Here is a 72089-nt window from a genome sequence, read left to right on the forward strand (position 1 = left end):
GCAAAAAGTACAGAAAGCCTTTTATAAGGGTTTAAGACAAAGGCATTCCTAAGGGTGGGGGGAGCATAGATGCAGGAACAGGTCACTCTGACCTGAGAGGTGGTGCAGGAAGGACTAGAATAACACTTGAACAATTACATTTTGCTCTTTTTGTGAGACTAAGAGCCTCTCACTTCCTGCCTGCTTCCCACAAAGTTACTTTTTAAGGTCAATTTGCTCTTTTTCTCTTTACTGGCTTAGAAAGACAATAGGTTAAACATTTAGCTGCCTAAGTCATGCAGAATGCTGTGCAGCAAAGATCTGCAGGTCTGTTTTGCTCAGGCCATGGGTTGCCACAATCCATCCCTGCACAACAGTTTGCATTGACCATAGGACAGACTTCACATCCATGATTCACAACAATACAATAAACAACATAGTAATAATACACTGATACAGAGAGATAATAAACCTATTAGCAAGTGGCAGTATGGCCAGGTTAATGAGTTTTACCATGTAGCAAAAGTACTGCCTGGGCTAAAATAGCTAAAGGATAACACTACCAGGCATTCTGCTTTATTCTATACCTAGTTTTTACCATTTTTTCAACCTTGATCACAGAAGTAAATTTCCCTTTCTACTAACTTTCTGCAACTTTCTATATTCATTCACCCTAACCCTAACCCTAACCCTAACCTTAACCCTTATTTTTTTTATTCTGATACAACCAGTCATTTAGGAAAAAAGGACTTCCTTTTCCTTCAATAATAATTAAAAAAAGACATCCCTTATACCCTCTACATTCAAGTCATCAAAATAATTTTGGAAATTGTTCTTAAGCATTTCACAACATATTATTACTAATAACATTACACTTGTTAGAAGGCTAAATACTGAAAAACATTTTAGTCAATGCATTATTCAAATAGTAACACTTTTTTTTTAACAAGAATTAACACCACATGTAAGCATTAAATTGGACAGCTGAGTGGTTTATTTATATATATAAATAAATATTGGTTTATTTATATATATAAACTGAGTCTTCATAGTAGATAGAAGGGTTCCAGGTGAGGGGGGTTTAAATACCATGTTTTCTACCCCTGCAGGGAGCTCTTCAGTGTCAGCTCTTCAGTGTCAGAACTACCCTATGTAATTCTAATACCCATGGGCTTAAGATACTTGATCAGTGTAGCTGCATGGGCCAGAACCAGTGTAGCTGCATGGGCCAGAACCAGAGCCAATTGACCTTATTTTCCCCAATTTTTAGTGTTTGTGGCACAGGCAAAAGAGAGTTATTATCATTGCCCCATTGTGGCTTGAAGGCAGCCAGCCCTTTTATCTGGAGTTAATGCTGATCCAGTCCTCTAGTCCATCATTTCTATCATCCTTTAAGTGTTTAGCCATATTCATGGTGGTGAAGGCATATTTTGTCCCTTTGGACAGAGGAAAGGGGCCAATATAGTCTACTTGCCACCAGTTGACATCAATCTGGTGTCCAGTCTTCCAGCACAGCCATTCAGCCACTGCATGCGTCGTTGGTGTTAGGCTGTGGAATTTTGCTAGGGCATCTGCTTCTATGTTACTTGGTAATGAATTGGTGTTGTGGGCAGAGACATGAAAAACAGTTACCTCATATTTGTGCCAGGGAGTCCAGATGTCTTCCTACCAGATAGTGTCAGTACTGAGCTGGATGGTCACGGCTGTCCAGGTAGCAGGTTGCCCATGTGCCAATCCATGCAGAGTCAGGTGTATTTCCTTGTCTGTCAATGGTGGGCATGGGAGGAGCCACCTCAGGAGGATCAACAGGAAGCAAGGCATGCTGCTCTTCCACATAGGAGGCCAGTCCTAAAATTTCATGCACCTCTGTTCTTAAAGAGCCATCGTCAAGATGCCACATCATAGGAAGTAGACTTTCCATTTTGTCAGTGTGCTCACCTGAGCACTCCTCAATTGGGGCTTATTTATAGGTTCCCATATCTGCATAAAGGAATGGTCTTCTGTAAGGTTACTGGGCATCTGAAATAGACCTTCCACACTCGCAACAGAGGATTACAAACTGTGCACAATTGCTCTTTTACAGGGCTATATCTGAGTTCTGTGCCCTTCCATAGTTGGGACCAGAATCTAACAGATACACATTTATCTCATTGCCTTTGCCACAAACCCCACCCAAAGCCAATATTGTCATTGGTCACATCAAAATCACAGGGTATATCAGGGTCCACCCCCCTTAAAGTCTGTGCTTGCATAATAGTTTACTTAGTCTTTTTAAACACAGCTTGCTGTGGAAAATCCCATCCCCACACTTTTCCTTTCATAATTAGGGTGTACAAAGGTTTTAAAATTCATACTAAATAGAGTATAAACACTTTCCAATAACTTAACAAACCAAGAAAAGCCGTCAACTGTTCAGAAGTAAGCAATGTGGGATAACTTCACATTTTAACAACAACAGCTGAAAGAATAGTTTTAGTTTTACCCAACTAGATGATACCCAACAGCTTGAAAGAGTAGTCAGGCTCTTATGAAGGTTTTCACATTTGAAGGTATCCTTGTGGAAGCACAGCAAATGTCCATTGTTGTTTTCCCCACGTAAAGCCTAACACAGGTTGACTGGAAAAAATCCAAAAATATTCTAAATAACATATTAGCAAGATTTAACACAAAGTTAAATTGGAGCAACCAGTTTGCTAATGGCTGTCTAGGTTTTTGTCAATATTGGTTGCTAATATCTCTTAATTCTGCTGGGGAAAACTCCCAGGATGAAATGAGCACCCTCCGATCAGAAGCTGCTGCCACTACCCCACCTTCCTCCCTCCATGGGGGATCAGGGTGCTGAACTTCCTCTGCTTTAACCCTTTGTTGGATTGCGGTCGCAGTTGATTTGTCTGGGGGGGGGGGGGCGGCCGGTTGCTGAACCCTCGGCTCTCGGCGTTGCTCGGAGGGTACCGGCGGCGGGGGCTCTTTCCCGGAGGCGAGGGCGAGGCGGGGGACTGGGCCCGGTCCCCGGCGGAGGCGTGCAAGGTGTGGAGGGCGGCGAGAAGGGAAAGACAAGACACTCTTCCTCCAGTAGGGGTAGAACAAAAGGGGGGTTTATTCAGGGGGGTAAAGCCAAGAGCGTTTATTAGGGGTGAGCACAGGTTATATAGGCTGGCATAGAGGGCGGGGGGTTGTTACAAGTCAATGCTGAGGGGATAAAGGCTAGGATTGGTTCTGAGAGGGTGCGGAGGTTAGGATTGGTTCTAAGAGAGCACGGAGGTTGTTTGAAAAGGGGCGGGAGTTGCTCTGGCAACGGTGTCTGGCAACAATGTATGCGCACTGGTGGTGATGGGAGTTGCACTGGCAACGGGGAGTGTCCGGGCAAGATAAGGGGGTGGGGAAAAGGCGGTTCCCTCCGGCAAGCCTCCCCTAACAGTGGTATTTTGGGTGAGGAAATGGGGCCTGCCTCCGGCCTCACTTTCCCAGGCCCGGGGGGCTGTGAAGGGCGCTGTTCACCCGTACCCACTACCCTCCCCAGGGGTGGCCAATCCCCTAGCCCAGGCCCGCCAAGTCGAAGCACGTAATCAGTGTCCCGCATTTCCCCCTTTTTTTCTAATTAAAGGAAGAAGCTTACCGGAGAGGTCCGCTAAAGGATGAGGGAAGGGGAAGGTTGGGGAGGGGAAAAAGGGTTGACGGTGGCTCAGCAAGGCTGGAGCTCAGCGTTGGTGTGGCGCCCGGGCGCTCGACAAGGGCCTCGCTGCTAGCGGGATGGGCGAAGGTGGAAGGTTTAACTGGAGCTCGAGGTTGGTACGAGGTTCAGGCGATTGAGAAGGGCCTCGCGGTCGGCGGGTTGACCGGTGGCGGTGAGGTTGCGGAGGGTTGGTTGTCGTCTTGGAGTAGGGAGCGTCAGAGGTGGCGAGTCGCTGGTACTGGATTTGCACAAACGAGGAAAAAATAGCATCTGTTTGTTTTCTTACAAGTTGGACGATTCTGCGGATAATGCAGGGTCCTAAAGTGAGAGCTAGAATGATCATTAGTAGGGGGCCGAGAAGAGGGAGGAGGTAAGGGAGGAGGGGGGTAAAGATGTGGGACCAATAGCTGGTGGCTTCACGGTCTCTTCTACGTCGTTCTAGTCCCTCTCGGACCTTTTTTAGGCTGTCCTCGGCGAGACCTGTGGAATTGGCATATACACAGCACTCTTCTCCTAGGGCGGCGCAGAGGCCTCCTTCTTTGAGGAGGAGAAGGTCGAGACCCCGGCGGTTTTGGAGCACTACCTCAGAGAGGGAGTTAACAGAATTTTTAAGATGGGAAATAGCGTTCTGTAGGTGACGAATGTCCTCGTCAACCGCCGCTCGGAGGTGAGTTAGGGCAGAGCCTTGACTGGCTAATGCAGCGATTCCGGTGCCAGCGCCTGCAAGACCTAGGAGGGAGGCAATTGTGAGGGCGGTGATGGGCTCTCGCTTTTGCAGAAGGGCGGGATCTGCAGTCCTTTCTAGGCGGAGGAAGAAGTTTTCCTCGCTGTGGTATAAGACCCTAGGGATAAGGACAATTAGGAGGCAAGTTTCATTAGTGGTATTGAGGGTTTGCACATTAAGGCAGGGGGTAAGTCCTGTAGAGGAGCACAGCCATTGGGAGGAGTTGTGAGGAATAAGAAACTTGGCAGAGCTGCTGGGAGAGGAGTAGTTGGCACAAGCTGTGAGGCTGAGAGAGTTGCTTGAGCGAGGACGGATGCACTTTCCTGTAAAGGAGACTGAGTGAAAAGTTAGAGGGACAGCAGAGGTATTCCAATTGCATTCCGAAGGGCTGTCCTCTGTGTTTTCCGAAAAGGAGAGGTTGGAGGCAACTGGCTCATATAGGGGGAAGGAGGTGGAGAGGCAAAGCCAACAAGAAGAGGTAAGATTAGGGCTGGAGAAATTCACCGAGGTGAAGGCTGCTTGGATAAGGCCGAGGAGGGGAGAGGAGTAACGAGAGGGGGGTAAAGGAGGTCGGGGTGGTGGGGTTGGCGATGCATTGTTTGCAGCTGAGGTGCGGCTGGTTGGAGCTGAGGTGCGGCTGGAGGGCTGTGGAAAAAGGGGGTTCACTCGGACTGGGGTTTAGGCCCAGGTGTACTGTTGTCATCTGGTGCACTAGGTTGCGGAGACGACAGCATTCTCGTCTCGTTAGACGCGTGGTTGCTGGTGGCGGGCCGGATTGCCCTTCCTGGGATCCAGATTGGTTGTGCTGCATCATCTGGGAAAACACAAGCAAACCCGCGCCCCTGGGCGAGGAGTGGGGAGGGACCCTTCCAGGCATTATTCTCTGGGTCCTTCCAGTAAACCATCGGGGCCTGGGTGGGCCTATACGAGGGCCCCCAATGTTTATGTAGGGGCGAAAGCCCATCCTTATTGAATGTGAGTAGATTAAGGTGAATAAGGGCTGCTATGATAAGGTCCCCTGGAGTTGCCTGGGGGAGCATTGCCCTTTCTTTTTCAATTTGTGTTTTTAAGCGGCGATGGACTGCTTCCACAATGGCTTGCCCCTGTGGATTATAGGGGATGCCGAAATGATGGGTGATGTTATATAACTGAAGAAAGGCCGCAAAGGAGGCACTGCGATAAGCAGGCCCATTGTCCGTTTTTAGGTCCCAGGGGACTCCCATGAAGAGAATTCCTTGTCTTAGGGCCTTGATACAGTGTTTGGCCGCTTCCCCGGCAAGGGGGACTGCATAACACATGGCCGAGAAGGTGTCAATTATTACATGCACATATTTGAGGCGCCCAAAGGACGGAACGTGAGTTATGTCCATTTGCCATCTAGAATTGGGTTTTAGGCCTCGTGGGTTGACTCCCTGAGGTTGCAGGGGGCCAAGCGGCGCAAAGGGCGCACAAGTTGCACAATTGCGGACAAGATGTTTACAGGTATCTAGGGGGAGGCCACATAGATGATGTAACGACGTAGCCGAAAAGTGAAACCTGGAATGCAATAACTTGGCCTGGTTAACAGCGTCCCCCGGAGGGGCTGCCATGTGGGTTAGCATAGCTTGGGTAGTCTGAGCTGAGACCGCTTGGTCTACTATACGATTGCCATTAGCCAGAGGCCCCGGAAGGCGTGAATGACTACGAATGTGGCTAATGAACCAAGGATCCTGTCGATGCTCCAGGATGCTTCTGAGGTTAGAAAGTGCTTTATCAATGGCCGAGTCTCCCGGGAAAAAGGTGGAAAACGCGAGGACTCGGCAGACCTGATACGTGTAGAGGCTATCTGTGAAAAGGTTTACTGGGTGGTTGCAGTGGGCTTTTATTGCATATGATACCGCCAGAATTTCCCCCACTTGGACTGAATGAAGGTTAACATAACTGAATAGGCGGGGTTCCGGGTGGTCTTGGGAATAAGAGAGGAAGGCGAAACGGGTTTTGGAGGCGTCAGTGAAGACGGTAGTGGCACCCGGGATGGGTGCAGAGGAGGGGAAAGGATGGAAGGGGCTGCGGAAGGGAAGCTTGGCGAGCCCCTGTAACAGTCGATGGCTAGGATAATGGCAGCTGAATTCCCCCTGAAATCCTTCTAAGAGGATTTGCATGTCCGGGTTATCACGGATAAGTAGGCGGGTTTGGCCTGCGTCCAGGGGCCAGATAATTTTTTCCGGCGGCTCTCCAAATACATGAACAGCTAGAGTGACTAGATCGGAAGCTAGGCTGATCCAGAGCCGCACTGAGGGGCAAATTTTCCTAAGCCGGCTCTTAGCAGGGTGCACCCAAAGCAGAGGGCCTTCCTGCCACAGGCAGCCCATGGGTGTGCCGGGTGTAGGAAGGATGAGTGCTACAAGATTGCCCCCTTTAGTGCTAAACCTGTTGAGACAACAGGCAGCAAGCGCCCTGTTAATGGCAGCAATGGCTTTCTTTGCCTCCTGGGTGAGCTTAATACGCCGGGAGATTGCTAACGGCGGGGCTTCAGGGACACTTAGCAACATAAAAAGTGGTTGAAGCTGCGCAGTGGTAATTGGCAACGCAGAACGGAGCCAATTGATCTGGCCACAGAGCTGTTGGAGCTCAGTGATAGTGACCCGGTCCGGTATGTCCAACTGGGGAGCGGACGGAGCAATAGTTTTATCAATACTAAACCCTAAGAAGGCCAATGGTGGCACAATTTGAACTTTATCGGGCTGAATTGTAAGGCCGAGGTCAGCTAAATTAGTGGTGAGGTCTTTAAGGAGTAGAGGAAGTGCCTCGGCGTCCTCAGAGGCCACCAAGATGTCATCCATGTAATGGATGAGCATGGCCCGCTTTCGCAGGGGGGCCACTGCGTGATTAACATACATTTGGCAGATGGCCGGACTGTTACGCATCCCTTGAGGGAGGACTTTCCATTGATACCTACTAGCCGCGCCCGCGTGATTGGGGACGGGGACTGTAAAGGCAAAGCGCGGGCGGTCTCGCTCATGTAGCGGGATGGAAAAGAAACAGTCTTTGATGTCAATGGTGGCTACATGATAATGGGCCGGGATGGCCACCGGATGGGGGAGGCCAGGCTGCGGGGAACCCATGGGAAGAATATGCTTATTGATTTCCCGCAGATCATTGAGGAGCCTAAATTTCCCTGTGGCCTTTTTATGAATAACAAACACTGGCGAATTATAGGGACTAGTAGAAGGCTCTATGTGGCCAGCGTCCAACTGTTCCTGGACAAGGGCTTGGAGTGCTACTAATTTATGCGTGGGAAGGGGCCACTGCTCCACCCATATAGGTTCCTCGATATCCCACTGCAGAGGAACAGGCGTTGGAGGTGTTAAACGAGCAGTGGCGCACATTATTGGGGGGGCTGCGCGGTAAGCACTGCCCCAAAAGCGGCAAGGATATCACGGCCCCATAAAATTTGGTCTATGGTGTGCAGAAATAACGGGCGGAAGGTGCCTGAGTGGCCCTCTTCATCTTCCCACTTAATGGGTCTCATGGCCTGAAGAGAAGTAGAGGTACCGGTGGCTCCCACTACCGAGGGACCATCGAGAACCATGCACATGGTGGCATACTGAGCGGGCATGCAAGAGACTTCTGCCCCTGAATCGAGCGTGCCCGTGTACCATTGCCCCCCTATTCTTAATTTACGAGTAGGCTTTTCCGGAGTGATAGGGACTGTCCAGAGAAGCGTTTTATTGCCAGTGAGGTGATGAGTTTTATTAGAACCGGCCGGCACGCTGCCTCTTAGGGGCGGGGCTGAGGCTTGCCCCGCTTGGAGTTTAAAGCTTGCTCAGCGCCTTGGCGCTGATTGACACCGGGGCAGTGGCAGAGGGTTTTGGGGTTATTTTTGCAATCGCGTGCCCAGTGATAGCCACGCTGGCAGCGTGGGCAAGGAGTGGGAGGGGGCGCCCATTGCGCGGCATGAAAGGCGGGCGGTTGACCTCCGCATTGGGGCACTCCCGGGCAAAATGACCGCTCTGCCTGCACTTAAAGCAACCGGTGGTGGCGGCTAAGGCGGCAGTGACAGCGCCAGAGACAGCCTGGGCTAGGGACGCGGCAGCTGGATCAAAGGCGCTGCAGGCGAGAACCCAATCATTAAGTGTTTTTTCCCGCAAGGGGAGAATGGCTTGCTTACAGGGGGGATTAGCCCCTTCTAGAATAAGTTCCCGGGTGAGAGCTAGCTGGGCTTGGGGGTTGGTAACTTTTCTAGCACAGGCTTCTTCAACCCTGGAAACGAAAGTGGCGAAAGGTTCGTTTGGCTCCTGGAGGAGCCTGGTAAAGTTGTCAGGTCGACGGGCAGAGCAGTTGGCAAACGTGCGTAAGGCGATGCCTCTGAGGACAGTCCAGAAGGCAGCAGGGGCATTAATATAAGCAGACGCATTTAGAAACGCTCCAGTGCCCAAATAGGCTTCGGGGGGATGATAGACTCCAATGGCTGCGTCTTGCTCACTTTGCTTAGCTGCTTCTGCCTGGAAGTGAGCACGCCAGTCAACAAACTGACCGGGGTTAAAAATTGAACGGGCAAGCGAGGCCCAGTCTTGGGGGATGCAATAGTTCATGGCGAGATCCTGCAGTATTTGGGAAGCATATGGGCTACCTAATCCGTCCTCCTTGACGGCCCTGCGAAGCTGCTTGATAGTATCTAAGTCAATGGGATACCAGTCGTACGGTTTCTGTGGGGTGGGGAGAAGGTTAAGAGGAAAGCAGGGAAAAGCACGAGAGAAAGGAGGACGCGCTTGCAGAGAGCTTGGCGCGGGAGTGGGGGTAGGGGGAGCGTTGCCCCAAGGGTTGCCTTGAGGTGTAGAAGGCAGCCAGGGGTTGTTAGTCGGCAGGGTGGGAGGAGCCGCGGCAGCTGCCGGTAGCGGCTCTGAGGGAGAGCTTGTCGAAGGGGGAGGCGGAAGTGGGAGGCCCCAAGCATCGCAAGAGGGCGGCGCGGTAGGCGTGGCCAAGACACAAGATGGCGGACCAGCCCCACCCTGTGAAAGGGCGGGGTCCAAGGCACAAGATGGCGGACTAGCTCCGCCCTGCGAAAGGGCGGGGTCTAAGGCATAAGATGGCGGACTAACTCCGCCCTGTGAAAGGGCGGGGCTTAAGGCATAAGATGGCGGACTAGCTCCGCCCTGTGAAAGGGCGGGGTAAAGCGCATGCGGTTTCCGCCCGGCTTAGGGCTGACGTCATCACTAGAGCACTTCCTCCCCTCAGTAGAAGAAGAAGGAGGAAGTTCGCCATTTTGGAGCAGTCTGGGGGGGCAGTTGCAAAGAGGTACACGGCGCCAAACAAAGAAAGAAACACACAAAGGACTACAGCAAAGTAATGGAGGGAAAGAGGGAGAGCGTTAGGAGGAATGGGGGTCATAGAGGAAAAGGACGAGAGGCAGACGGAAGAATGGGTAGTGGGGAAGGGAGGAGCAGCTCCGGAGCGGCGAGGGAGAGGCGGCCCCTGACGTGGAGCGGCGAGGGAGAGGCGGCTCCTGACGCAGAGCGGTGAGGGAGAGGCGGCTCCTGACGCGGAGCGGCGAGGGAGAGGCGGCTCCGGGAGCGGCGAGGGAGAGGCGGCCCTTACCTTGCAGGCGAGGAGAAGGAGAGCTGGAGAGGCGTCCGGGCGAGCGAGTGGCTTCACTGGACCGCTGCGTGGAGAGGACTTCCAAGTGCAGGTGCCCCACGTTGGGCGCCAGTTGCGGTCGCAGTTGATTTGTCTGGGGGGGGGGCGGCCGGTTGCTGAACCCTCGGCTCTCGGCGTTGCTCGGAGGGTACCGGCGGCGGGGGCTCTTTCCCGGAGGCGAGGGCGAGGCGGGGGACTGGGCCCGGTCCCCGGCGGAGGCGTGCAAGGTGTGGAGGGCGGCGAGAAGGGAAAGACAAGACACTCTTCCTCCAGTAGGGGTAGAACAAAAGGGGGGTTTATTCAGGGGGGTAAAGCCAAGAGCGTTTATTAGGGGTGAGCACAGGTTATATAGGCTGGCATAGAGGGCGGGGGTTGTTACAAGTCAATGCTGAGGGGATAAAGGCTAGGATTGGTTCTGAGAGGGTGCGGAGGTTAGGATTGGTTCTAAGAGAGCACGGAGGTTGTTTGAAAAGGGGCGGGAGTTGCGCTGGCAACGGTGTCTGGCAACAATGTATGCGCACTGGTGGTGATGGGAGTTGCACTGGCAACGGGGAGTGTCCGGGCAAGATAAGGGGGTGGGGAAAAGGCGGTTCCCTCCGGCAAGCCTCCCCTAACAGTGGTATTTTGGGTGAGGAAATGGGGCCTGCCTCCGGCCTCACTTTCCCAGGCCCGGGGGGCTGTGAAGGGCGCTGTTCACCCGTACCCACTACCCTCCCCAGGGGTGGCCAATCCCCTAGCCCAGGCCCGCCAAGTCGAAGCACGTAATCAGTGTCCCGCATTGGATCAGAGGTTGAGTATGCCTACTCTCCTTAGTATCAATTTCCCAGTCAGACAGGGGCTCATCATCTTTTGATGAGGAATCAGCAGGGTCCCACACTTTAGGGTCCCAGTCAGGGGAAGCCAGGATACGCCTAACTTGCCTTTTGGACAGCTTATGCCCTCTTACTCTAGTGTGCTGGTATGCCAATATCTGTAAACATTTATCCAGAGCATCTTTCGATTTTGCTTGTGCTAGCCTCATATCTCTTTCTAGCTTTAGTTTACCTCCCAGATGGCTTATACCCACCTTTGCTGCTAAAGCCTCCTCAGTAGTGGTGCATACAGCCTCTAATAATGACCAGTCCACCGCAGCCACAATCTGGTGGCCTTTTTTTTCTTTCTGAATCCCCAGTGGTCCTGTGGCCTTATACAGGATGGCTATTTGTCCAGCCAGAGAGTTAAAAACATTTCTATACTCCCTTGGCAGATTCCACTAATCTAGGAGGGTAGCCACCCCTCTCCACATAGACATCCATTCTGCTGGGAGGGTGGGCAGCCCTTCCAACATAGACGTCACAGGCCTCCCCGGTATCCCACCCGGGGTCTTCTCCTTTCCCCTCCCCAAGTTCATGTCATCAGTGCCCAGGATCTCCTTAGTCTCTGGCTGGTGGCTATTTGATTCTCCAGGCTGGCTCTGCCAATTGTCACAGCCCATGAGGGCCATGCCAGTCCAGAGGCCAAAGAAGACAATGAGCATTTTCTGATACATGAACTTTTATTCAGGGCTTACTTACAGGGTGAGAAGTCATGGAGAGATCATGACGGCTCTCTCAGGCCGGGCAGGCATCATGTTCACAGGGAAGATGACCCAGTGATGCAAAAAGGGCAGAAAGCCTTTTATAAGGGTTGAAGACAAAGACATTCCTAAGGGTGGGGGGAGTGTAGATGCAGGAATAGGTCACTCTGACCTGGGGGGTGGTGCAGGAAGGACTAGAATAACACTTGAACAATTGCATTTTGCTCTTTTTGTGAGACTGAGCCTCTCCCTTCCTGCCTGCTTCCCATAAAGTTAAATTTTAAGGTCAATTTACTCTTTTTTATTTTTTCTTTTTACTGGCTTACAAAGATAATAGGTTAAACAATAGGTGCCTAGGTCATGCAGACTGCTGTTCACTAAAGATCTGCAGGCCTGTTTTACTCGGGCCATGGGTTGCCATATATATGTAAATCAAAAGGAGTTTTATTGTCAGGTCATGCCCAGGCAGGCTGAAGCCTAAGAAAATGGCGACAGCCCTGAGCCAAGGGAACAGTAGAACTTATAACAGATGATTCGCAGGAAATTCCTTGTCCAGGGAAGGGGAAGCAGGCAGGTCTAGGTATGCAGTTTCTCAGTGGCTACTTTGGGGAAAGGGGGTAGCTGGCAAGTATCCATTGGCCAGTTTGAAAGTGGGGGGCTTAGGAGCGGGAAAGTTTAAAATTTTAATGTTCAGTATTTCTAAGGGTGGGGGTGGTGGCTTATTGCAGACCTGCAGGGTCCCTAGGGTGGGGTGGGGGGTAGTGGCTCTATTACAAAATTCCCCTAAGGGCAGGGGTGGGGTGGGGGCTCAGAGCCTAAACCTAACATTCCAGGCTTTTTCTTTTATTTTTCCAGGGATGTTGAGGGACACATCTGTTCATCTGTATCTACTTCAGGCTGATGGGGAGCATAGAGTTGTCCTTACAGTCTGTTGTGGAGTAGTGGCTGGTAAGGTGTTTTCATTGGAGGAGTAGCCTGGTTTGTTGTGGCTGGAATAGTTCTGCAAATAAACCTTATTAGAAGTTGTAAGAAACAAGGTCCCAGAATGAACACAGAGGAGATGAGAAGTAGGATAGGAGAGAGCTAAGCTAGAATGAGTTGTTAGCCACATTTTCTTTAGCTCATTTTATGATGTCTATATTCTCTTTTACAGTTTTTAAGCTTTCAGTTATTAAGCAAAGTACAGGTTTTTCCAATTTGGCAAGGGAGAGGTGGGGTAAAGGCTCCAGCTTGAGATTTTTATCTACTCCCACTATGCGACAGGCTTTAGAAGAGAGAGAGCCAGAGAGGTTAAGAAAGAATAGGTGGTGCCCATATTAACTTTAAAAAATTAATGGTCTTACTTGCTATGTCAAGAGACACCTAGGACTCAATGACCTCGATGTTCTTTGGTGAGATCCAGGAAGTCATTTGCCCCAGGCCCCTTTAGTCCTGGTCATGGGTGGCCAACAGGGCTTTTGGAGAGGACTTGCTCCCCCTTGGGGGTTCAATGCACACTCGGGCTCAGTGTTCTGGTTTCCCACACCATGGACAGGGCTGTGGGGGCTCTCCATTCTTGGGGCTTTCTTCCTTGGGGGCACTCTTGTTTCCAGTGCCCTGTCTTTCTGCATTGATGACAGGTACCTGGTGTCTTCACATCTCAGTGACCCAAGATGGCAGATTACCATTTACAGCTAAAGCTATGAACCTTGCCTTATCCAGCCCATCTTGATCTCTCCTCCTCTGCAGTCTGGTCCCAAGATTATTAAAGACAGAAAGGGCAATATTTATAAGGTCATTTGTGGGTGTTTGATGTCCCAAGGCTGACTGTCCTATAAAGTAGGTTTCTAACATTACTTGTTTTTATCTTCTATTAGGCAAGTAATTATATGATCCTTTGCTTTCAGGTTTTATTGTCCCCTCTGACAGTCCTTGTGCCAGTTTTGATGTATTATACCCCACAAATGCCATTTCTTTGATGCAATCTTGTGGAGGCAGATGTATTAGTGTTGATTAGGTTGGAACCTTTGGATTAGGTTCCTTCTATGGAAATGTGACCCACCCAACTGTAGGTGATAACTCTGATTAGATAATTTCCATGGAGGTGTGGCCCCACCCATTCATTGTGGGCCTTAATTAGTTTATTAGAGCCCTATATAAGAGCACAAACAGAAGGAACTCAGTGCTGCAGCTTAAAGAGACATTTTGAAGACTGCTGTTGAGTGCTGAAACTGACACTTTGGAGAATGCCATTTTGAAATGCAACCTGGGAGCAAGCCAACACCAGTCACCTGCCTTCTCAGCTAACAGGTTTTCTGGATGCCAATGGCCTTTCTTCAGTGAAGGTACCCTATTGTTGATGCCTTACCTTGGACACTTTATGGCCTTAAGACTATAACTGTGTAACTAAATAAACCCCCTTTATAAAAGCCAATCCATTTCTGGTATTTCACATTCTGGCAGCATTAGCAAACCAGAACAGTTCTAGACAGGGTCTGTGCTAGGGATAGCTTCAGTCCCAGTCCTATACCTTGTGGGCTGTTTCTCTTGCAGTTTATTTGCATGTTTTTGGGTCTTTACCCTGATCCTCCACTTTTTCTCAGGAGTATAGCAGGAAGAAAGAATAACTTGAATGCCTCTCTAAGTAAATTTGTTAAGTTAAGACTAGATTTTTGAACTCCTTCATAAATTTGGAGGGGTTTTCAGACAATTTTTGAATTGTTTCTTACATTGTGCTAAGTTTGTCATCTATAGGTTTGGTGGGATGAGGCTAGGTTTAGGGGATTTCCTTTTTCCTGAGATAAAAGGATTGATTTCTTATTTCACCCTTAAGACAACATACTTTTACAAGCTTCATTTTACTTTTAAGATAGCATAAAGGTAATAGCCTTAGTTTTAACCAGCAAGACAATACCCAAGAACTTGATAGAGTAGTCAGGCTCTGCTGGAGGTTTCCACACTTGAAGGTATCCTGGTGGAAGCACAGCAAATTTCCATTGTTTCTTTTCCCATGTGAAGGTGAGCACAGGTTGACTGAAGAATTTTGAGGAATGGTAAAGAAGGCATTAGTGAGATTTAACACAGAATGAAACAGGCTTAACTTTTTGCTATTATCTTGGAGCAATGTGCTGATGTTTGGTAGAGAGGCTGAGAAGTCATGTAGAGATAGATTATGATGGCACTTTCTCACTGGGTGGGTGTAGCATTTGCAGGGAAGTTGGCCACATGCTTAAAGAAGTGGCCAAGCAGGTTATAAGAGTTTAAGACAAAGACACTCCTAAGGGTGGGAGAGCATGGACATGGGAACAGGGTCTGTGACATGGGGGTGATGCAGGAAGGAGAGGAGAATTATAGGATGGGGCTTTGTAGATAACCTCAAGAGTGATAACATGTGGGAGCCAGGAAGCAGGTGAACCAGATTAACATTTGATGGCAGGAGGTCTGGGGTACATTTACATCTTGCTCTTTTGTGAGACCAAGAGTTTTTCAGTTCCTGCTTGCTTCCCATTTCATGTTTTAAAGTTACATTTTAAGGTTAATTTTTTATTATCTCTTTACTGGCTTACAAAGGTGATAGGTTAAGCATTAGCTGCCTAGGTCATGCAGACTGCTGTGCACTATGGTTCACAGGCCTGTTTTGCTCAGGCCAGGGGCTGCCATAATTTACCCCTACACAACAGTTTGCATTGACTATAGGACAGACTTTGCATTTATAATTTACAGCAACAATATAATAAACAACTGAGTACAAGCAACTAGTACATATGGAAAGCAATTCTATTAATAAGTGGTGCTATAGCTATGGAGGGCATAAGGCAATGGAGGGGTTTTCAGGGGCCTAGAGATTATACCATCTATTCCCATAATAGAGACTGAGAAACAGGTCAGTAGCCTGGAGAATAAAGGTATGAAACACTTTTTACCCGTAACTGAGAGTGTTACTTATGGTTTTGTCAGCATGATGGTGGTGACTGAAGCTTTTCCAGTGCCCAGGCATTTTCAGTTGTCCATGGTGAGCCCCAGGAGATTGGGATCTGATTGCTTTTGAGAGTTTGATGTTCTCTGGCTGGAAGGGTCCTAAGAGTGGGTTCACTGTTTGCAAAGCAGTCAAGGCTTGAGGTTTTTTTCTTTAAGGTTAGTAATTTACATGCCTGCTTTTTAGAGATAGTCTTGGCTTTTGTTTTCTCCTGCTCCTGCTGAGAGTGCTCCAGCTTTCTATTATTAAACACCCTGGAGGTTAGGTTTCTGGTGTTCAGAGTTTGCTTCATAAATCAGAAGTGGCTTGAGAAATGAAGTGCATAGTTGGGTAGCCACAGGCATGTCAGGAAAGAGATTAGCATAGTGCAGGAGGGCATTTCTGAGACAGGAGAGAAAAACAGCAGAGTTTTTAGAGTATGAGTTTTCTGAGATGGGAGAGAAAAAGGGCAGAGTTTTTAGAGTCTGAGTTTAGGTGCTGTTTAATTTGGGAAACGTCAAAAGAGAGAAGAGAACATGGAAATGTATGGGCCCTTCCAGTCCAGACAGTTCTTGCAAGGAGAGGATAGGTTGCGGTTGAAAGGAGCAGGTACTTTGCAGGGAAGGAAAGGAGGGTTGAGACTCTGAGGTGGAATTTAAATATGGGGGAGGGTTGTTTACCAGCCATGGTTTAACAGCAGTTTCAGCTTGGTCAGGAGGGCTGTGTAAGGAGGAGGAGGAGGAAAATTGAGAAGAAGGTTTTTGGCAGGATTGAAGGAAGAGTTGGGAGGAGGAGGAGGGAAGGATTTGATGAGTGGAACAAGTTGGGCAGAGAGAGGGGCAGAGAGAGGTGGGAAGAGAGGAGGGGCACCTGGACAGATTGAAAACAGCCTGGACATGTGGGACTTCACTCCACTTGCTGAGATGCTGACAGTAGTTGTTAAGGTTAAAAATATTGGGGGATCAAGGGTTCCATTTTCTGGCCAGGTGGATATTGTGGTCAGGTGAAATTGCAATAGAAAATGAGCTTCTGAGGTTTTAGATCTATCCTGAGTTAGAGTTCTTTGAGGTTTATAGGGTAAGGAGAATTCCCAGCTCTCAAGCTTAGGAACAATCCAGAGGGCATCCTCCTTGAGAATTTCTAAGCTCCAGTGCAGTGGTGGAGGAGTGGATAGTGGCATCCCACCATCCTACTCACCCCTGGGGTCCAGGGCCTGGCAGTAGAAACTCCCACCTAGAGCTAGGATTCCAGTGAATGTTGTCCAGGACAATAGAGAGTGCCAGAAGGAAAAGAGAGGGCACTTTCTCCTTACCCAGAGATGATTCACCAGTGTTGGATGCTGAAGTCAAGCAAATGGGTTCTGACCCTCCTTATGGAGGTCCCATCTCTTTTCTTGATCCCAGGTTTTGGCACCAATATGTTAGGTTTCTCAATCGAGAAGAGAAGAGACAAAAACTCTATCAAAAGGAGTTTTATTGTCCAACTGTGCACAGGTGGGCTAAAGCCTAAGAAAATGGTGACAGTCCATTTTTTATATTTGTACAGTTAATCACAGACATTGTCCATCACAAGATTCACTGTGTTATACATTCCCATGTTTTAACCTCCAACTTTCCTTCTGGTGACATCTATGACTCTGAACTTCCCCTTTCCATCACACTCACACACCATTCAGTAGTGTTAATTGTACTCACAATAACATGCTACTGTCACTTCTATCCATTTCTAAATGTTTAAGCTCAACTTAGTTAAACATTCTGCACATATTAAGTAACTACTCCCCATTCTTTTGCCTCATTCTATATCCTGGGAACCTATATTCTGTATTTTATGTCTATGAATTTACATATTATAATTACTTCATATTAATGAGATAATACAATATTTGTCCTTTTGTGTCTGACATTTCACTCAACATAATGTCCCCAAGGTTTATTCATGTCACATGCTTCAGGACTTCATTCCTTCAGATCTTGTCACTTTCAAGTAGCCTTTATTTTATTTTATTTTATTTTTTATTCCATGCTGGCCCTGTTACTGAAGTCCTTTAACTGTTTTCTGGAACTTGCAAAAGATGTTGCTGCCAGTTCCTGCTGGTCGTTCAAAGCTTCTGTGGGGGAACAGAGCCCTGAAATGTCTCACTATGCCATCTTGATCAGGGCCATGTTCAAACTTCCCAAACATATAGACCCAAGGTGATCAATAAACTCCAAAAACTGATAAACCTAAATAAACCCACACTTCAGCATATTATAATCAAACTATCAAATGCTAAATATTAAAAAGAGAATTCTGAAAGTTGCAAGAGAGAAGCAGAGTGCCACACACAAGGGAGCTGCAATAAGATTAACTGCCAATTTCTCATTGGATACCATGGAGGCAAGAAGACAGTAGAATGATATATAAAGTGCTAGAAGCAAGAATTACCAGCTAAGAATTCCATATCCAGCAAAACTGTCTTGCAAAAATGAGGATGAGATTAAGACATTCCCAGATAACTGAAAGCTGAGGGAGTGCATAACCAGTAGATTGGCCTTACAAGAGATGCTAAAGAGAGTTCTGCAGGTTGAAAGGAAAGGACAATAGACAATAGATCAAAACTGCATAAAGAAATAAAGATTAAATGTCTCCCATGAAGGTAACAACATGGGTAAACATAAGTGCTAGTACTATTGTATTTTTTATTTGTAACTCACATTATATTTCCTATAGGATCTAAAAGACAAGTGCCTAAAATGTAATAAATCAGTGATTTTGGCTCATAATGTATAAACATGTAATTGGTGACAAGAACTACATGGAGGTGGGGGCAGAGGGTTATTGGAACATAGTTTGTGTATACTATCTGTATTAGTCAAGGTTCTCCAAGAAACAATCTCCAGGAATTACCTCATGCACCATGGGGATTGGCAAGCCTGATTTCCATAGGGCAGTCCACAAGTTGGGAATACCATGATGGTTTCAATGAATTCCACAGGAGAAGCCAACTGGCTGGAGAAGATAGAAATTCTCACTCACTGCTGAAATAATCAGTTCTCTCATTAAGGCTTTCGCCTGATTGGATGACACTTCTCTCATTGCTGAAGGCAATCTCCTTTTTTGATTGTAGAGGTAATCTCCTTTTTTGATAATAGATGCAATCAACTGACTAATGATCTAAATCCATGAAATACCCTCACAATAACAATAAGGCCAGTGCTTTTTTAACTGCATAACTGGACACTATCACCTAGCCAATCATTAAGTTAAATAAACTTAACCATCACAGTCTACCCCTTGTCAATTTGGAATCCATCTACATCTCCTTAAGCCATACCTAATCTCTAAATAAAAACAATAATAGCCATACTTTCACCTACCATAATTCAACTCTCCTGCATACGACCAGAAATGCACTAATCCTTTCCCCAGAGGAGGATGCAAGTCCTTGAGCAATATTCTCTCTTAAAATTAATATTCTCTAACTTAAATACTATACCATAAAGTTAACACAACTTATATTATATGATAAGGTGATAAGATAAGGATGAAAATAAAGATGTTTTCTTTATGTATAATACAAACATATTACAAAATAAGGAAGAAACACTCATAATCTTTATAGTCCTTGTTTCTGCAACTAGTCACAAGGATATAACTCATATTTATAATGATTTTCTTCCATTACCTTTTCCATATTCCCCTTACCCCCAACAATCACCTCATACGATCTTAGTTCTATGCCTGGTGGAGACCCAAACCTTCATTCCTGAAGGTCCTGGGCCATTAGTAGTCTTGCCTAGATTGGGTTGTTGCAGTTTACCATTGACTTCAGTCACAGGGCCTGGTAGTACTAACAGATGCCCTCAAGAATCTCCTGTATTTTAGGCAAACTCTTCTTTACCTCCATTATGTATTTGCAGTCCTATTTCACCTTAATAATCAGGATGAATCACCCCAGCTAGTACAGCAATTCCCTTCTTTGCCTGTCAGTTCAGAGGCATGAGGAGCCCAAAGTGGCTGGGTGGCAGTCTTAACTCCCAGTTCAATGGAATCGTTGTGTCTTCTGGCGGACACACTCCTTTTGTGACTAAGACTGTAGACCAGCAGAAATTCAGATTGTAAGGACAGTATTCAAAAATTTTTCTAGTGGATCACTGGAGGTAGTAGTGAGTAGTGCCACTCCCTTTCCACACCTTGATTCCTGGATCTGTGAATCCTGGCTATAGGGAAAACAGCACCATGGAGTGGATGCTGATCTAGTACATAAACAGTCTCCTGGAGAACATTCCCTCAGCCCTGCAAGTTATTGCCACCCAGTTGGTGCCATAATTCACTTTTCAAAAGGCCATTCCACAGTTAGAAGGTATATCTCAACATACCCCAAACTAATGGATGCCTAGAAATTTCACTGAGGTGGAAGGCCCCTGAATTTCTGTTGTATTTATCTCCTACCTTCTGACATGCAAATACCTTATGAAGAAATCTAGTGTGGTTGCTACTTCTTGCTCACTAGATTGAATCAGCATAATGTCTTCAATATAATGGATCAGTATGATGTCTTTTGGAAGGAAAAGTTCATCAAGTTCTCTGTGGACCAGACAATGACATAAGGCTGACATATACTCCTGAGGTAAGACACTGAAGGTACATTTCTGACCTTGAAAGCTGAAAGCAAACTGTTTCTGCTGGTCTTTACAAACAAGTATAAAGGAAAAAGCATTTGCCAGATCAACAGCTGTCTACAGGTACCAGGAGATTTGCTGATTTGTTCAAGCAATGAAGCCATATCTGGAACAACAGCTACAATTGGAGTCACCACCTAGTTAAGTTTACAATAATTCACTGTCATTTTCCAACATCAATTTGTTGTCTGCACAGGCCAAATGGGAGAATTGAATGGGTATGTGGTGGGAATCACCACCCTGCATTCTTCAAGTCCTTGATAATGGCACTAATCTCTGCAATCTTTTCAGGAATTCAGTATTGCTTTTGATTTACTATTTTGCTATGTAGAGGGAGTTCTAGTGTATTCCGTGTGGGCTTTCCTACCATAATAGCCTTCACTCCACAAGTCAGGGAACCAATATAGGGATTCTGCCAGTTGTTGAGTATGTGTACTCCAATTATACATTCTAGAACTAGGGAAATGACCGCAAAATGGTTTTGGGGACCCACTGGACTCACTGTGAGATGGACCTGAGCTAAAACTCCATTGATCACCTGACCTCCATAAGCCTCTACTCTGACTTGTGGACTATATTGATGTTTTGTATCTCCTGGAATTAATGTCAATTCCAGAGCAAGTGTCTAGTAATCCCAAAAATGTCTGACCATTTCCTTTCCCCCAATGCCCATTCACCCTGGTAAAAGTCTGTAGTCTCTTTGGAGAAGGCTAGGAGGAAGAGTAACTATAAGTTTTTGGCCATGTGTCAGGATCCTTCCACATGGGGACCTGGCTCTCCATCCATTCAAGTGGTTCTGGGTCTAGTTGCTTTTGTATTCATGTTAGACCTTTTTTTGCTTGACATAGAACTCTTCTGCTTAAACAGATCAAGTAAGAATTTAAATGATTGCCTATTAACTAGCCAATGCCATAGGTCTCTGTGAGTCAGCTTCTTCAGATTACTGTTTGATTCTCGTGTCCATTATGGTAACCAAGCCCTCCTTATCTTTGTCAATTAAGTGCTGCCACTTGGCTCCTGCCAACCTGGGATCTGATCATCCCCATTATGTTTAAGGATCCAAGTTCAGTGTCAGCATTTCCACAGTAATATCTGATCTACAGAGAAGAGTGATTACAGGGCTCTTCAGGAATGATGGAGCTGCTCTCATAAATTTATTCCTTGTAGTCCTGGTGCAAGGTGTCTTCTCTGGACATTCCTGGGGTGAGTGAGCAGGTCTTACAAGATAAATCCAATTTCTCTAAATCTTTCTGTCCCCTCCTCTAGATCAAGCCAGGGCAATTCTGTCATTTCAACTTCAGGTAATGTAGGCCATCTTTTAGTCTATGCTTCAGCCAACCACCCAAATAATCTGAATCCAGAATCTCTGCTTAATAGGCCCATATCAATAAATTCAGCCTGATCCAACTTTATGATCCTTCCACCATTATCCTATACCCTTAATATCCCACACATATTCCCCTGATTTCTATGTAAGTTGGAAGAGTCATGTCATTCTTTTAGAGTGTAGCACACCTCCTCATGGATCATATTTTGCACTTTACCTCTCAGGGCTTGTTGGGACTTCATCCAGTTTTGGATCTGAAAGAAAAGAGAGTAGTGAAATGGATCATGAGAAGAATTAGCTGGGTTTAGCAAGAAACTACCTTAGGGCATTCCATTACAGCTTCACCTAGTGAAACAAGGTTAATCTAGTCAGGGGAAGCAGTCTCAGGTTTATCAGACATAGCAGCATTAATCTCTTCAGATGGGGGGGGGGAATAGTTGATTGCTCAGGGCAGACCATTACAGATTTATCAGCAAAGAAGACTCAGCAGAATCTAGCATTTCAGTTTTCCCACTGGTGTCATTATCAGCCCGTATGTCCCCTTTACAATTTTCAAGATTCCACGCCTTCTGATCCACACCATCACTCTAACAGCAGATGTCCTGAAGGCTGGGAATCAATTTAAGTTGTAATTCACCCACTTTCACAAGGAGACTCTCAGTCAAGTTTCAGAAATCTCAAGTCTGCAGCTACAAGAAATAAGAGTTTCTTTTAGGGCACATATGTACTTCATGTGGCACTTGCTGGGAATTTGAAAGTTTTAGCTCATTCCTTTCTTTGACAACTGTACCCAGTGTATTTAGGAACAGCTAGTCAACATCATTATTCTTTTTAACTCTACAAAACTCTGTTAAGATATTAACAAGTTAAGGTTGTCACTGCCTAGATACCCCTGATGTTTGAGAAAGAGATTAAATGAGAGGAAGGGGTAGCAACAGACAAGATAGGACTTAACAAGAGATTATGACTACTGAATCTTTATATAAATATATTTTTAGATGCTAAGGTATTAGAATAGCTAGAGGGAAATAACTGAAATGATGGAACTGTAATCCATAACATTCTTTTTTAAGATTTGCTCTCTAGCTACTCATTGGATTGCACCTTGAAGGTTAACTTTCTTTATGTATCTTAAATTTCACATAAGGAAAGAGTTGACACTGTGGAACTATAACCCATAACATTCTTTGAGATTACTTATACAACTACTTGTTAAATTGTACTTTGAAAGTTATCACCTTTCTGTATATATGTCATATTTCACAATAAGGAAATAACTGAAATGGTGGAACTGTAACCCATAACATTCTTTGAAATTTGCTCTATAGCTACTTGATGAATTGTACTTTGAAAGTTATCTCTGTTATGTATATATGTTAAATTTCACAATAAAAATCTATTTTTAAAAACTCTGTTATCAAATACACTGTCACCAGTAGCCTTGCCTCTTACAAGCATTTGAGTAGCAATATCCAATGGTGAGATTTTGCATATCTCTAACAGCAATTCTTATCATGGACTATCAGTGTCATCTTGATCATTAGAAATGAGTCATTAGTGACTTTTAATATAATCAGATTAGAGACCCAATTCCAAAAATTCCAGAACCAATCTATAAATCTCATCTTTAAGTATCTGTTTCATAAGAACCACTCTTATGAAACCAAAATCTGCATTGTCAGTGTTATTTAGAGAAACATAACGGACTGGACATATATAAATATATGTAAATATTATCAAATTTGTTATAGGTATTGGCTCATGTGACCATGGAAATTGACAAGTCTGAATTCCATAGGGCAGGCCACAAGTTAGGAACTCCAAGGAAGGTTTTGGTGAATTCCCCAGGAGAGGAATTAGAGGAATTAATTCTTCTAATTAATTACAGGCTGAAGTAGAGATAGAAATTCTTTCTCACAGCTGAAATCAATTATATCTTTAAGCTTTCAATTGAATAGATGAGATTTCTCTCATTGCTGAAGGCAGTCTCCTTTGTTGACTGTAGGTGTAATCAGCCATAGAGGCAATTGGCTTACTGATTATTTAAGTTCATGAAATACCCTCACAGTAATAATCAGGCCATTGCTTGCTTGACTAAGAAACTGGACATAATAACTTAGCCAAGTTGACACATGAACTCAACCATCATATTATTGAAGTTGTTAGTATCAATGTAAATGAAATTGTTATAGATTTAGAGTATTAAAATTAAGCTTTATGGTAACTACAAAAAAAAATATCAGGGAATATGCAAGCTCATGGAGACAGAAATTAAAGTACAGGTTGCCAGGGAAGGGTGTAATGGAGAATGGAGAGTTAATACATAATGGCTGAACTGTTTCTGTTTGGGAGGATGGGGAATTTTTACTAATGGAAGATGATGAGGGCAGTGCAATATTTTGAATATAACTAATCCCATTGAATGGTTTGCCTGGAAATGGTTGAGATGGGAAAATTTGTGTTGTATTTATGCTCCTACAATTAAAAAATAAAAGGAGAAACTAAAGAGTCAATGACAGTTAAGTGCAGTACACGATCCTGGATGGGATCTAGCAATGGAGGAGAAAAGGCTCAAAGGGACATTATTGGGACACAAATGAAAAAATTGGAACATAGAATTTAAGTTTTCTTGGACTAAAAGGGGGAAGAGAAATGAAACAAAATAAAATTTCAGTGGCTGAGAGATTTCAAATAGAGTTGAGAGGTTATTCTGGAGGTTATTCTTATGCATCACATAGATATCCTCTTTTAGTTTTTAGTGTACTAGAATAGCTAGAAGGAAACATCTGAAACTGTTGAATGGCAACCCAGTAGCCTTGATTTTTGAAGGTGATTGTATAACTATGTAGCTTACACTGTGTGACCATGTGATTGTGAAAACTTTGTGCTCCCACTCCCTTTATCCAGTGTATGAACAGATGAGTAGAAAATGAGGACAAAAGGTAAATGAACAATAGGGAGGGATGGGGGGTATGGAATGTTGTGGGTGTTCCTTTTTACTTTAATTTTTCTTCTTATTCTTTTTTGGGTGTGGTAATGAACATGTTCAAAAATTGATTGTGGTGGTGAATGCACAAGTATATAATGGCACTGTGAACAATTGATTGTACCCTGTGGATGATTGTATGGTTTGTGAATATATCTCAATAAAATTGAATTAAAAATATATGGAAAACATTCCATGTTGATACACAGAGTGCTCTAGGTCTTTCTTTTTAATGATTGTATAGAATTTATCTTTTATTTTCTTTCTTTTTAATGGTTACATAGAATCCTTCTGTGAAGTTGCACCATAAATTCTTTAATTAGCTTCCATAGAGTTGAAGAGTTATGTTGTTCCTAATATTTCACTATTTAAATGTTTTAGTTTCAGACAATATTGACTGACTCGTTATTATAAAAAATGAGAGCATTAGCATTTTCAGTTTCTGCCATCTCCTTCCTCTCCTTACCTCTGAATTATTTCTTATGTTATTATTTTTACATTGTTCATGTTTATAAGGTCTACACTCTGTCCTAAAATCCTAATTTGTATGATTATTTAAAACTATTTTTTTATTTAAATAGATTAAAAGTTCTCTCCCATTTTTTTAAACTATGACTTCTCCAGTTTTAACATCCATGTTTCTTGACTAGATAGATTTCCTTTCATATTTCAGAATTCTGGCTGCTTATTTTTGAACATGAATGATATTTTGACTAGTTATAATTTATTGGGTTTACACTCTTTCCATCAGAACATTATACATACAGTCCCTTTGTCTACTGGCATTAAGTTATTGAATAATGTCAGAAGTCTTATAAGTCTGATTTTTCTAACTCTTTAGTGATTTTTTTCTTTTTTTAGGTGGAGGGCAGGGGGAGCCTGGATGCTTGACAATTATTTCTTTATCCTCAAAGTGAAGATATTGAACCAGCATATGCCTTGGTGTTAAGCATTCTAGATCATCTCTTCCTTGGTCTTTTCTTTCTCAAAAGCAGGCATAGAGATAAAGGCTATGATCCTTGGAAAAATCAACATTTCATTTTTGTCACAAGTGGAAGATGCATAGAAGAGAACAAATATAATCAAACCCAGGGGATGTTCATTTCAAATGATACTGTACAGCCCACAGTAGGGGAGGGGATGGTGTAGGAGAGAAACAGAGGTGGGATAACAGGGTGGGAACACTAGGAAGGGCACCAAGTGGAAAGAACATCCTTGTTCACAGGTGTACGTAGCTTGCAGCTCTGATGTCCAGTAAACAGCCTGCCCCCTTCCTCTGGAATGTGTCTCTCCTTATCATGGCTCTCAATCCATCCTCTGCATTACTTCCTGAGTGATATTTTCAAGCCACAGACCTGCCCCTGTTTTCCTTTTTAAGTTCAGTGGCTTTTCTTCCCCAGGAACAGACTATGTATCTGGTGCCAGTGGACCCTCCAATCCAGTGGAGGAAATGAGATCTGAGCTCTTCATAAAGAAAACTAAACTGTCCTCTCTTCTGGGGGCATGTTGAAGCAGAAGCACTAACACCCAGTTCTATGGGAGTTCTCGGGGCACTGGAAGATCCAATCCCAGATATTCAATAGCCCTCTTAATGCAGCCCCTCAGGGCTGGTGCTGCTGGTGATTGATGAGGTTTCTTGGGGGGGGAGGGGGTCTCAGCTCAGATTATATAAGACCTGCAATTCATCCTAATATACTCCTACCATACTGTTCTAGTTTGCTAATGCTTCCGGAATGCAAAACACCAGAAATGGATTGGCATTTATAAAGGAGGTTTATTTGGTTACAAAGTTACAGCTTTAAGGCCGTAAAGTGTCCAAGGTAAGTCATCAACAATCGGGTACCTTCACTGGAGGATGGCCAGTGGCATCTGGAAAATCTCTGTTAGCTGGGAAGGCACATGACTGGTGTCTGCTCCAGAGTTCTGGCTTTCTTCCAGGACATTCCTCCCTAGGCTGCAGTTCCTCAAAAATGTCACTCTTAGTTGCTCTTCCGGCATTTTTCCTCTCAACTTCTCCAGAGCAAAAGTCTGCTTTCAACGGCCATTTTCAAACTGTCTCTCATCTCCGGTTCCTTTCTTAGCTCCTGTGTGTTCTTCAAAGTGTCCATCTTGGCTGTAGCAAGCTCGTTCCTTCTGTCTGAGTTTATATAGTGCTCCAGTAAACTAATCAAGGCCCATGCTGAATGGGGGGGACCACACCTCCATGGAAATTATCCAATGAAAGATCTCGCCCACAGTTGAGTGATCACATCTCCATGGAAACATCCAATCAAATGTTTCCAACCCAATCAACACCAATACGTTTCCTGCCCACACAAGACTGAATCAAACATAATGGTGTTTTGGGGGACATAATACATCCAAACCAGCACACATACCAAAAGAAAATTAATGAACCACAGTCACATATCATTCCCATATCATTAAGATCACCCTCAATATCTTGTCTGTTCTTATTACATTATCATTCCCTCTTCCCTAGCTGCTGTCTATCTCTGGGTCCCTTATATTCTACAATATAAGACACTTATTTTACATTTTTCACAGATTTCACATTAGTAGTAACATACAATATCTCTCCTTTTGGTCTGGCTTATTTCACTCAGCATTATGTCTTCAAGATTCATCCATGTTGTCATATAGTTCACAACCTCATTTCTTCTTACTGCTTTGCAGTATTCCATCATGTGTATATACCACATTTTGTTTATCCACTCATCTGATGAAGGACATTTATGTTGTTTCCATCTCTTGGCAATTGTGAACAATGCCTCTATGAACATCGGTGTACAAAATCAGTTCCTGTCACTGCTTTCAGATCCTCCGGGTAAAGACCAAGAAGTAAAATTGCTGGATTGTAGGGTAACTCAATATCTAGTTTTCTGAGGAACCACCAAACTGTTTTCCAGAGTGGCTGAACCATTATACAGTCCCACTAGCAATGAGTAAGACTTCCAAGAGTATACTGGAAGTAATGACCTTATTTCAGGATATTGTTTTTTCCATTGCTTTGCTTTATTTTGTTTGGAAATGTTTTTGTTTTTTGTTTTTTGTTTGTTTTGATAAATAAAGTATTTTTTTTAAATACCTGCAATTCAGAAAAAATAAAATAAAAAAACCTCCACTGTACCAGGAAGAGTTCTCTGGACAAGAGATACCACTTCTGGCTGACATAAGCAGAAAAGGGACTTGTTTACATGCTATTGGATCATTCATAGAAGATCCTGGAGGACTAGGAAGTGCCACAAAAGCCAGAGAACCAGAATTAGATAAAAGGAGGCCATGAATAGTACCTAGAAACTGCTCAGCAGTGCAGGGCCCCTGCAGTCACCATAGCCACAGCTGGGGGCACATACCCTCTAGCCAACAAACACTGGACACAATGTAACCACTAGAACTGCTACCCAAGTGCTTCTGGAAAATGGATGTCACCAGTCTGGATTCTACCTGGTTCCAGTTTCCTCATACAGTTTTTTCTTAAAGAATCATCTGATTGGCCTTTGAAAGCAGACTTTTGCTCCAGAGAAGCTAAGAGAGAACAAATACCCAAGAGCAACTAACAGTGACATTTTTGAGGAGCTGCAGTCTAGAGAGGAGCATCCTGGGAGAAAGCCATTTTGAAACCAGAACTTGGAGCAGACACTGGCCATGTGCCTTCCCAGCTAACAGAGGTTTTCCGGATGCCATTGGCCATCTTCCAGTGAAGGTACCTGATTGTTGATGCGTTACCTTGGACACTTCATGGCCTTAAGACTGTAACTGTGTAACCAAATAAACCCCCTTGTATAAAAGCCAACCCATTTCTGATATTTTGCATTCTGGCAGCATTAGCAAACTAGAACAGATTTTGGTACCAGAGAAGTGGGGTGCTTTTGTTGCTGAGTTTGCAAATACCAAACATGTTGGAACACCTTTTTAAATGGATAAGGGGAAGATTCTGGAAGAATGGTGAGGTGCTTGATAGAAAAGGCCTAAATTGCTTTGAAGAGACTGTTTGTGAAAATATGGACTCTAAATATACTTCTGATGAGGCCTTGAGCAGAAATGATGAATGTGTTGTTGCAAACTGGAAGGAAGGTGATCCTTGTTATAAAGTGGCAGAGAATTTGGCAAAATTGAGTCCTGTTGTTGGATGGAAGGCAGAATTTGAAAGCAATGACCTGGAATATTTAGCTGATGAGATCTCCAAGCAAAATGTAGAATAAGTAGCCTGGCTTTTACTTGCAGCTTATAGTAAAATGTGAGAGGACAGAGATAAGCTGAGAAATGAACTCTTTAGTTTCAAAGAAACCAGAAATTGATGGCCTGAAAAACTCTGGGCTTCCAGGGGGTGAAACCCCAGAAGCTACAGCCCAACATGAGCATGTAACCAAACATGGAACCCAGCTGCCGTTTCAGTACCAGCCAAGACTGAGAAGGAGTTAAGCAGAAGGATTCGTGGAAAGTCCTATTGTCTGACAGCTTTGACCCCTGTGTGCTTCATGTGAAGCCAACAGAATTTTTGCGAGATCTTTATAGACAGAGATGCTGCTGGTCTGGACCAGAGGAGACAGGCAAGGAACAAATTAAAGGAAAAATTTCTTCAAAGACAGAGCCATGGAAGTTGAGGTCTGGAGTCAAGAGGTCTTGGGCTGGGACAGTGGAGTGGTCCACACACAAGGAAAGGGTGAGTTTGCCCTGGAGGTTGAGGGTGGGCCTTCTGCCTCGATACTCAGGAAATGTTCTGCCACCACAAGCCCCAAAGAGTGTGGAGCACATTCCCAGGGAATTGGGGAGAGCCTGGCTGCCACCCCACTATCCTGAAAGGGTTGAGCGTGTGCCCCGGAGATGGAAGGGAATCCGGGTGCTGCCCCAATGTTTGAGAGGGTGGGGCTGAGAAGGTGGTCTCCCCAATGTCTGGATATGATGGAGAACCCACCCCAGCATTTGGAGAGGAAAGGGCTGCCAAAAAGGCCCTTAGGAAGGGTTATACTCCCTCTCTCTCAAGACCCAAGGATGCAAGGTCATTCTGTAAATGACTCTCAGACTTTGAAATCTAACGGAGTTTGTCCTGCAGGTTTTAGGAACTGTTTTGGTCCTGTGAACCCTGTTTTCCTTTCAGTTTCTCCTTATGACAATGGGAGTGTCATAAGGAGAATGTCTGAATGTCCCTCCTTTGTATATTGGAAGCACATAACTTGTTCTAAGTTTACAGGTCCACAGTCAGAGGGGAATTTTGCTTTTGGACAGACCATGCCTGTAACTGATTTTGATGGGATCTTGTACTTAACTATTGTTACTGAAATGATTTAAATTTTTTTAATATTGTGATGGGATGAATGTATTTTGTATATGGAAAGATCATGTCATTTTGGGGTCCAGGGGGTGGAATGTGCTGGTTTGAATGTATTATGTCCCCCAAAACGCCATTATATTGATGTAATCTTGTGTGGGCAGATGTATCAGTGTTTATTACATTGTAATTCTTTGAGTGTTTCCATGGAGATGCACCCCACCCAACTGTGGATGATGACTCTGATTGGATAATTTCCATGGAGGTGTTACCCCACCCATTCAGGATGGGCCTAAATTAAATCACTGGGGCCATATAAATGAGCTGACAAGCAGAAGGAACTCAGTGAAGCTGAGAATGACATTTTGAAGAGGAGCTACAGCCAAAAGGGGCACTTTGAAGAACGCAATGGAACTGAGAGAGGAGCTTCAGCTTACAGAGACATTTTGGAGATGGCCTTTGAAAGCAGACTTTTGCTCCAGAGAAGCTAAGAGAAGACAAATGCTCCAAGAGCAACTAAGAGCGACATTTTTGAGGAGCTGAAGCCTAGAGAGGAACATCCTGGAAAAAGCCATTTTGAAACCAGAACTTGGAGCAGATGCCAGCCATGTGCCTTCCCAGCTAACAGAGGTTTTCCAGACACCATTGGCCATCCTCCAGTGAAGGTACCCGATTGTTGATGCGTTACCTGGGACACTTTATGACCTTAAGACTGTAACTGTGTAACCAAATAAACCCCCTTGTATAAAAGCCAATCCATTTCTGGTATTTTGCATTCTGGCAGCATTAGCAAACTAGAACAGATTCCTTTATAATAGCTGTTTTAATATCTTGTCTACTAATTTATCATCTCTGTCATTTCTGTACCTGTTCTATTAAATGATTTTTCTCCTGGTTTTGAGTCACATTTTCCTGCTGCTTCTTTGGACTCAGTAATTTTTTATTGCATGCCAGATATTATGAATTTTATGTTGATGGGTGATGGAATTATTTGTATTATATATATATACACACACACACATAACATATATGTACATAAATACATATATATATATATTTATACATACCTTTAAATATTTTTGGACTTTGATTTGGGATGCAGTTAAGTTACTTGGAAACAATCTGATTCTTTCCAGGCTGGCTTTTAAGCTTTGTATTATGGATTCAGAATATCCTTTAGTCTGAGGTAAATTTGGACACAGTACTGAGGATCTGAAGAGCCTTCTCTTATTTTTTTAGCAGTTTTATTCATGCACATATAATCCATGGCTCTCGGTATAATCAGAGTTGTGCATTTATCACCACAATCAATTTAAGAACCTTCTCATTGCTCCAAAATAATAAATCCCATACCCCTTATACCCCTCTATTATTGACAATTAGCATTGGTATAGTACCTTTCTTAAGTTGATGCAAGAATATTATAATTTTACTGTTAACTATAGACCATAGTTTGCATTAGTTGTATTTACTCCATATACTACCCTATTTATTTACATCTTGTAATAGTGTCATACATTTGTTCTAGTTCATGTAAGAATATTCTTACATTTGTACAATTAACCACAGTCATTGTCCACAATAGCGTTCACTGTTATACAGTCCCATGTTTTATCTTCTAACTTTCCTCTAGTGACATACATGACTCTAAATTCCCCCTTCGAACCATCGTCACATCAATAATTCAGCGCTATTAGTTACCCTTACCAGTAATGTGCTACCATCACCTCTATCCATTTCCAAATACTTATAATCAATCTTATTAAAAATGCTGTACAAACTAAGCATCAGCTCCCAATTCTCTACCCTCTTTATAATGCCTGGTAACTTATATTCTAGATTATAGCTCCAAGAGTTTGCTCATTATAATTAGTTCATTTTAATGAAAACATACAATATTTGTCCTTTTGTGCCTGGCTTATTTCACACAACATGATGTCCTCAAGTTTCATCTACGTTGTCGCATGCATCAGGATTCACTTCTTACAGCTGGATAAATACTCCATTTTATGTATATACCACATTTTGTTTATCCATTTATCAGTTGATGAACACTTGGGTTGTTTCCCTCTTTTGGCAATTGTAAATAATGCCACTATGAACATCGGTGTGCAAATGACTATTCGTATTCTTGCTTTCAGTTCCTCTGAGTATATACCCAGTAGCAGGACTGCCAGATGCTATGGCAATTCTATTCCTGAGGAACTGCCAAACTGTCTTCCACAGCAGCTGCACCATGAATACTCCTTGATAATGGGTGTGCTATATGGTCTTTCCATGCAGGCTGGTGGGAGCATGTGCTGTTGACAGGCTCAGTGTGAGCTCTGAGTGCTACTGCACTTCCTGTGGCCCAATGTCCGAAAAAGGTTGCTTCTTATATTTTGTCTTGTCTTCCACCTGTTTAAGGTGAGAGAGTAAATCTCATTTCCATTACTCTATCATGACCCAATGTAGAGGTCTATATACTTTTCTTTAGGTTATATTTCCCAATCAAGGGAAAAATCTAATCTTGGATATTGTTTCCTATCAACACATAGTTAATATGTGCTATACAATATGCTAAGTGTATTATTAGGTCATGTCATTTAATCTGCACTACAAACAACTCTATGAGGTACTTAATATTATTTTCATATGACACGTAAAAAAATTCAAGCTCAGCAAAGGGAAAGAGGTGGCCCAAAGTCAAACAGAAGGCAAATAGTGGCTGAGAATGGGAAGGGAGATCCTCCCAGAACTAGTATTCTTAACCACAGACTTGACCAGATGTCTTTGTAATAACCTCAGGATATCTAATATCCCTGGAATCCAACATCCAAGCAGTTCCTAGCCGCTAATTTGGTCAGCTCCTTTGGGTCAGAAACTCCTGGATCAGGGATCCGGAGCATAACTCAGTGCTCACAGCTCTACGCCAAGGAAATCCCTTCTAAATTCTCTACAAACCCTAGTTTTCTAATCAGTAAGGTATAGTAAATTTCATTCTTGGTTCAGATATTTTATACTTGGGCAAGGAAGCCTCTTTCTGCTGCAGAAAGAATTCATCCAAGAGAATTTGATCAGCGATGCTACATTGATTTAGTCAGTCCGTAGGACGTATGACTTATATTATCAGTGTTCTGAATATTCTCTCGGCCTTCTGGTGCCTTTTAGTTAGCTTCCTTTGGATCTGCCCTTGTTTACCTCCCCTCCTTCCCCCAGAACTCTGGGGCCATGCGGGTCTTTTGACTGCCATTCCCACGGTAGCCACATGGGGGCGCGCAATGGTCCTTCCTGTAAGGGAATCACTGGCTTTTCTCAGTTTGGCTAGTAAAAGGGATTCCAAGTAATTTCAATTTAACAGGACGTTATGGATCAGACGTGAGAGTGAGCTGAGAACACACCTTGAGGGAGGTTGACAAAATGTCCACAACTGCCAATCCAGGACCTGGTATTTATTTCTAAATATGATTCAATGTTCAGGTATTTGATAAAGAAAAAACTGAAAAAAAAAAAAATCCTCACAATGAAAAGTAGGGTGTTACTTATAATTCCTACTGTCATTTAAGAAGGGATCTTAACGAAACTTTCTAATTTGCCAAGCTGCGGATGCACATCAGATCAAATTGGATACTGAGAAACAGCTAATTTTTCCAGCCTATGAAAGAGGTAAGAGGTGGCCTGAGGCCAGGGGCAGGGGAAGAGGAAACGACAAGAAAAATAAAGTGGCTGCTTTGGGGTTACGGGGTGCTGCAAGTGCAGGGCAGGGGCAGTGATTGGAGTGATATCTAGAGAGAGCTGGTTGTCAAAGGTTGTAGGGTCTGGAAGTAAAAAGACATCAAGCAGGGCAGCTGTCACACAAAGAAAGAAATCTGAGGAAAGGTTAGATATCTAAAAGACATTTGATGAAATGTTGCCATGTAGTTCGTGATGTCAACACTCTTTCCCATCTCTACAAAGAAGGCATCAAAATGGGCTTGCTGTGCTTTTTATGCCTTTTGGGGATGTATATAAAATTAAATAATATGATTATTAATATTAAAATATTCATCCTTGTACCACCTAAAATTATCCTTGTACTTCCTACTACTTGCAGGAAAATTGGGTATTAAAAAGTAAAATGAGCCCAAACTGGGGGTTCAAAGTTATTTGCTGTGACTGAGTCTTCTAATGGAATTTCTCAGGTCAACAGCACAAAAACAAAAACAAAAACAAAACCCACCACATGCCAAGGGAGAGAGACAAGGAAACTCATCAAATCATAATTCTTCAGAGCCTGAGGGATCTCTAGAAACTATGGCAGGCACCCTTTCATTTAGATAAAGAGACAGGTTCTGAGAGGGATTACATTACTTGCCCAAGACAAGTAGCATGACTAATGCAGGTAGCAGGAACTTGGTCTTCCAGAGACTGGAAAGATGTAGATAAAAGGCAGGTGGATTCACTCAGGAAAAGGCCACAGCCCAGTAAGTAATTGGTGGGACATGTGAGACTAAGACCAAGACATTGAGACTAAGACCAAGACCTGAGGGCTACATGTTTCCAGAGGGCCTATTAGAGGGCTTATTAGAGGGCCTGACAACCCTGTCAAGCCCTTTCTTATAAGGTCAGTGAGGAATTCCAAGTCCTTGTCCTTTTACTGAGATTGGTGTCACAGCCTCCAAATCCTGGGCTTTTTTTTTTTCCTACCTTAATTTTTTTTTTTTTTTTTTTTTTTTTTTTTTGCCCTCTCTCTGTTGTTTTTTTTGTTTTGTTTTAGGCTGATTAGGATACATGAAATTCTCAACCCTAATGAGGTTGCAGCAAATTTCTCTTAATGGGGGTTGGACTCAACTCACATGTTCACAGACTGACTGGAATCTTCTTTTCTTATTCTTCCTAACTGTGGGCTGCAAGTCCACAGCATAGCAATGGCAATCATAAGACTTTTCTGCAGAAAAGAGAATCTAGCCAAGCAATCAAGAAATGGACATAAATTGCAGGAGTTTACTGTAATGGAACAGAAATCTGACAAAAAAAAAAGTGCTTTGTTCAGAAACTGACTAATGGATATCTTCATGTGATTTGAGAGTATGAATTTAAAGAAACACAAGTTAGAGTTCCTTTAGACTGGAAATCTTATTGAAAGTAATCTATTTTTTTTTTTTTTTTTTTTTTTTTTTTTGCTGCTGAGTACTGTGAGTAAATTTAAACAGTAGAAGCCCCAAATTTGTTGACTAAGTTTGGATTGAAATAATGAATGAAGCCAGAGAGTACAAAAGTATCAATTAGTAATTAATGAGGAAACTTGAAAGGAAGAGAAAACTGTACACAAAAGTGCTCTCCTCCAATCATCTTCCATAGGTTCTGGTTCTTCTGATGAGTGGTAAATGCCCTCAGCTCTCCCAGGGTATTGGAACTATTGGTGATACCTGGCTTTGGACACCCATGCAGGCCCAGCTTCATAAGCATGTGACTTGTGCAGTCACAAAGGGCCCCACACTCAGAAGAATTCCCATCTTGGTTTAATGTTCTCCTGTCATAGTCTTGAAATTATTATTAATTTTATGTTTGAACTTGTTTTGTAAGTGGAGTCCAATCGGACAATAGAACATGCACATGAGTAAAGGAGATGTGTGCACTATGCATGCCTGCTGCTGTTCTTTACTATCCTATTTACATACAGCATTCTGGTTATCCCAATGAGCACAGAATTCTGATGGATCCACGATGCCTGGGAGCTTAGAAAAAATCAAAGTGAATAGAAGGTGTCAAGCACAGGACAAGGCAAAATCAGGGCATGACAAATTCTGCTTGTAAAGAAACGATCCCTTTTTAGATTCAGATAATTACTTCCATAGACAGCCAACTGAAGAGTAACCAAAGGTGCCAACTCTTCCTGACCCTTGCACAGGGCACCACCGAAACAACAGGAACTAGATGACAACAAAAATGATAGAACACCCTGTTGATGAGAAGCTGCATCTAGCACTTTTATATTTTAAAGGAGGCGAGGTAAAAATTCCCATGCCTCGCTAGAACCAGGCAGACGGATCAGAAAACTACCCAGTGGCAACCTCCCACAAGATAGACGTGCATAGAAAAACTATCACGGCTCCACCCTTGCCTATCCTATGTTGACAGAGAGATCAAAAGGCATTCCGCCAAGACTGCAGTTCTGACTTCTGTGACCAACGTGGGTAAGTTTAAAGCGGCCAGGGCACGGCACCGTGGCCGTTCCTTTGAACAAAATAACTCTTCTAAATCTGTAAGTGATTGCCAAGAGTATTAATAGCTCCATAAACAATGCTTTGTTTTCCAAACACAGAGTGCTCGAAGCTTTTCGGGACTCAAAAAACAAATTAGGGTTTCCCCAGTTTACTAAAAAGTCCGCAAAAAAGCAACCCAATCTTCAAATTAAAACGACTGAAAAAACATCACGCACCTGCCACGAAATCCTAATAAAACTAAAACCATTAGAAAATCTCCAACACTTCTTTAACTTACCGAAATCAGAAAACAAAACGAAAAAATTCCCGTAACGTCTCCGCTTATGATTGAGACAAACACTAACACAAAACCATAACCGCGTCTGACTTTATCACGACTAAAATCAGGGGAGAGCGCGAACGCAGTCCCCCACTACCACAAATTATGCAGTCGAGTTTCCCACATTTGGGGAAATCGCAGGGGTCAGCACATCCGGAGTGCAATGGATAAGCCTCGCCCTGGGAAAACCACCTTCGTGATCATGGTATCTCCCCTGCCAGGTAAGTATGAGTTGCGTGCCACCCGCCACAACACAACCTCATACTACTGGCACTGTACACACACGGTCGCTACACTCCACTCAGCCCTGATGAGCCTTCCTGAGCCCGCCTAACCCCTCCAAACACCTCTTGAACTCAACTGCAGCCAACAGCCCTGAGCTCTTCCACGGCACGGGAAACCTTGTGTTTAAGCAGCAGGTGACGAAGCAGCAGCCACTGCGCTGACTTATCTACATAACACACGCCCTATCCGGGACGCCACGGGAAGCGCCCTTTCCTCCAACCCGTGGCCCGCCCCCCTGTCCCCCCTACTCCCACCTCCCCCCGCCCAGCCGGCCAATGAGCGGCCGGCCGCCTGCCGGCAGCGGGAGGGGGAAGTGACGTCCGCGTCCCCTTCCCGTGCCGCCGGCCTGGTTCCGTGGTGACGCGCCGGAGTGCACGGCCCAGTTGGGAGGGTGTTTAAACTCCCTCCCGCCCAGGATCCCCTTGGCGGTCGGCTAAAGCCTGCGCACCCTTTTCGGAATAATGGCTTTTAATGCATAGACAGAACATGTAGGGTATCAGAGGAGACCGGTTACTTTCAAATCCAGTTGTCCCTTGATTGTCTTTGAGTTACTTGGCAACTCTGTGAGTTGTGGGTAACTGATAGATACGTAAGATCTTTTCCTTCTGGTAGTGATTTTAATTGACTGCTCCCCACCCCCTTTGGAAAAATGAGTTTTGTCTCCATATGCGATTCGTCCCCATGTTCCTTTACTTCGTATGAATGTGTGCATTCACTTTTCCTTTGAACTGATTTTAGTATCTCTGACTCCATCATATGAATATAAAAAAGTATTTGACATGTGCTCATAACATGTGAGTTATGATTTTACCTTCTTCTGAAAATTATCTTTTAACAGTTCTCCCTGCATATTTTCCAAATTGTTTAAGAAGTTCTCTCTTTCACGTTGTATTTGTGCTGGATAAACTCTGCCCTTCTCGCGAGATCTGTGTGCCCAAGGCTGACTTCCCCTGCCACAATCTCCTGGGCTTCCTTGCCTCTGGATTCCAGGTGGGTACAGTAAATGGGAGGTACAGGAAGGGTATCGGGAGGTAGGAGGTGAGAGGAGTCAGGGTATATTTAATGCCCCTGATTCCCTTCCTGCCAGGCCTCCATTTGGCAGTCACCGATTCCTCTCCCAGAGACCTCAGGTCCCATCCAGTGACCCACCCCTAAACTACAGGTTTCTCTGGGTCTGGTAATCACTCCCTTCTCTTCTCCATCCAAGCCTGGAAGCAGCAGTGGTTTCCCTGTTGCTTTCAGATCCCAGGTGCTTCAGTCATCTTTTGTTGGATTCTTTTACTTCCGTGTACACATTTGCAAATATTCCCTTCACAAATTCACTTTAAAACAAGCCGTCTGTTTGTACCTCGTGTTTCCTGTCAGAACCTTCACTAATATGATTTCCTCAGGTGTCTGGTAATCCTTGGTCGAGAGGAGAGAGCTACACAACCGACTGAAAGCTCTGGCTCTAAGAAAGTGAAGTTTGTCAACTTTGAGCTTCACTGTAAAGTCATGCCAGGTCTTTACGCTTTACACTTAGGCTGGTCAAATTCCCCAGAAGGTATTCCTCCACAGCATTACCTTTCCTACACTATTCATGAACAATTGCCAACTAGGGAACCTCACCTGGGACTTTGGTCTTCAGAGTTTTTATCGGCATTATGGGGCCTGTGCCAGTTTGAATATATTGTGTCCCCCAAATGCCATTATCTTTAATGTAATCTTGTGTGGGCAGACATGATCAGTGTTGATTAGACTGTAATTCTTTGAGTGTTTCTGTGGAGATGCACCCCACCCAACTGTCGGTGATGACTCTAATTGAATAATTTCCATGGAATGTTGGCCTGCCCATTGGGTGGGCCTTGATCAGTAGAGCCATATAAATGAGCTGACGGGCAGGCAGAACTCAGTGCATCCGGGAGTGACATTTTGAAGAGGAGCTACAGCCAAGAGGGACACTTTGAAGAAAGCACGGGAACTACAGATGAGAGACAGTTTGAAGAGAGCCGTTGAAAGCAGACTCTTGCTCCGGAGAAGCTGAGAGAGGACAAATAACCCAAGTGCAACTAAAAGTGACATTTTTGATGAACTGCAGCCTGGAGAGGAATGTCCTGGGAGAAAGCCATTTTGAAACCAGAACTTTGGAGCAGACGTCAGCCACGTGCCTTCCCAGCTGAACAGGTTTTCTGGACACCATTGGCCATCCTCCAGTGAAGGTACCCGATTGCTGACGTGTTACCTTGGACACTTTATGGCCTTAAGACTGTAACTGTGTAAACAAATAAACCCCCTTTTATAAAAGCCAATCCATTTCTGGTGTTTTGCATTCCAGCAGCATTAGCAAACTAGAACAGAGCCATATCCAGAGAAGCCATAAATTCTTAAGATTAAAAAAAAAGTCAGGGCTTGCAAGATTGTAAATATGTTTCTTTGAAATTACTGATGTATAGAAGTAGTTTTAGTACAGATAGTTTTCCTATTTAGGAATGTGCACAAGGGCTTTCTGACTCATATACACAGGGGTTTTTGGTTTGTTTTTTTTTTAATCTTAAGAATTTATGGCTTCTCTGGATATGGCTCTGTTCTAGTTTGCTAATGCTGCTGGAATGCAAAACACCAGAAATGGATTGGCTTTTATAAAAGGGGGTTTATTTGTTTACACAGTTACAGTCTTAAGGCCATAAAGTGTCCAAGGTAACACGTCAGCAATCGGGTACCTTCACTGGAGGATGGCCAATGGTGTCCAGAAAACCTGTTCAGCTGGGAAGGCACGTGGCTGACGTCTGCTCCAAAGTTCTGGTTTCAAAATGGCTTTCTCCCAGGACATTCCTCTCCAGGCTGCAGTTCATCAAAAATGTCACTTTTAGTTGCACTTGGGTTATTTGTCCTCTCTCAGCTTCTCCGGAGCAAGAGTCTGCTTTCAACGGCTCTCTTCAAACTGTCTCTCATCTGTAGTTCCCGTGCTTTCTTCAAAGTGTCCCTCTTGGCTGTAGCTCCTCTTCAAAATGTCACTCCCGGATGCACTGAGTTCTGCCTGCCCGTCAGCTCATTTATATGGCTCTACTGATCAAGGCCCACCCAATGGGCAGGCCAACATTCCATGGAAATTATTCAATTAGAGTCATCACCGACAGTTGGGTGGGGTGCATCTCCACAGAAACACTCAAAGAATTACAGTCTAATCAACACTGATCATGTCTGCCCACACAAGATTACATTAAAGATAATGGCATTTGGGGGACACAATATATTCAAACTGGCACAGGCCCCATAATGCCGATAAAAACTCTGAAGACCAAAGTCCCAGGTGAGGTTCCCTAGTTGGCAATTGTTCATGAATAGTGTAGGAAAGGTAATGCTGTGGAGGAATACCTTCTGGGGAATTTGACCAGCCTAAGTGTAAAGCGTAAAGACCTGGCATGACTTTACAGTGAAGCTCAAAGTTGACAAACTTCACTTTCTTAGAGCCAGAGCTTTCAGTCGGTTGTGTAGCTCTCTCCTCTCGACCAAGGATTACCAGACACCTGAGGAAATCATATTAGTGAAGGTTCTGACAGGAAACACGAGGTACAAACAGACGGCTTGTTTTAAAGTGAATTTGTGAAGGGAATATTTGCAAATGTGTACACGGAAGTAAAAGAATCCAACAAAAGATGACTGAAGCACCTGGGATCTGAAAGCAACAGGGAAACCACTGCTGCTTCCAGGCTTGGATGGAGAAGAGAAGGGAGTGATTACCAGACCCAGAGAAACCTGTAGTTTAGGGGTGGGTCACTGGATGGGACCTGAGGTCTCTGGGAGAGGAATCGGTGACTGCCAAATGGAGGCCTGGCAGGAAGGGAATCAGGGGCATTAAATATACCCTGACTCCTCTCACCTCCTACCTCCCGATACCCTTCCTGTACCTCCCATTTACTGTACCCACCTGGAATCCAGAGGCAAGGAAGCCCAGGAGATTGTGGCAGGGGAAGTCAGCCTTGGGCACACAGATCTCGCGAGAAGGGCAGAGTTTATCCAGCACAAATACAACGTGAAAGAGAGAACTTCTTAAACAATTTGGAAAATATGCAGGGAGAACTGTTAAAAGATAATTTTCAGAAGAAGGTAAAATCATAACTCACATGTTATGAGCACATGTCAAATACTTTTTTATATTCATATGATGGAGTCAGAGATACTAAAATCAGTTCAAAGGAAAAGTGAATGCACACATTCATACGAAGTAAAGGAACATGGGGACGAATCGCATATGGAGACAAAACTCATTTTTCCAAAGGGGGTGGGGAGCAGTCAATTAAAATCACTACCAGAAGGAAAAGATCTTACGTATCTATCAGTTACCCACAACTCACAGAGTTGCCAAGTAACTCAAAGACAATCAAGGGACAACTGGATTTGAAAGTAACCGGTCTCCTCTGATACCCTACATGTTCTGTCTATGCATTAAAAGCCATTATTCCGAAAAGGGTGCGCAGGCTTTAGCCGACCGCCAAGGGGATCCTGGGCGGGAGGGAGTTTAAACACCCTCCCAACTGGGCCGTGCACTCCGGCGCGTCACCACGGAACCAGGCCGGCGGCACGGGAAGGGGACGCGGACGTCACTTCCCCCTCCCGCTGCCGGCAGGCGGCCGGCCGCTCATTGGCCGGCTGGGCGGGGGGAGGTGGGAGTAGGGGGGACAGGGGGGCGGGCCACGGGTTGGAGGAAAGGGCGCTTCCCGTGGCGTCCCGGATAGGGCGTGTGTTATGTAGATAAGTCAGCGCAGTGGCTGCTGCTTCGTCACCTGCTGCTTAAACACAAGGTTTCCCGTGCCGTGGAAGAGCTCAGGGCTGTTGGCTGCAGTTGAGTTCAAGAGGTGTTTGGAGGGGTTAGGCGGGCTCAGGAAGGCTCATCAGGGCTGAGTGGAGTGTAGCGACCGTGTGTGTACAGTGCCAGTAGTATGAGGTTGTGTTGTGGCGGGTGGCACGCAACTCATACTTACCTGGCAGGGGAGATACCATGATCACGAAGGTGGTTTTCCCAGGGCGAGGCTTATCCATTGCACTCCGGATGTGCTGACCCCTGCGATTTCCCCAAATGTGGGAAACTCGACTGCATAATTTGTGGTAGTGGGGGACTGCGTTCGCGCTCTCCCCTGATTTTAGTCGTGGTAAAGTCAGACGCGGTTATGGTTTTGTGTTAGTGTTTGTCTCAATCATAAGCGGAGACGTTACGGGAATTTTTTCGTTTTGTTTTCTGATTTCGGTAAGTTAAACAAATGTTGGGAGTTTTGTTATGGTGTTTATCTTCCTACAATTTTTGATGTGTACAGAGTGTTCCAGTTTGTGTTCTGTGAAAGATCTTAGTTACGGTTTAGTAGTTGCTTGTTTTTTAATTACAGTCGGAAAAATGCATGGCTTTTGAGTTTTATCGAATGCAGTAAATTCGACCGAGTTAAGCTGTTTGTTTCTCCGTGAGTGCTGTTTTGTAGCAGTCACGTAGTCGTAACTGGTACTTGTAACTAATCTTTTTCATTACTCACTAGTGGTTTCCTGCCCAGTGTATTGTGTTGTAGTTTTCTTTATTTTAATCGTGGTGAGTACAGTACTGCAGCGCACCCTGGAGAAATCGCCTACATTTTATGTTCCTCCCTGCCCCCATGGTGTAGTTGCCAACTCAGCTTCTCTTTAATCATCAGGACCAATCATCCCATTTAGTAAAGTAACGTCCTTTTTCATTCCCTGTCATGAGCCCAGAAAGATCAAGTGGTCCTCTTTTAGTTACTGTCTGCCGATGGAAGGATTCCTGTCTTGAGAAATAAGACTTGCACATCAGCAGATCCCAAAGATGCGGGAGTGGAAGGCAAAAATTTCATTAGTTTATCACTAGGAGTCAGAGGAGCCACTCCTGTTTTCATTCCTTGATTCCCATACCCGGGAAAAGCACCATATATTGGTCACTGATGTAGCGCATATCCCACATCTTGTATATTACCCAGATCTTCAAGGTGTTGTCATCCAGTTGTCATTGAAAGTTTTCCACTGTTCCTTCAGGTCAGCTACTTCATGGTAAAACCAGTGAATTCCATGTGAGCATGAGCCTAGTGCAACTGTCAAGTGAGTTCTTGTCAGAAGCAATGCTGTGTAGAATACCATGATGGGGAATAAGGTATTTCATTAGTCCACACAGATGGTGGTTTTAGCAGAAGCACTGTGGGTAGGGAAGACAAATCCATATCAAGAGGGAGTGTGTATTCCAGTGAGAACAAGGCACTACCCTTTCCGTGATGCAGTGGTCCTTTGTGATCAACATGTCAGTGGCTGACTGATAGTCACCCCTTTCCCCCAGGACTAGTGTAACATCAGAGGCTTAGAGTTACTCCTCTGTTGTCTATTTGGGCACTCAGTATGCTGTAGTCTGATTAGCCTTGATGAGTGGAACCACATTTTGCGGAATCCGTACATAACCTGAGTCTTTGCTGCCAGGCCATTAGCCATTGAGAATCCTGGAATTTCCATTTGGTTCTTTTTTAATTTTTTTTTTTCCCGAGGACCCCTTTGACGGTCTGCTGAAGACTTTGCACTCTTCTAGTAATAATGGCTTTTAATACGTAGAATAGAACATTTAAAATTACAAAGGAAACCTATTACTGGAAGCCCAGATTTTTCTGAGGCTTCCAGTCTGACAGAAATAACACCTGAACTAAGCAGATAAGCTAGCTGAGAGTCCACAACCAACTCCCCAGGAATTAGAAGCGCAATCGACCCAAGATGACTCCAGAATTGGGGTAGTCGAAAATAAGAACTCTTGGGCCAAGGGAAATTAAAACCACGGGCAACATTCTTACCGGCCGAAAAGGCAGTGAGTTCCTGGAGCAAGTTCCAAGCGGAAAGACCATGCGCCCCCTCGTGGTCACCGTAGAGATACGCACAAGCCCCGGAGCTGCGGGCACAGGATCCAAAGAAAACCAAGTAAATTGCCCTGGACGCTGAGCGATGTTCAAGACCTTGAAATTAGAAGTCGTGCACATAGATAGATGGATGATGAATAGATAGATAAAACAATACAAAATAATAAAATTGATGGATCTCGGAATCTGGGTATATGTTGAAGTTCTCTTTATGGGGTTTGTATTATTTTTGTAACTGTCCTGTAAGTTTGAAAGTACTTCGAAATAGAAAGTTTTTAAAATAAAAGAAAAAGTGTACATTAGGAACTTAGCTAGCAGGATGACAAAAGGCCGTGAGTTTCTCTGTTCTCTAGCAACATGAGATCATGTTGCCTACATGTAAAATACCTGAGCCGAGACCGAGGCAACCTCTCCGCGTTGCTGATGAGAAAACAGGTTCACAGTGTTTAATGGATTTCCTCAGCGATCTAGGCCCCCGATCGTCCCGCTTCTAAGCACAAGGAGAGACCCGGACAGTGGGTAGAAACTGACATGCGGAGGTGGAAGATGGGATCCGTCTCGGGGAGAGACTCCAGTCTCCGCTAGGCCTCCGAGAATGACCTCCATTTGAGCTCGGGTCCTCTGGACGCTGAGACGGAACTCTAGACTTAAATAGAAAGGATGACTAGGATAAAGGGAGCTTTCAACCCACCCCACCGTGCCTGACTACGGATCCACAACAATCGTGGATGCATTTCTCAAGGTCTTTAGGCACAAGTGAACGTCACGCGGCCCCAAGAGCACGGTCTGGGCCGCCACCTTCCCTTCCCCACGGTGTGGTCGAAAGCCTCAATCCCGCGTGAGGTCTTCGCCTCCTCTCTGGGGGCTGTTGAGGAATTACGAAAACGAGACCCAAAGAAACACATCTATTAATAAGAATAAAGTTAGCTAAGTTTATTACTGAGCGGGAAAAAAAGCAGAAGACATGCTTGCAGGTAGCTTTCAAGTGACTACAAACTACAGTAGATTTTTCAGCTCTATTTATGTTACATAAATGATGTATATAGAAGTTATACATCATCCTACGCTTAGTAAACTTTCGGCATTACTCAGTTTGCGCCAGGAGAGATACTAAGGTTACTATTATGTTCTGTTCTTCATAGTTCTTTATCAGTACATTCTACAGTTACCCCTGACGAGCATCAACTTGACATTCCATATGGTTAGTCACCTTCTTCAACGTTCCTCAGTAGGTTAGATTAAGCTCCGTTTCCGACAGGGCTCAAGGGAGGCGAGTGAGGTGCTGCAGACTCCCAGGCCGGGGTTTGTGGCGTTTCACCCGCGCCGCGCGGTGAGCAGCTACTGTGTAGCCCCCACCGCGCCCCGCCGCCGGCGCCTCACGCACCTGCTCCGAGGTCTGGACTCCGGAAGTCGGCAGTCCAACGCATTGCAGGTTTTAAACAAGCATTTTAAAAAGGAACTTCTGCCATTCGGATTAGCAGCGAGGTTGTGAAGACACAGAAGAGAACCAACAGTATACAATCACGCGGCATTCCAAAGAGGAGTCAGAAGGAAGGGTGGGTCGAAGTTATTTAGCGGAAACAGACTCAAGGCATTTTCTGTTGACCGTTTTCTTCCCGAGGACCAACCTGCCCACGCTGAGGCCGTAGTACTATACAGGGTGAGGAGCTGAGTACGGTCCCAGTCTTTGCGATGTGCACGTACACCGGCTCCCAGAGTAAAAAGAACAGCAGCCTTTGAGAAATCTTTCACGTGTTTTCATTCCGGAATCCTTACAGGATTAAAAGCTTATAGTCCACCCTGGAATTCTTGATCCCTCCCAGGACCTTGCTGAGCAATACCTTCTTCATTCACCGAACATTTATTGGGCTCTACTAAATACAGGCCTTGCTTCAGACAAGGGGCTGCAATCGCGAGCAAAAGGTCAAGTCGCTGCCCCATGGAGCCCACACCTGAAGGCCCGAGAACAGCGTGGTGGGGACACAGGCGCTTTGTGTCCCTCCCATGCGCGCCACCCACCCCAATCGGGCCTCAGGAGTCGCGGTGGGCGCGCGATGGGTGAAGCTGGGAGAAGAATGGGAAATTAATGACTTCAGCCAGAGAGACTTCAAAGAGGTGGCCAGGAGCAAGCGCGGATGGCTTGGACCCGGAGTTCGGGGGTCGGAGTGCCCCCAGCCTTCTCGCGCTTGGTCTGAACGCCCAAACGTGCCCAACGATAGTGTCTCCCGCGTCCCCAGTGTCTGGAGCGCGCAGGGTTAGGGGCCATAAAGTTGAAGGTGTCCGCAGAGAAAGAGTAATTCATAGCATCAGGAAATAAATTTAGACCGTAAGGCCTTCGAGTCTCTGTGGCGCAATCGGTTAGCGCGTTCGGCTGTTAACCGAAAGGTTGGTGGTTCGAGCCCACCCAGGGACGGCATTCCTTTTGCAAGTCCTCTGCTAATGCTTAAAAGCAGCTTCAGGGTGTCGTTTGGGGACGGTATGCTCGGAACCCTCTGGACTTCCTTGGGCTTTACATAAGACTCAGGAAGACGCTAGGCATATGCTGAAGTTCCTTGTCTTAAGCTCGTTGGAAGGGGAGTAATTGGAGGTTTCTTCCTTGAAAACTAAACCTGACAAAAATTTAGTCTTTTGGGGAACAGCTTTTCTAAGAATGACGGAAAACTCAGAAGTCTTAAGGGAAAAGATTAATACATTTAACTACATAAAAGGTTTAAGAATTTTGATGGCTAACAAAAAATTTGTCAAGCACTCAGCAGTAGGCAAGGCCAAGGCCAAGGCCTTAGTGATTCAGCTGGTAAAGGTACAAGTATCCTTTAGATTCAGACAGTTGTTACTTAAACAACAAAAGTTTGGCCAAAGTTACCAACTTCTTGGGTCCTCATCCCACACACCAAAAAGGACAATGCCAAAACAAAAGGGCCAAACGACCACAATGCAAGTTGAGTGGTACCCTGTTAATAAGAAGTCAACTATAGACTGCAATTAAGGGGTTTTATGGTCTGCAGTTTAACTCTTGGGAATGGGCAGAAAGACACTTATTTCATCAGAACCTGGGAAGCAATGAGAAACTGTCCCATGACCACTTCTTCCCATTGGGAGGCAAGTGGGAGATGGTCTCACAGCACCACTCTCCAGCCTCTTATCCTCTCTTGTTCTGGGAGGCTCACAAGGTGTTGGGCTTTGTGATTAGATGCAGAATAGCTTCAATTCAAGACTGCTTATGTAGGTATGTGCAAGGTCACCAGGATACCACCGCAGAGCCATTCCCTTACAAAAATCAAAAGAAAACTGGTAAAATGCTTGGAAAACATGCAATATATTAAAAAAAAAAATTATTTTGTTTAGTATTTATTTTTTCAAGTTTATACATGCATATCATGTAAAGAAATATTCCTACAAAGCTTGTAATGAAAAAGAACAGTCCACTGACCCCTCCTCCATTTCCTGCTCCTCAAAGGTAACTACTTTAAATTATTTCAACTAATTATTGATTATTTATCTCCATCTTGAAACAAATACTATTAATTCTTGGTTTTTTATTTTTAGACACTTCATCTCTCTAATACTTTTTATTGGAGAAGTTATGGGTTTACAGAACAATTATACATAAAATAAAAGATTCCCATACACCACCACACCACCAACACCTTGCATTGGTGTTGAACATTTGTTACAATTGACAACAGCACTTTTTTGTCATTGTACTTTTTTTTTTAAAAACAGTAGTTACCTTTATTACAATTGATGAAAGATTATTAAAATAGTTCTATTACCAATTGTCTGTAGTTTACATTAGGTGTATTTTTTTCTCATATCTCACCCTATTATTAACACCTTGAATTTTGTTATACATTTATTATAATTCATGAAAGAACATTCATATACTTATACTATTAACTATAGTCTATTGTTTACATTGGGCTCACTGTGTTATAGAGTATCTCTTTTACACACTTTCCCTTCAATCACCCACCACACACATGCAAACACACACACATCCCATTCTCCCATCTTCCCCAAAATACTCGTATCATAATTTTGATGAGAACAATGATTATTTTAAATATAAAAACTCTATTAATGGAGGAGACACATAATTTATGTGATTAATTTTTGTATAATATTTTTCTTCTGGCAGTAAAAATTATCTTATTTTTCCACTTGCTTTGTTTTCCATATATTTAGTACTGAATTATAATCAATTCCCCCCGGTTCTGTACATCCACCCTCACACACCGAAATGCACCTTCAGTTTGTTCAACAAATCTCTCCTGGCCCATTCCTACCTAACTCCAGCCTGGACTACTGATCTTCAGACTTCCCCACAGCAATATCTCCCTTTACTTCCCCTCCATCTTGGGATTCCCATTGCCCCTCTCTTTTCTTAGATCCCCTGCTTCATAGATCTTGAGACATCTTCTTTCTTCTTTCACTTATATCTTTTGAAGATGCATACCTTCCAATATCTTCTCTAGAAAGGTTGTCCAAGAATAATTTTTTGAGACATTGCATGTCTGAAAATGTCTACTGTGCCTCTACGCTTAATTGAGAGTTTAAATGAAGAATTTTAGGTTGAAACTAACTTTCCCTCAGATTTTTGAAGATATTGCTCCATTGTTTTCCATCTTCCAGAGTTGCTGTTGAGAGAGAAAAAAAAATAGCCCTTGATGGCTGTCAGCTTAGAACTGGTCTGGCTCAAACAGTAGTTAGGCCATGAATTTCTCATTAAAAGTAAAAATTTCCACAGAACACTATAGTAGTTTGAAGCTGTTTGCACCCCAGAAAAGATCATGTTCTTTCCATCTATTCCTATGGATGTACAACTATTCTAAGTGGGACCTTTGGTTAGATTATTTCAGTTGAGAGGTGACCAACCTCATTCAAGGTGGGTCTTAATCCTCTTACTGGAGTCTTTTTTAAGAGGATAGAAAGCCCAGAGAAGCTAAGAGAGACAGAAGTTAAGAAAGAGAAACACACAGAGAAGCAAATGGAAAAAAGCCCCAGAGAAGCTGAGAGGCAAGGACTGAGAGAGAGGAAGCCACTCAAGCCAGGAGCCGGAAGCAAGGAAACCCCAGCAGAGGCCGCCACGTGCCTGGCCATGTGACAGAGGAGTTGAGAATCAACATAGCTGATTTCTTCAGGGAGAGAGCATTGCCTGTTAATACCTTAATTTGGACATTTTTCACAGCCTCAGAACTAAACTTGTAAGGTAATAAATCCTCACTGTCAAAGCCAGTCTATTCTGGTATATTGCATTTCATCAGCTTTAGCAAATCAAAACAAACACCAATACCGAAGAGTCATTCTCTGACCATGAAGAAAGAAGACAAAAACAAGACTACTTCATAATCATGTCTGAGCACAAACACAAAAACACTGTCCAAAGCACAAAAAGGATCAAACATCACCATTTCCAACTACTATGAGTGACTGCTGCTTCTTTATGATTATTTATTTAGCCCTGCTCCATTCCTTCCAACTTCTAGATAAAAATTATTAAGACTCCCAATCACAGCATTGCTCCACAGAAACCCATGGTGTGTGCTGTCTTCTTTGTTGCAATGAACCAATAAATCCAAAAATTTTTTGACTACAGGTTTCCTCCTGCTAGATGTTGAACAGAGGGCATCAATACTGTACTGAAGACTGATGCCATTCTGATTCTTGGTTATTTGTATCAAAACAGTTCTCCCATCTCCCCTTCCCAAATCTTGTAGGATCTTCTATTTGTCCCTTCTGTTTTGAAATTTCATGATGTGTCTTGGTGTGGATCTGTTTTCATCCACTATAAATATGGAAATTTATATTTCTTGAATTTATTTTACTTATATTTCCAGAGATGTTTTTGCAGAACAATTAAAGATGCATATTTATTTCCCACATGGATGATTGCATATTATAAGATTGTTCCTCACCCTGGTAGAGGCTAAGCCTACTTATAATTGTGTCTAAGAGTCACCCCCAGAGAATCTCTTTTGTTGCTCAGATGTGACCTCTCTTCCTAAGCCAACTCAGCAGGTAAACTCATTGCCCTCCCGGCTACATGGGACATGACTCCCAGGCATGAGCCTGGACCCAGCATCATGGGATTGAGAAAGCTTTCCTGACCAAAAGGGGGAAGAGAAATGAAACAAAATAAAGTTTCAGTGGCTGAGAGATCTTAAATGGAATCAAGAGGTCATTCTGGAGGTTATTTTTATGCACTATATAGATTTCCTTTTTTAGTTTTTAGTGTATTAGAATAGCTAGAATGAAATACCTGAAACTGTTGAACTGCAATCCAGTATTCTTGATTCTTGAAGATGATTGTATAACTATATAGCTTATACGGTATGACTGTGTGATTGTGAAAATCTTGTGGCTCACACTCCCTTTATCCCATGTATGGACAGATGAGTAGAAAAAAGGGGGACAAAAAAGTAAATGAATAATAGGGAGAAAAGGAGATGAGATGTTTTGGGTGTTCTTTTTTACTTTTATTTTTATTCTTATTTTTAATTTTATGTTTTGGAATAATGAAAATGTTCAAAAAATTGATTGTGGTGATGAGTGTACAACTATATGATGATACTGGATGGTTGTATAGTGTGTGAATATGTCTCAATAAAATTGCATTAAAAATAAATTGTTCCTCACCTTGGAATCTTCAATTAGTGCATAAGTCAGCTTTTGCCACATAACATACCATCCCAAACTTAGTGACTTATAATAACAATAATTTATTATTCTTTAATGATTCTGCAGGTTGACCATTCATTCATTGCAAAGATGTGTGTTCAAATTTGGTGTTGAAGAATGTGTAGAGGAAATAGGCACTCTTGTATACTGTTAGTGGAAGTGGAAATTGTTGCCTTTTTGGAGAGAAATTTAAGCACAATGAAATTAAAATTCCATAGGCCCTAGAGAGCCAGTAATTTATTTGTAGCAATTTATCTCATGAATAGGTAATCACAAATAGTCACCTTGAATACATACAGGGGTGTTCACTGCATCGTTGTATTTATAAAGAATCTGAATTTTCATCCATAGGGAGATGAGTAAATAAATAATAATATATTCTTACAATGGAATCCTAGGCAGTCATTAAAAAGAATGAAGTCCATTGATATTTGAGGATTTGTAAAAAGATCCAAGATTTATCTTTAAAGATAACAAGTAAGAGGCAGAAGAGTAAAAGTTCATTAAAAATAAAGCAAGAATAATTTATAGCAGTATATGAAAGAGATTTAAATTAGTTCTGGGGAGAAAAATTAGGTAGAGAAAGACTTTTACATTTCACATTATACCTTTTGAACTGCTTCAATTTTTTTTAACCATGTGCACTTCTGTTTTAGTTTCAAAAAGTTTAAAAGAAGTGAGGTTGTGAAACTAATAGTGTATGTTTTTCAGGTCATATTGGCTCTCAATGTCTTTATTTCTCAGGAGGTCCAAGGATCTGAGGCCTTGGTTGTACCAATATGTATGATTATCATCAAACAAGAAAACCAGGCCATCCAGGTTCTTAAGGCAGAGAAGTGTGTGTCAGCTGGGTTTTTTGCAAACAAAAGAAACTAAATCTGGCCAAGTTTAGCAAAGAGGATTTTAAGAGAAAGCTTCCCTCCTACTCCCTCTCACCTTGGCTGTTATGCCAACCAGGCGCCTGATGCACCTCTAACTAGTATCCTGATCCCTCTCTTGCTGCCCTTACAAGCTCCAAGTGGTCTGATCATAGCAAAAGAAAATATTCCGAACCCAATGACCCTAATTGCAAATTCAGTAAATCACTTACCTATCCCAGCAGTCAACCCACTTTAACATCCTCCAGGTATTTTTCCCCTAGCTCACCCCAGCCCTTATAAACCCTGTTGTCCTTTGTCTGGACCAAGTTAAGTTCTAGTCTCTCTTCTCTGCTACCATAGTCCTTGAATAAAATCATCCTTACTAACGTTTAACATCATCTGGTGCAATTTTTTCATTAACACAATTTAGGAATGTAGTTTTAAAAAGTAACTCAGGGCAACTCAGTAGAGAATGGTTTCAGAGTAAGGGGGGAAACTGAGTCAAGAGCAGAGGAAGAGGAAGTGGGACCTATGCTGGGGGCGGCAAACACCTGTTGAGAACGGGGTAGGTGCCCCACCTGGGAACCTTTGCTCTCTGCCCTTTCAATCTGAGGGAAATTCAGGGTCATCCAGGGAATTGACAGTAACTGAGCTAGAAAGGCCCGGTGGGAGAGGAATGAAAAGCGCTATCTTCTTAGTGAGGCAGAGGAAAGTCCCAAGCACTACATGGGGACTTGATACTGAAGGAGGCCGCACTAATGCTGTTGTTTCCAAACTTTAGCATTCAGCCGAATTACCTGGAGAGCTTGTTAAGTCACAGATTGCTGGGCCCACGCCCGAAGTTTCTGATTCAGTAGGTTTGAGGTGGGGACCGAGAATTTGCATTTCTCACAAGTTTACAAGTGATATTGGTGATGCTTGTCCTGCGACCACTTTGAGAATAACTGACCTACCTTGCTGGTCATTTGGGAGATGGTTGGCAGGCTATATAGGGAAGACTAAAGATATTTACAACCTTGCAAGTTTATTTATTTATTTATTTATTTATTTATTTATTTATTTATTTTTAAAAGGACTGGTAAGTGATCCTTAGGGAGAGGATGTGGACGACCTGATTGAGGACTTAAAAAGGGAGTCCGCGTTGCTGTGAAGACTATTGGTCACCCTTCACTGGTGTTTAACTCGGCTTCCATTCACCTTGCAACCAACTTAATCCACGTCACCCCTTCAAACAGTGAAAGGAAATTTAGCAGAAAAAAAGCCAGACCAATAACTTCAGCCTTCCGGGACAAAACAAAGTTCTCCGGTGGATCAATAACTGACTCAAAACACATGAATAAAACTGCCGCTGTAAACTCCCTACTCGCCTCCCTCTCCGCCTTTCCGCCTTTTCTTGTTCCTCCCTCTCCTTCCCACCGTCTCCTCCGCCTTCTCCTTGCTCTTCCCCTTTCTTCCTCCCGCCTCCCCAGCACCTTTTCCAGGGCCTTCTCCTCGTTTTCATTTCGAGGCCTTCCTAAACGAGATGTATTTTAAAGCCCTTTGCAGCTGGTGAACGTTTCAAAATCTAAAAAAAAAGACATGCTCCCCAGTATACCTGGAGAACATTTTAACCAGCTTTTTTAAAAACGCTCTTACAAAACCTCATCCAAAATTTCTCAACGATAAGAGAATGAAGGAGATTTCACCCGGTCTCTTCCCGAGGCGTGAGTTTTTGGAGGAGCGTCCGGGAAGGATAAGGGAGGTGTAAAGGGTCGGAGAGGACGAGAGAGGGGTAAAACGTCGAGTTGCCGGAGTGAAAAACCTCACCGCCCAACGTGGGGCTCGAACCCACGACCCTGAGATTAAGAGTCTCATGCTCTACCGACTGAGCTAGCCGGGCGTTGAGTAACCGTCTCTACCTAAACTGTTTTCATACTTTTCCACGCGCTAGCATCGTTCTAATTATACGCGCTTCAGTGTGGAAGAAATTTCAACTGGAATTTAGTCAACACAGTTTCTGCTTTTTACCACTGAGAAAACCACTGAGATGATAGTGGCTGCGCAGGGCCAAGAACACGAAAATCACGAGTCCTGAAACCTCGATGTTTCCGCAAATTTCCTCTAGACCAGGTCACTCTGAGAACCCGATTCTGGGAACTTGAAGAGCGCGAGGGGACGGGGATGATGGCTGCAAACAATCAAATGAGCGGGAGGGGCGCGGGGATTCGTGCTCCCAGGACTTGCTTTCTTCTTTCGGGTCTGAAACCCTTTTCTCCCCTAAACCATAAAGACAGGAAGGGGTGAGGGTAGGGACGCATTACTGGAAAAAATCGGTCCATTTGCTATTTATTTGGGCCACGAATTTGTTTCGAAATACTAAATTTTGCGTGACCTGAGTGATCTTTTATATCAATTAATTAATTTCATATTAATCACGTGTAACTGTCCCACGAGTTTTAAAGTCGGATCGGATTCAGAACCTCAGAAGTACGCGCTCCAGGAAGCTTTCACTTCATTCTCCAAAGCGTTCAGGCCTCCAGCTTATAAGAGGCGCTGAGCTCTGAGGTTAGCCAGCGAAAGGTGCTCTCCTCTGGCTCTTGTGAAGGCCAAAAGTGACTCAACTTGCAGCCCTGGTGTCCGTTCTTCATACAGCCCTTAAGCCTTTCTCTGTGTCCTGATCCTGTTCTCCTTAGTAGGTGAGTTGCAGAGTGAGCAGAGGGGAAACTATCAGTATTCACCCAACTCGAGAACACTGCTGGGAGGCGGCCTAGAGCTAAAGGTACGGTAATGAAAGAAAAAAAATGTCTGCTTATTTCCTGCCGTGACTCGGATTCGAACCGAGGTTGCTGCGGCCACAACGCAGAGTACTAACCACTATACGATCACGGCGCGCCACTTGCAGGCCAGATGTTTAAGTCTCGATTTAATTTTCTTTGGAATAGAACTGCCCAACCGACGTCATCCGTTACACTGCTGCTTCATTTCTCTAATCAGACCTGTGATCCACACCGGTCAAAATCCCAAACAAACCTTTCCTCTCCGTAACTTCGAGGCCCTGACACCCGAATCTGGTTCTGAGACCCTAAATCCCATGATCCAGGGCCAGCATTATGCCCTTCTCTGGATGGCGAATGGCGGCGAGTCCAGGTCTTGACTCAAAGAGAGAGTGGCGGTTGTAGTACCCGACAGCGTCCTCCGCGTCTCATCCGCATAAACTTCTGTCTTCCCCCTTCCCCTCCCTCCAAAAAATCAAGTCCTGAAAAACTTTCCTGTTTGAATTTTCAGCCTGCGGCCTGGAATTGGGGTCTCTGTCCCTGGAATGGTGGATCCAGAAGAGAAGTTGGGGAGCTGCGGAAGAAACCTCTTCTTCATTAAGTTTTCTTGCTCCCCTGACGGGTCCTAGTAGCTCCGCGCGCTCTCCCAAGCGGTAGGCGCTTGGGCTGACCTCCTTATCATGACTTCTCAGTAAATCATAGCCTCTTCCACTGATTCAGAAAAACGAATCAGACCGATCCCTGGGTCAGACACTTCCTTTAAGACTCCCCCCCCGGCAAAGGATACTTGTTAACTCGTGTAACTTCAGCGGCAGAACCCAGCAGAAGCCATAGGCACCAAAGCTCCGAGGGGTTGCTCTCAGGAGACCATACCGAGCGCTCATGGGCTCAAAGACCAGGAGTTGCCTAAGGCCCTTTTGGGCCTCCTTGGACTCCTTGCTCTGCCTGCGTTACCGAAAATTTGAAAGCGAAGGTGGACAAAAGCAACTTTGCGTTGGCCGGGAATCGAACCCGGGTCAACTGCTTGGAAGGCAGCTATGCTCACCACTATACCACCAACGCTTGTGTGCAAATTTCGGACCTGATTCTATGTGAACACTAGATCCTCAAGTTTTTGCTTTCTCAAGTAATTTACTGCTTTGAGATTCACGTCCAGGGAAATTTACCACAAACTCGGAGAACGAAAAGGAGGAACTGTCTAGGATTTCTCCTATAGTGGAATCGAAAATTCTTTGGTAGTCTCCTGTTCTTTCACGGGTTTAAGGAAAGTCAATTCCAGATCGGAAAGTCAGTTCTAGCTTTATCTATCGTCGTTTAAAGGAGGGGTCTCTGAAATCCAGTGCACGAGTTAATGCTCTGTTGTGGAGGTTGTCTTTGTACATACATCGTTACGCAGTTGAGAGAAATGCATAAAAGTAAAATTGCAATTGAAAAGATATGCATATTTTAAAATTTTGGACACATATTGCCGTATTGCTATGAAGAGAGGTATTATCAATTTTCACTAGTCAGTAAGGATTACCAAATTACACTGGTCAACTGGATATCGTCATTCTTTTCATCATCTTTGCTAATGTACACAATAAAAATATGGAATCTCATTTTAAACTTGCATGTATTTTGTTACTGCTACTATTGAGATCATTTATCATAAACTTGTCAATTTTCGTATTAGATTTTAGCCTTACTAGGGCATGTGCTTTGCCTATCATTATATTAAGCATTTATGTTTTCTCTACTGATTTATACCAGTTTGTCATTTGCCTTTTAATATTATTTATGGGATTTTTAGATGGCCATAAGTTTTTAATTTTTATATAGTCTAATCTATCGGTTTTATCCTCCATGATTTTTGTTCTTGCCTTTATCTTTAAAAGTCCTTCTCCAGCCCCAAATTAGTTTATTATACACTAATGTTTTCTTCTAGAGTTTTTATAGTTTCACTTCTTGCATTTAATTCTGTAATTCATTTGATGTATGTTACAAGGTAGTAATTCCACTTCTGGGAATTTATCCTCAGGAAATATCCAGGGATATAGACAAAGATGTTCATCAAAGTGTCATTTGTAAAACTATAATTTTGGAGGGAAAAAACCTAAATGTCAAGGAATAGAATTGATTAAATCCATGTTGATGAAAAACTACATGAGCTTTAAAGAAAATCATATTTACTTTGTATATTGCTGGCAGAAGTGTAAATTAGTATGACCTCTATGGAGGGCAAATTGGCAATATTCACAAATGCACATCTTTTAACCAGCAGTTTAATTCTTGGGAATTTATTCTGCACACATGCAAAATGACATATGTACAAGATTATTTATGGCAGCATTATTTGTAAAAACAGAAAGTTAGAAATAAAACTTAAGCATCTGTCAGTAGGAAGCTGGTCAAATTAATTATGGAAAGTCCATATAATGGAATGCTATGTGTCATAAGAAAGAAAGAAGTTCTCAATATACCAGTCTGGAACTATTAGTAAAATCCATTAAGTGAAAAGAGAAAATGCAGAAAAGTGTGTATAGATTGCTACCATTTGTGCAAGTGGGGAACATATTTAAATATATACATATATATTTTTGTATGCATGTATTTACTTGCATTTTCATAAAATATCTCTGACATTATACTTTAAAAACTTAATAACATTGGTTGCTTCACTAAAGGAAAACGAGATTGCAGAGGAGAAAGTCAGGTTTATTAGTTTTACTCCTTCGTATATTTGAATACTGACCGTGTAAATATATTACCTTTTCAAAACTTAAGTAATTAAATGGAAATAAAATGTCATGTTGCCAAAGAATATTTATTTGCACTGGGGAGTGTTGGAAATAATAATATACTAAAATGAGATATATAACATGATTTCATTTTCTGTTTCAAAAAATTGTATGTATACAGTTCGGTGGTAAAATTTTCACCAACCTTTTCCACTTCCCCTGTGTTTTTCTACATTTCCTGTATTTGAACTTTTGGTGGATGGAGAAACAGATTAGAAGAAACAAAGTTAGTCATTAAAATGAATACCCTACGGGTTTAAGTAAGGAAAAATTACCTTTCCCTGACCGGGAATCGAACCCGGGCCGCGGCGGTGAGAGCGCCGAATCCTAACCACTAGACCACCAGGGACTTTGCTTACTGTTTCTAATATATCCTATATCATTCTAAATAGGTGCGTAGCTTCTCGGTATTGGGGTCATATACAGAGCTGCTCAGATAATGAGATTCTCGAATTATTTTTTGCAATAGAAAATCCTGCGAAAGAATTCTCAAGCCTGGTTCTCAGAACCGAGGAAGGATCGTATTCATACAATCACAATTCCCAACACATCAGAGACGAACGACCGGAGAGCAAAGCGAATGATATCCTGAATTAGGATCAGCAGAAACGTAAAGGGCTCCAGCTAGGCCTTTACCAAAAATGACAGGGAACATTTCTTCAAGAAATAAAAAAGAACGTTGTATGGGTAACAGTAGGAAATCCTGGGCCTATTGCAGTTTTTTTCATCTTGTGTGAATTTAGACCAAATTCTGTGGATTAAAACAAATATTACAGAAAAGTAAAAGTCGGCCTACGAGTTTTCCGGGCTCACCGGGATCTGAGTTTAATTCGCTAGTAAGAGACTAAGAGAAGGATAGGGTTTTGGAGCTTTAAATTTTTTTTAAATGAGAAGGGAAAGAAAGAGGGTAGAAAAAGAAAAGAAAATTAGGGTGTATGCCTGGACTGAAGGAACTTTTTAAAGTGATCCACATCTATCTATCCATCCATCCATATATCCATCTCTATCTATCTATCTTTCTATCTGTAGTAGAGAGAGAAAGAGAAGAAAGCAAATGTGGCAAAATATTAACAGTGAATTTAGGTGAAGGGTAATCAAGTGTTCGTTAATTATTTTATTTTTTCAACTTTTCTGTAGGTTTGAAATTTTCAAAAATAAGTGAAGAAAAACAAAAATTGAACAAAGAAACAACAACAACAAAAAAGTCTCCCCTCTGGCCTTTTTTGGTATGATGACCACAAAGTGATTAACTCTCTGCAAAACTGTATAGACATTTTTTTTAAAGCAACCCCATCAATATACTTATATCAGAAAATACTTTTAATAATAAATGAAAAATAGAATTCAAAGATTGAATTATCAATGATATACTCATATTAGCAGGGTCTGACAGAAAAAATGAGTGGTAGGATTTGGAGTGTTTATCGGGCTTTTTATTTTCTGTTTTGCTTTCGAGGTATTGTTTCAATCTGCTAAAGCTGCCAGAACACAATATACCAGAAATGGATTGGCTTTTACAGTGGGGATTTATTAACTTACAATTTACAGTTCTTAGGCCCAAAAAATATCCCAATTAAGGCATCAACAGGACGATACCTGAACTCTGAAGACAGGCTACTGGCTTCCAGGACACCTCTGTCACATGGGAAGTCATATGGCTGGTGTCTGCTCGTCCTTCGCTCCTGGTTCATTGTTTTCCACTTCTGGTTCCAGTGGCCTCCTCTGTGAGGTTCTGTGAGTCCTTGCTTGCTTCTCCGGGGCTTTTTCTGTCCTTTATCCTCTCATAAGGAACTCCAGAAAAAGGATTAAGACCCACCTTGAGTGAGTCAAATCTCAAATTGAAATAACCTACCAAAAGTTCCCACCCACAACAAATCTGCACCCACAGGAATGGCTTGAAAGAACATAGCCTTTTCTGGGGTACATAACAGCTTCAAACCAGCACAGGCATCAATGTGTAAAAGAAAAATTGAGACAATAAAAATTATTTGTTAAAGTTTATTTGGGCAACAAATGATTCCTGAAATGGGCAGTGTCAAACCAAAAGTGATAAGGAACTCCACCTCCAGAGAGTGTAGAAAAGGGAAGGTTTTATAGTATAAAGAGAAGAAGTGAGGAAATTTTTCTGATTGGATTTCTAGGCTGCATTGCCTTATTTAGGCTGTTTCCAGTGGAAAGCCCCTTCCTAAGGTATCTATTTCTGATTAGCTGGAGTTAAAATTCCACCACCAAGTACAGCAGGTGTTTACTGAAAGGCAGCCTCTCCCAAGTTTTGATCTTGTTACTTGGGTCAGTAGGTCAGGTATTGGCCAAGGCTAATCACCCCAGTTTTGGCTTCCTCTATTTTTTTTTTATTTTAACAATTTACCCCCTTTTGGTCATCCTCTCAGCTCTGAGAGATTGACTAAAATTTGAGCTTAGTGCCACTCTCTGTCATCACTGTCCTATTCATATTTGGTCTCTTTGAATAAGTTGCAGGTCACGATGTTGTGCTTATTAGCAGTATCCATTCTTTGTCTTTCTTCTTATTTCTGTTGCTCAATTTGCAATGTGATCATCTGATGGGTTAGTGGCTGTGAGAAAACATTTAAGATTCTTGAGAGAATACAGCACACCGGGAACTACTATGATGACTATGAGGAAGATACCAGGAGACTGAAGGAGACTCCTCTACCAAGGTCCCCAATTTCCAAACCACTTGCTGCTGAACAGATCCAAGAAGTTGGAGGCAGGAAACTTTTGTAGCCTGGTGGTCTATTCAGTAATTTTGTGCAATTGAGATTCTACAATACCAAAATTGTTTATCCAGATACAACAAATAGTATTAGTGCTACAGCACAGATGCCCCCCTGTTCCGCCAATAAGTAGCCTCAAGCTATCCTCTTATTCAACACTGCTTGAACAAGGAAGTAAAGAGACTTTTGTTGGGTAGCTATGGCTTTAGCGGTTTCATCAGTATGGTGCCTAGGGATGCAAATAAATTTCTAATCATAGCTTCATTAACATTAATTCCCAGCAAAGGGAAAAGAGACCTGCCAAAGGAAGAAAATCCTTAATCATAGATGCCCCCAGGCAAATTTCATCCTACTCGATTATGAAAATTTAAAGGAGTCATCCAGTACTTCATTATTTATTTATTATATATGGATAAAGGGGCAGTGAGAAGACCAGGTGCACATTGTCCAGTAATCTGCCAACTATTAAGGCAATTCAGTGCCTAGACAAATAGGGTATTTGTCTCTCAGAACATCCACAAATAAAAACATAGCTTGGGACGGTGGCAGGCAGTTATGACGTCTCAGCGCATGAGGCTGGTGCTGTGCAGCATCCCGGCTTTGGCGTTGTCCCTCAGGCCCTCTCCTTGATTGTTGTGCCAATTTAAGTTTAGGCTTGTTCATGGTTGTCCTCTCAAGGTAGGGGTACTGGGGTAGAATTTTTGTGTTCATAAAGAGGAGAGGCCATTAGGGAAAAATTTGGAATCCAAAATTGATACTATCCAAGTCTAAGGAAACATCTAAGTTGTCTTTTGGTGGTTGATCTAGGGAAGATTTAAACAGTTTTTATTCTCTCTGAGGAGAGAAAAATGCCTTCCCCAGTTAGGTCATATCCTAGGTAATGTTCCTTTTCTTTTGAGAACTGAAGTCTTTCTTTAGAGGCCTTATGTCCATTGTAGGAGAATTGTTCTAAGAGATAGTCAGCTTCTGAATACTCTTTAGTAAGGAGCAAAATAGCAAATCATCTACATACTGAATTAGAGTTGAGTTTTTAGGAAACTGCAGGGTTGTCAACTTTTGGTGGAAGACTTGGGAAAAATAGGAAGGAGCCTCACTACAGAGTTTTCCATTAATCTTAACCCTGGTGTCCCCTTACTGGTTTAGCAGTATTAAGTGAAGCAGTTTACCAGAGAATCCCTCAGAGCCCCCTGGGTATTGGCTTTGGTCTCGAGCATCAAGTTTTTGAGGGCTACCTCTATGAGGACAATGGGGCAATTCAGATGGCCCACAATGGTTTTGTTGGGGGTTTAAAAGTGGTCATTCTCTCGTCCAATGTTGAGGCTGTTCACAATGCAAACAGATATTTTTAGGTACTGATGTTTCTGATTTGGGGGTGGTCTTGGTTCCCACAGTTACTGAACTACAGAGACATCAATTTATTAGCCTTTTGAGTTTTTCTTGTTCTGAGGCTCTTTCAGGATGTTCTGCTAAATTTACCAATTCAGTCAACAGGAAGAGTCCCAATCTAATTTGTGTTTCTTTCTGTTTGTTTGTTAGATTTATCATACTACCTAGTTCAGGGTGAAACCATTGACAATAAGGAGGATAAAGTGCCTTCTAATCTGGGACTCACACTCAATAATGATAGTTCGGAGTATTTTACAAATATTATTTCTAATCTAACTTTATAATTCATAGCTGATCCACCTTTCTGTTGTTTACAAGCCTGATTCTTTTGTTTAGAATCTGTCTTGTGAGGGAAAACTTTAGGTAAAGACTCTAAGAGATCATTGGTGTTCGGGCCCAGACCGAGCTTGCACAGAGCCCAGGAGGGGATGGCTGCTAGACCAAAAACCACAGCAGGCACAGAAGTGGACATGAGTTTATTGGGGCTTAGGAACAGGAGAAGTTTTCCAGTGACAGCTGGCCAGACATTAGTGCTCTGTGAAGGGAATAGAAATGCACAAGGCAATATATGATATCAGAACAAAGACTATGTCCATATAGTATGACAACATCGGGTCTCTAGTATAATCATTAAAGGGGCCTAAGACCTGAAGTTTTACTAAAGTTAGTGTTTAAGACTCAGATACAATCAGTACTGTTTTTTACATCTGTAACTACATTCTTCCCCCTTCCAGGGAGATTGTTGACTTTCTTGACCTTTGTCCCTGGCTAAAGCATGTTTGTATCGGGCCGTCACAATTGGCTACTCTATGACCTCTTTCTAATCCATCATTTGAGGCCTGCCTAATTGGACCTTTAAGATCCCTTTCAGGCAGGAGCTTCCCATCTCTCTCCAGTCATCCATTTCTGGGTTTCCCCTAACCCTGAGGGCATGTATATGATCTGATATAAATGAGAGAGCCCAGGGTCATATGTCCCAATTAGAATTCTAAATTCCTTGTTAAATTTTTGTGGCTCTTCCCTGGGTGTAGGAAATTCTTTAATTGTGCTTCTGAATTCCATCTTTGACCACAGGTTACAGGTGGTGGTGGCAGAACACCAGAGACTGTGGAGGGTCTAATCTTAAAGGGCATCTGTCTAATCTGTCTAGCTTCCTTTTCTTCCTCATCTTCTAAGTAAAAGAGTAAATGATAAAGAGGGTTAGTAGATTCACAATAATTAGGCAAAGGAGAATAAAGAGAAGGGGCTGGGAGCACAACTAGAGTCAAGTCATTTGTCTACAGTACTCAGTTGTCTTGGCTTCTCCTTTCTTAGGTTTTTCATTGGCTTTTTATGAGGAGTCTTTTAATGAGGCTCTTTCGGGATCATAAATTCGTTTTGATGCTTCCCTATACCAATTTAAAAATGCATTCCATTGCTTTTGGGGTGTTTGGGATCCTCTTTTTCTAGGGTCCCTCTCAGTGAATAATCTAGTCTAAACTAAAACATCCCCATCATGGCCACTGAAGCTCCAAGCTCTCTTTCATCTAAACACCCATTTTTCTAAAAAACCACATGGTTCCATAATTCTTAAATATATAATTAGCAGGAGTTCTAGGTGGTGGGGAGTTATCAGACTCCTTAGACCAGGAAAAAAACATTTAAAATTGGGTCTTTTATGCATCCAGGGCTCACACTCTTTCCCTTCAATGATCCCTTCCAAAGTGTGGGTGTCTTACCTGGGGCCTCCTCTGGATGCAACCCAGTTCTAATATGCCCAAATAAACTTTAGAGAACTCAACACAAAGCCATGAAGCTCAGAACTTACCTGTGACCTCCATATGCAGCAAGAAAGCAATGAGTGCAATATGGCTCAATGGTTACCTTCACCTGGTTACTCATTGCTCTCAGGGACCACCGAGGGTCTCCTTTGTAACTCACTTCTGATGCCAAATTCTGTAAAAGATAAAGCGAGGCAATTTAAAAAATTGTGTTAAAGTTTATTTCGGCAATAAATGATTTGCAAATCAGGCAGTGCCAAACTAAAAGCGGTAAGGAGCTCCATCTCCAGAGGGAGTGGAAAGGGGAAACTTACGTAGCACAAACAGCAAAGTAAATGAGGAAATTTTTCTGATTGGATGGCTAAGCTGCATTGCCTTATTTGGGCTGTTTCAGATGGAAAATCCCTTCCTAAGGTATCTATTTCTGATTGGTTGGCCTTAACACTCCACCTCCTGGTACAGCAGTTGTTTACAGAAAGGTTGCCTCTCTCAAGTTTCCATCATTGGAAATTGTTGGTCAGGGATTGGCTAAGGCTAATTACCCCAGTCTAATGGCCTCCTGTATTTTTTTTTAACACATGTTAAAATGTTGTTTAAGAAAAGTGTTAATCCTTCATTCACCCAATCTCCACCTTCCTACGGATTTAAATGCCAGAAATTAGGGGGAAGAGTAACTATATGATAGACATTTATCTTCACAAAAACCCAAGTAATCCTGGTGTTAATGTCACCAAGAAGCCTGACAGCACAATTTCTTTACTCCAGCTCAGTACCCACTGGACAGTTACTTACTTGCACCCCAAGGCTGAAAAAAAAGAATTTAACCTTCAGAGCAACAGGTTGGGAATGGTACCTGGGGTGGGTACAAGGTAATAGAATTTATTTCTCCAGGTCACAGTTTTGGTCAACAGTCTACCTTCTTTTATTTCTCTTCCTCCTGCTGGTAATTTTTGGTAACACAAGAAAACCAAGGAAAAAGAGTAAGAACTCAACATGAGGTCACCAGGAGGAGTCTCACCCTCAGGAAAGGGTTGCACCTCCTCCTCTTCCTGCCACCACACACCTAAGAGTGGATGGAAGAGGAAAAGGGTTCATTCACTTCACTTTGCAATCCAGTTTCTTTTTCCCTTTTTTTCAAACATTTACAGATCATGTGCCAGACTAAATACTGAAGATACAAAAATGCACTTAAAAAGCTAACAAAATAGAAAACCAACTAAACAAGCAATTAAAAAAGAATGGATCAGGGAAGATGGAGTTGACATATTTTCCCCTCTCATTCCCATTAAGAACAAATAAAAGCCCTAGTCATTACATATAAAACAAACACAAGAAGACCCTGAAAGCTAAGAGAAGAAGGCAGGTGAGCTAGAAACCTTGAGACCTAAGGAATGGAACACTGGTGAGTTCCTTGGGTTTTCTTTTGCATTATCTCAGAGTTGGAGCTGAAAAACCCAGCAACCTGGAAATGCCAGAAGATATAGGCAAAAAACAAAACGAAACCCCCAAAACCCACAAGAAAAGCTGACTCTCTCTAGCCAAAGACCAGAAAAGAGGCAGCATAGAAAAACAGAAAACTTTTAGACAATAACTGCTCTATTCCAGCCAAACACCACAGAAAAAAATGATGGGCCACCCTCACCCACACTACCAGAGGCTGAGTGGGGAGCCTAGACTTCCATTGTCACTGGCTGTAGTGAGGCACCTTTCTTTTTTCCTGCTGGGGTGATGTTAGAGGAGATTTAATAGAGTCAGGACTTTTACCACTGCCTGGTGGTAATGAGGCTTCCCTCTTCCTCTGATGTCCATGGAGTCCATGTGGGTTACAGTAAGAAGGCTCTCCTGTCTCTCCCATCCAGGTAGGCATCAGCAGAGACCTAGCGTTGGAACTCCTACCCCTACCTATCCTCTCCTCAGAGGTCAATGGAGGCCAAGTGGGGAACCTGGATTTTTACACCCGCCTGGATTTAACAAGATGGCACCCCCTTCCTTGACTGAGCAGTGTCAGGGGAAGTCAGCTAAAACAAAGGTTTAAATAAGATCCAAAGTCTTGTAACATAATACCCAAAATGTCCAGTTGCAATCAAAAATCACTCTTCATACCAAGAATGAGGAAGATCTCAAACTGAATGGAAAAAAAGACAATCAACAGGTGCCAACACTTAGATGACAGAAATGTTGGTTAAAACAACCATCATAAAAGTGCTTTAATAAGAAATTATGAACATGCTTGAAACAAATGAAATAATAGATAGTCCCAGCAAAGAATAGAAATATAAAGAAGGACAAAATGGGAACTTTAGAACTGAAAATTATAATAATAACCGAGCCCAGGGGCTGGGAACACTCCTGCCTAGCACAGGCACCACAGCCCAGAGCCGCAGAAAAAACCAAGTGTGACAGGAAGTGTTCCCAGCATCATGGCACACGCCACAATATCAGGCATGGACGGTGCCCTTTCGCACACCCATAGCTAATTGTCCCGGAGCTGGGAAGGCGGAGCTGTGTGACAAGGGGGAAATTAACATGTCCCATTCAACCATCCTTACAGCAGGCTGGGAACACCCCTACACAGCCTGGCGGCCCAGAACTTCCCTTGAGGGATGGTGTGTATTTGTGACATAGGACAACCTTCCCTCAGCAGAGGCCCTAGAAGGGCACAGCTTGGAAGAGGGACCCACTTGTAAATCCCAGGGTCCACACATCAATACCAAGGACTTGTGGGTCAGTGGCAGAGACAATCTGTGGCGAGACTGAAATGAAGGTTTAGACTCTTACAACAGCCTTAAATCTCCAGAAACACCTGGGAGGTTTGATTATTAAAGCTGCCCTTCCTCCCTAACTGCTCAGACACATGCCCCACATTCAGGGCGGACAGCACCAACAACACACCCAAACTTGGTGCACCAATTGGACCCCACAAGAATCAGACCCCCGCACACCACAAAGACAAAGTTGGGGAGAACTGGCTTGAGGGGAATAGGTGACTCACAGATGCCATCTGCTGGCTAGTTAAGAGAAAGTGTACACCACCAAGCTGTAGATCTGACAAATTAGAGATTAGCCTTTGAATAATTTTACATATCCTAAAAGAACCCTATCAAGTAAACCAAATGCCAAGAGGCCAAAAACAATAGAAAAATTTAAAGCATATGAAAAAAACAGATGATATGGATAACCCAAACCCAAACACCCAAATCAGAAGATCAGAGAAGACACAGTACTTGGAGCAATTAATCAAAGAACTGAAGACAAACAACAAGAGCATGGCACAGGATATAAAGGATGTGAAGAAGACCCTAGAAGAGCATAAAGAAGAAATTGCAAGAGTAAGTAAAAAAAATAGATGATCTTATGGAAATAAAATAAACTGTTGGTCAAATTTAAAAGATTCTGGATACTCATAGTACAAGACTAGAGGAAGCTGAACAATGAATCAGTGACCTCAAGGACCACAGAACAGAAAATGAAAGAACAAAAGAAAGACTGGGGAAAAAATTGAAAAAATCAATACTGACCTCAGGGATATGATGGATAAAATAAAACGTCCAAATTTAAGACTCATTGGTGTCCCAGAAGGGGAAGAGAAGGGTAAAGGTCTAGAAAGAGTATTCAAAGAAATTGTTAGGGAAAACTTCCCAAACTTTCTACGCAATATAAATGCACAAAGTATAAATGCCCAGCAAACTCCAAATAGAATAAATCCAAAGACATATTCTGATCAGACTGTCAAATACTGAAGAGAAGGAGCAAGTTCTGAAAGTAGCAAGAGAAAAGCAATTCACCACATACAAAGGAAACAACATAAGACTAAGTAGTGGCTACTCAGCAGCCACCATGGAGGTGAGAAGGCAGTGGCATGACATATTTAAAATTCTGAGAGAGAAAAATTTCCAGCCAAGAATACTTTATCCAGCAAAACTCTCCTTCAAATCTGAGGGAGAGCTTAATTTTTTCCTAGATAAACAAATGCTGAGAGATTTTGCTAATAAAAGACCTACCCTACTTCAGATACTAAAGGAGCCCTACTGACAGAGAAACAAAGAAAGGAGAGAGAGAGATGGAGAAAGGTTTAGTACTAAAGAGATTCAATACTGGCTCATTAGAGGACAATAAGAGAGAGAGGGAAAAAATATATCTGACAAACATAAGCCAAAGAATAGGATGGCTGATTCAATAAATGCCTTCACAGTAAAAACACTGAATGTAAATGGATTAAACTCCCCAATTAAAAGATATAGATTGGCAGAATGGATCAAAAAATATGAACCATCAATATGTTGCATGCAAGGGACTCATTGTAGACACAGGGACACAAAGAAATTGAAAGGGAAAGGCTGGAAAAAAGTATTTCATGCTACAGCCAAAGGAAAGCAGGAGTAGCAATATTAATCTCAGATAAAGTAGACTTTAAATGCAGGGATGTTATGAGAGTCAAAGAAGGCCACTACATACAAACAAAAGGGGCAATTCAACAAGAAGAAATAACAATCATAAATGTTTATGCACCCAATCATGGGGCCACAAAATACATGAGACAAACACTGGCAAAACCAAAGGAAGCAATGGATGGTTCCACAATAATTGTGGGAGACTTCAACATACCACTCTCTCCTATAGATAGACCAACCAGACAGAAGACCAATAAGGAAATTGATAACCTAAACAATCTGATAAATGAATTTGATTTAACAGACATATATAGAACATTACATCCCAAATCACCAGGATACACATTCTTCTCAAATGATCACGAAACTTTCTCCAGAATAGACCATATGCTGGAACATAAAACTAGCCTCAATAAATTAGAAAAAAAAATGAAATTATTCAAAGCACATTCTCTGACCACAATGGAATACAATTAAGAAGTGAATAACCATCAGAGACTTAGAAAATTCACAAACATCTGGAGATTAAAAATGAGGGGAGATGAAAACATTCCCAGATAATCAAAAGCTGAGGGACTTCATCACCAGTAGATCAGTCCTATAAGAAATGCTAAAGGGAATTGTGCAGGCTGAAAGGAAGGGACACTAAACAATTGACTGACACCCCATGAAGAAATAAAGATTTCCAGTAAAGATCACATGGTAAATATAAATACCAGTACTACTGTATTTTTGATTTGTAACTCCACTATTTACTTCCTACAGGATCTAAAATACATACAGTATAATGATAAATCAGTGGTTTTGGACTCAGTGTAAAACATGTAATTTTTAACAAGAACTACATAAAGGTGGGGGAATGGAGGAGTATCAGAACATAGTTTATGTGTTCTATTGAAGTTAAGTTGGTATCAAAGAAAATAAGACTGTTATAGATTTAGGATGTTAAATTTAAGCCCCGCAGTAAACTCAAAGAAAGTATCAGAGAATATGATCATAGAGATGAAGAGTATAGGTTATGAGAAGCGGGGGAAGGGGCAATGGGGAGTTAATAAGAAATGAGTGTAGGGTTTCTGTTTGGGGTGAAGGGAAATTTCTAGTTATAGATGGTGGGAAGTTGATGGCATTGCAACATTGTGAATGTGATTAATCCCACTAAATGGAATGCTTGGGAGGGGGTGGAATGGGAAGATTTATGCTGTATATATGTTTCCACAATTGAAAAAAAAGACAGTCTAAATAGATAATGACAATTAAATGCCATAGATGATCCTGGGTGAGATCTAAGAATAGAGGAAAAAAGACTCAAAAGGACACAATTGGGACATAAGAAAAAAAAATGAAATATAGAATGTAAGCTTTATATCAATGTTAAATTTCTTGAATCTCTTAACTACACTTAATGTGATTACATAAATTAATATTCTTGTTCATAGGAAATGTATACGTGAACTATATTATTTGTTCAAGGATGTGTGCAACTTGCTCTCATATGTTCAGAAAACAGAGCAATAGATGATGGATGATAGATAGGGAGAGAGGTAGGGAGGGAAGGAAAAAAAAAGAAAAAAATAATAACTGAAATAAAAATCTCAATGGATGGACTCTACCAGAATGGAGGAGAGAGAGAGAAAAAAAATCAGTGAACTGGAAGAGAGAACAATAGAAATTATTCAGTCTGAACAACATAGAAAAAATAGACTGAAAATAAAAAAGAGCAGAGCCTCAGGGATCTGCGGGATGATAACAAAAGATCTAACATTTGTGTCATCAGAGTTCCAGAAGGCAAGGAGAAAGAGGATAGGACTAAAAAAGTACTTGAAAAAATAATAGCTGAAAATTCCCCAAATTTGGCAGAAGAGATAAACCTACAGATTCAAGAAGCTGAGCAAACCCCAAATAGGATAAATCCAAACAAATCCATGGTAACAAACAAATCCTAGTCAAACTATTGAAAGCTAAAGACAACAAAAAACAATCTTTAAGCCAGCAAGAGAGAAACGACACCTCACCTATAAGGGAAAAACAATTTGAATGAAAGCTAATTTTCATCAGAAACCATGGAGACAAGAAGGAAGTAGCACAACATTTTTCATGTGCTGAAAGAAAAGAACTGTGAATCCAGACTCCTATAGCCAGTGAAAGATGTTTCATCTTACTAGATGTTTCCCCTTACCAGAAGGGGAAATTCTAGTAAGATTTTTCATCGATTTAGACAAGATTATTCTAAAAGTTATATAGGAGGACAAAAACTAGAATAGCTAAAATGATTTCAAAAAAGAATAATTAAGTAGGAGGAATCAGCTTACCTACTTTCAGGATTTCTTATATAGCTACAGTAGTGAAGATTGTGTAGTATTGACAAAGGGATAGATACATAGATTGATGGAACAGAATAGAGAACAGAGTAGAGAATCCAGAAATATACTTACACAAACATGCCCAGTTGATTTTTGACAAAGATGCAAAAAGCAATTCAAGGGAGAAAAGATAGACTTTTCCACATATGGTGCTAGCAAAATTGCACATCTTTAGGAAAAGAAAAGGAGCCTCAACCTAAGTCTCAGACCTAATACAAAAATTAACTCAAATTAATTGTAGAGTGTAAAACTATAAAACTTTTAGGAAACAGTATATCTTCAGGATCTAGGACTAGGCAGAAACTTGATACCAAGAGCATGATCTACAAGGAAAAACTGACGTTAGACTTCATCAAAATTTAAAACTTTTATTCTGCCAAAGACCCAGTTAAGAGGATGAAAAGATAAGCTACAGACTGGGAGAAAATATTTGCTATAGTTGACAGTATAATTTTACATTCCCACCAGCAATGTGTGGGTGATCCAGTTTCTCTGCATTCTTACCAGCATGTGATGTTGTCACTATTTTTTATTTTAGCCTTTCTGATAGATGTAAATGGCATATCTCATTGAGGTTTTAATTTACATTTCCCTATTGGCTACCGATGTTGAACATCTTTTCATGTACTTCTTTGCCATCTGTATATCTTTTTCAGTGAAATGCCTGTTCATGTCTTCTACCCATATTCTAATTAGATTGTTTGATTTTTTTACTGTTGAGTTTTGAGTATTCTTTATATATTCTAGACACCAATCCTTTGTTGGGTATGTGAGTTGAAAATATTTCCCCCAGTCTGTAGATGAATGTATAAACAAAATGTGTATATGCGTACAATGGAATACTACCCAATTTTGGAAAGGAATGAAGTTTTGAACTTGTCACCACATGGATGAACTTTGAAGGCATTACGTTGAGTGAAATAAGTCTGACATGAAAGGACAGCTATTGTTTAATTCTACTTACATGAAATAACTAGAATATGGAAACTCATAGAGAAAGAAAGTAGAGTATAGGTTACCAGGGATGGGCAGGGGGAATGGTAGAGTTAATCCATAATGGATTTAAGATTTCTGTGTGGGGTGATGGGAGAATTCTGGTAATGGTGGCGAGGGTAGCACAACCATGTGAATATGATTAATTCCACTGAAGAGACATTATTGGGGCATATAGAAAAATTGGAACATGGTCTCTAAGCTTTATATCGATGTTAAATTTTTGGAACTTGATAACTGTACTTATTTTTGCCCCATAAGCGTGTATCTTTGTTCTTGGGAAATGTGCATGGAGGTATTATGTGTTCAAGGAGCATGATATATAAAACCTACTCTCAGATGTTCAGAAAATAGATAGATAGATAGATAGATAGATAGCTATGGCAATAGTGGCAAAATGTTAAAATTGGTGGATGTGGTATCAGGAGAGGGAAGTATGTTGGAGTGCTCTGTATGGGTTTGGTATTATTTTTGCAACTGTCCTGTAAGTTTGAAATTATTTCAAAATAAAAGTTTTAAAAAATGAATTATTAATATACTTAATAACTAGAATGAATATCTAGAGAACTATGCTGTGTGATAAAAACCAATTCCAAAAGGTTAATACTGTATTTCATTTATATGGCCTTCCTGTAATGAAAAGAAGTTCTAGAAATGGATAACAGATTAGTGGTCGCCAGGGGTTAAGGTAGGCATAGGTCGGGAGGGAAGTGGGTGTGGCTATAAAAGGTCAACATGGGGATTCTTGGAGTGTTGGAAATGCTCTATATCTTGACTCTGTCAATGTCTATCTCCTGATATTGTGCTATCATTTTTTGTAAGATGTTACTTACGACGGGCAAACTGGGTAAAGGGTACATGGTATCTCTCTGTATTATTTCTTACAACAGAATGTAAATTTACAACTATCTCAAAATAAAAAATTTAATTTAAAAAAATGAAGTAAAAAAGATTTTATAAACAAACAAAAAATAGAATTGATTAGGATTAGAGAAGTGGTAGTCATCTCCTGGGAATGGGGAAAAGTGGAATTAATTCTACCAAGCAGAGTGAAGAAACATTAGAATGACAATGCATGATACTAGTGACAAAACCAGCATTAGAACTGATGATATTCCCTCTCCAAATTATACAAGATTCCCTTTTACTTGGCTGTTTTAAGATTCATATGAATCCCTAACCCCGTTATGACATAAGAGTTTCCCAAAAAATGTCAGATGACACAAATTTCAACTCTTCCTAAGAGTCCACAGTATTTACTGTCTGCTTGGACATGCCTACCCGCATCATTCCTTTAAGCCATTGGTTCTCAAACTGAACTGCACATAAAATCACTTGAGGAATATAGAAAACAGTACTGGTGCTTGGGCCACACCCCTTGAGTTTCTGATTTAATTGGTCTGTGGTGCAGCTTGAGCATCAGAATTTTAAAAAGTTCCCCAAATGGTTCTAAAGTGCAGTTAAAGTTAGGAGTCACTGCTTTAGGCACTGGATAGTGCATTTTCCATTAAGCACTTTATCACATTTTCTTGCATTGGACTGTCATTTGTATATATTTTGTCTCCATGGCAAGACTGATCTCTGAGAAGGCTTTAATTCCATAGTATATTTCTAGCAACTTGTAAGTGCTTGCTCAACATCTGCAAAATTGTATTAAGCCAACTAGCTGAGAATATTCCTGGTTTGGCACCAAGATCCCAGTTAATTTATGCTAATTAACATAGTCCAAAGCTAAGATGGAACAAGGGAGGAAGATAAAATCTAACACTTGATGGGAATGGCAGACATTCTTGATAGAGCAGTAGCTAAAATAGCAGGCCTAAATAACCGAAAACTCTTTGCCTGATTAGCCATGAATGTTTGGAGGGATGAAGGGGCACAAGGCATTAATCACTAGCTCTACTCACTTTAAGTTTCTCATGGTGAATTCTCCTGCAAGTCTGATTTGGTCGATCCATAACTTTATAAATATGCCAAGATTTATCTAGGAGATAGAAGACTATAT

At 42.6% G+C, this 72089-nt stretch overlaps 1 long non-coding RNA gene and 7 other non-coding genes across 9 annotated transcripts; 2 read left to right on the forward strand and 6 right to left on the reverse strand.

Moving 5' to 3' along the window:
* Nucleotides 1-17405: 17405 nt before the first annotated feature.
* On the reverse strand, nt 17406-33142 carry LOC119517840. 2 transcript variants are annotated; one of them, XR_005213638.1, is made up of 4 exons: nt 33111-33142; nt 21690-21726; nt 18371-18472; nt 17406-17591 (listed from the first exon to the last, which is right to left on the reverse strand). It is a non-coding gene; the product is annotated as an uncharacterized LOC119517840 (long non-coding RNA). The 2 variants fall into 2 exon arrangements; XR_005213637.1 differs by lacking the exon at nt 33111-33142 and adding an exon at nt 30798-30923.
* Nucleotides 33143-36299: 3157 nt separating this feature from the next.
* Nucleotides 36300-36463, reverse strand: LOC119528417. The gene has a single exon (XR_005215715.1). It is a non-coding gene; the product is annotated as a U1 spliceosomal RNA (small nuclear RNA).
* A 5009-nt stretch (nt 36464-41472) lies between these two features.
* LOC119528429 lies at nt 41473-41636 on the forward strand. Its single transcript, XR_005215726.1, has one exon. It is a non-coding gene; the product is annotated as a U1 spliceosomal RNA (small nuclear RNA).
* Nucleotides 41637-45727: 4091 nt separating this feature from the next.
* On the forward strand, nt 45728-45801 carry TRNAN-GUU. Its single transcript has one exon. It is a non-coding gene; the product is annotated as a tRNA-Asn (tRNA).
* Nucleotides 45802-52732: 6931 nt separating this feature from the next.
* Nucleotides 52733-52805, reverse strand: TRNAK-CUU. The gene has a single exon. It is a non-coding gene; the product is annotated as a tRNA-Lys (tRNA).
* A 917-nt stretch (nt 52806-53722) lies between these two features.
* On the reverse strand, nt 53723-53794 carry TRNAH-GUG. The gene has a single exon. It is a non-coding gene; the product is annotated as a tRNA-His (tRNA).
* Nucleotides 53795-54669: 875 nt separating this feature from the next.
* On the reverse strand, nt 54670-54741 carry TRNAG-UCC. Its single transcript has one exon. It is a non-coding gene; the product is annotated as a tRNA-Gly (tRNA).
* A 1995-nt stretch (nt 54742-56736) lies between these two features.
* TRNAE-CUC lies at nt 56737-56808 on the reverse strand. The gene has a single exon. It is a non-coding gene; the product is annotated as a tRNA-Glu (tRNA).
* Between the last annotated feature and the right edge of the window lie 15281 nt (nt 56809-72089).

The sequence above is a fragment of the Choloepus didactylus genome, chromosome 2, assembly GCF_015220235.1.
Source record: "Choloepus didactylus isolate mChoDid1 chromosome 2, mChoDid1.pri, whole genome shotgun sequence".
Lineage (NCBI taxonomy): Eukaryota > Metazoa > Chordata > Mammalia > Pilosa > Megalonychidae > Choloepus > Choloepus didactylus.